Source organism: Paroedura picta, chromosome 11, assembly GCF_049243985.1.
Source record: "Paroedura picta isolate Pp20150507F chromosome 11, Ppicta_v3.0, whole genome shotgun sequence".
Lineage (NCBI taxonomy): Eukaryota > Metazoa > Chordata > Lepidosauria > Squamata > Gekkonidae > Paroedura > Paroedura picta.
Genome location: NC_135379.1, coordinates 19,441,171 through 19,504,527, shown reverse-complemented (window position 1 = coordinate 19,504,527; position 63,357 = coordinate 19,441,171). Strand labels below are relative to the sequence as shown.

Sequence of the window (63,357 nt, the reverse complement as noted above, 5' to 3'; positions counted from 1 at the left end):
GCAGTTCTTGGCTGCCGCTTTGGAAGACGCTTTGTCATGCTGGTTTGCATAGGGCGTGTGTGTCTGCTGGGCCAGTGGGCCCGGAGCGCTTTCCCTAGCCTGTTCCTTAAGTCCCAACTTCTTCGAAACAGTGTTGGAAGCATCAGCCCGAGAGATGCCTATGCTGAGGTGATCGGCCTGACGTTATAACACGAAGGCGACACTCGCCATCCGATGTGGAGTCACCACCTCCCCCATAAAGGTTAGCCTCGGCTGTGTCGGTCTTTCCTTCCACTGGGCATCTGGTCTTGTTTTAGGTAAGATGGAAGGTTTTTGGTGCGCTTGACATGGTTCACCTCTGTTCTGTAGCCCGTATTTATTGATTTGTGGCAAGTGTGGCCTAGGGAGTCCCTCTGCCCCCCCCCCCAAAAAAAATTTAAGGGAACAAAACATGTCCCCATTTTCCCCTTTGCCCGAACAACAAAACAAACTGAGTAGAAAGTAAAGGGGGAAAAAAATCTCCCTTTTAGAAAGAGTAAAATGCTCCTCAACAAAGTTTTTTCCACTCTCAAAAAGTACAGTTTTCCCAAAGGAAAAATTGGTAAATTTTACAGATAACTGAGAAAAAATTCCTTTGAAATACTTTTTGAGAAAAACCATGTCTTAAAAAGCATTTTACTTTATATCGTGAAAAAGTCTGATTTTCTCAATAGTTGAGGTTTCAGTGTTACAAAGTTTAATAGCTTACTGTCCTAATATGTTGGCAGTTCTCCTTATTGTGACTGTATGAGAGTTTATGTCCAAATAATAAAATTGCTTTTGCTTAACAGAGAAAATGTGTTTTGCTGCCTCATAGTTGGCAGAAATAAAGATAAATGTTCTATGGTAGCATAGAGTGCAGCAGATTACAACTTTCTCAAGTTTTGGACATAATTTCTTGCTGAAAATGACACATTTTAAAATACCATAAATGTGCAAAATAGTAATATCTTGTTGAGCAAGGTGTGAATGAGGCTATTAAATCAGCGATGCTTACGTTTGATAGGAAAATATTGCATTTCCCCTCTCAGTTTCTATGAGAGCCAGTATGGTGTAGTGGTTAGGAGTGCGGACTTCTAATCTGGCATGCCGGGTTCGATTCTGCGCTCCCCCACATGCAACCAGCTGGGTGACCTTGGGCTCGCCATGGCACTGATAAAACTGTTCTGACCGAGCAGTGATATCAGGGCTCTCTCAGCCTCACCCACCCCACAGGGTATCTGTTGTGGGGAGAGGAATGGGAAGGCGACTGTAAGCCGCTTTGAGCCTCCTTCGGGTAGGGAAAAGCGGCATATAAGAACCAACTCTTCTTCTTCTTCTATTTCTCCAAATCTACCTCCCCAGCAATAAACACCCCTCCCGCTTCAAAATTTCTGGAATTTTTACATTTCTAGCCTAGGAGCATTAAGTGTATGTTTGTTTTCTTCTAACTTTATGGTAAGGTAAAGGTAAAGGTAAAGGTATCCCCTGTGCAAACACTGAGTCATGTCTGACCCTTGGGGTGACGCCCTCTAGCGTTTTCATGGCAGACTCAATACGGGGTGGTTTGCCAGTGCCTTCCCCAGTCATTACCGTTTACCCCCCAGCAAGCTGGGTACTCATTTTACCAACCTCGGAAGGATGGAAGGCTGAGTCAACCTTGAGCCGGCTGCTGGGATTGAACTCCCAACCACTTGGGCAAAGCTTTCAGGCGGCTGCCTTACCACTCTGCGCCACAAGAGGCTCTTATGGTAAATGCAGTTATCTAGAAATGCAGTTATCTAGAAACAGTTTCAACTGTATTTCTTTTCTCGCACTGTACAAAGTAAGTACTGAGGAGACTGTATGTACTAAAAAAACCCCTTCCAATAGAAAAAAAATGGTATTACTGGAAAGCTAGTATGACCGTTTATGCACTGGAGATTTCATGCTGGGCTGCAGGCTGCAGTTTTAGTTGTGGCAAGTTGCCCCATCTCTCCCTGCACCCACCCGGGGAAGCATTTGGCCTGGTGCACCTCATCCACCCCCTATCTGTGCTCTTGATAGGGGGGTGGGGCAGTGAAGTTCCCAGTGCATAAACAGTCTATGTCAGGAAAGAAACTAGATATGATGTGATGGATTTTGTTTTATTTGTAGCCTACCATGGACAGATCTCTGGAGATACAGCACGTAAAGTTTCTAAATATCTCAGCTGATTTGAATGCTGTCTTACAAAAAAAATATTAGCATACTTCTATTTACATTTTGAAATGGTACAGAACTCAGTGTGCCTATTAAACAGTTATGAAAAATGAACACATTAACTGCTATAAGGAGGAGGATATTTTTGCGTTAGCTGTGTTGGTCAATCAAACAGCATGGTCTGACAGACAAATATTTTGTCTGTTCTACCTTACAAGGTATCGCATGAAATCGATAAGCACATCCTTTCATACTTGTTTTATTTCCTCAGTCCAGCTGTTTGATTTACATCCTGCTTCTAAACATGTCACTTGTAAGTATATGGCATTTACTTCAAATATACCTATTTGTATAAAAGTATTCAGGACACAATGTTTTGTAATCATAATGAGTCTTGTCTAGTCAACTCACCCACAGCTGATCTCTAACCACAACCAGATACTGAGCAAGCAATAAAGAATCCAATTAAAAAAAACTTTTGTATTGTTTTAAGTCTCCAACAGGAGGGAGAACTGTGTTTAAAAGTTCATGTTTATGTATAAACTCACCATCACATTTTCATTTCTGTGTAATCTATGTAAACTATAATATTCTCTTTGAGTTTTTTCTGCAAGTGAAAATGATAGAGTAGAACCAAATTTATGCGGCATTTATGAGTCCGAGAGAGCTGTAAGAAAACTCAAATGTACTGAATAAAGCAAACAGTAAAGGACAAAAGTGAAAATGCAAGTTCATAAACAAAATTATATAAACAAAGGCCAAAAATTGATTTTAATTTTTAATTGATGTCAGTAAAAGGACTATGGAAAAATATAGGACAGCCCTGTTGAGACAAGAGTAATTGAGAAAATATACAAAGACAGACACAACAGGCAAATATTGCACATAAATTCATGAAAACGTTTGTCAGGGCATTGCCCTAAAGACATTCATACACAATGCATAACAGATAAAAAAATAATTGTTTTGGTGTAGAATTCATTAAAAAAAATTCCCTTATGTAAGTTGGAAGTTATATTGTATACCAGTACAGATTTACAGAATGACAGCCTTCTCTAAAACTTCTGCTGACATTCAGCAAAATCTTATGTTTTTGTAAACTTGCACTGGTATATCAGTTCAATTCAAGACTTAATTGCATTGACACTGAAGAGGAAGTTGTACAAAACTATTTGAAAACTCAGCCATGGGCTTCCTGGATACATCTAGACATTCTCTGCTCTCATAGACACTATTTCCCATCTATAAAATAAAAAAGATTTAATCCAAATATGAAACCTACCTCAGTGCCATGAAGATAATAGTGACTCTGCAATCCCTTTGCAGTTGGAATCCGTAAATTCCATCAAAATTACTGGGTTTTGCTACCAACTCCTGTTGTCATGCCCCCACTACCACCTCCTGTCTCCCAGGAGTTGCCACAGCAACCAGGGCCTGCAGCTGAGCCAGCCCTGGCAGAAGAGGTGCCTCTGAATGTGCAGCAGGTGAAGGCAACACAAGTCAGCCAGGCTCTTCCCAAGAAGCATCTTTGGTGCATCCGCAGATGCATTCCAGCCCTGACAGCTCGCCTGAGTGACACAGGCAAAGCAGAAGGGTGGTGTTTGCTGAACGCTGAATGAGCCAGAGACTGCAGGCACACTGTCAAAGTAGATGGGGCCCAGCTGGGATAGCTCCTGGGGAGGATGAGTAAGTCCTCCCCCAGGTGCAGCCAATTAGCTGAGCTGCTTTTAGGAGACACAGCAACAGCTCTTCAGCGTGGGTGCAATCTCTGCAGAAACCCTCCTGTCCAGCTTGGATTCCTTGGTCTGTGAACTTTTGACTCCCATCGGCTTCCCTGACTCCTGGCAAACAGCTTCTGACTATGCACCTGGTAATTGGACTGGCTTTGTTGTATATATGCTTCTCTGGACTCTGACCATGGCTTTCCCTCAACTACTCTTTGCCTCGCCCTTCACTCTGCTTGCTTTGATTCCTAATGACTTGGACTGGACTTTGACTTTGCTCTGGTGTGGACTCCGGCTAGGCTCTGCAGCCCAGGCACCTCCTGCCCCTGGGTGTGGCCAGCTAGGGTAGCATAGGTAAAAGGTAAAGGTATCCCCTGTGCAAGCACCGAGTCATGTCTGACCCTTGGGGTGACGCCCTCTAGCGTTTTCATGGCAGACTCAATACGGGGTGGTTTGCCAGTGCCTTCCCCAGTCATGACCGTTTACCCCCCAGCAAGCTGGGTACTCATTTTACCGACCTCGGAAGGATGGAAGGCTGAGTCAACCTTGAGCCGGCTGCTGGGATTGAACTCCTAGCCTTATGGGCAAAGCTTTCAGACGGCTGCCTTACCACTCTGCGCCACAAGAGGCTCTTAGGGTAGCATACCTGTGTTTATTTACCTAAGTGTGATATGACATTATGCCTGCTTAGAAATCAGAACAATTTTAAATATTACTTGATTCCTCTACTAAAAGAATTGTATGATAAGGGTGTGGGAAAGCATATAGATTATCCAAATACACACACACCTACTTTACAGCATTTCAAGCATCAGGAAGATGCAGCTTGTTAGCTACTGAAGCTTCTTACCAACATTTGCCAGTAAAAGACGTTACAGAAGACCTAGAAGAATTACACCAACGTTATCTAACCTTTACATAGTGACCATTTGCTTTAAATTATACATTTTGGTAGATTGGTGCCTGGTAAATTTCACAACAAAGGAAAGGAAGAATACCATTGCCTGATGGAAACCTGGATCAAAACAATTTTTCCATTTTTGAAAAATGTTGGAAGGGTCCCCCTCTGACCTCCCCCTCAAACAATCCCCCCCTATTCTGAGGTTCATAAGACCTTCATGGGCATAAGCCAGGTGAGACAGGCGTAGTAAGTAGGGAAGTTGGGTAAGACTGAATGGAAAAGCTGATTAGATCTACACTACTATTTCCATTAATCGGGCACAGTAAACTCTCACAGTATTGGTAATTCTATATAGTTGCCAATATTCTATAAATACCAGATGTCTAGTTTGAGCATAACACATTTGTACGGAAAATGAAAAATTATTTTGTACCAATTTCTTGAGCCACATTGTTACAACCAAGCAAACAATAAACTTACAATACATTTCTGCAGAATCTCAAAACAATTTACCTGTGCTCAAGTCCAGTACTGTTTAGCTGAACTTAGTTACAATTTACAAACTGTGATAAAACTACAAACACAATTTGTCACACCGTGTATAGAAAAAGTGCCCAATAGAGTTAAAATGTAATTTAGTACAGAAACAATCTTTAAATAGCACATATGAAATATATTAAGCATTGTACAGCATTATGGTGCATTGTAACTAAGATTTTAATTTTCAGAAGCGATTGATCAAATAATTGAAATTGTATAAAAATATATAAAGCAGTGATTCATATTTAAGCTCTTAAATAATGTATATGGCTTTCATTTTCTTTCTAAAACATGTTACATTGGCACAGGCTCCACTGAAACAGCGTACATAGTATGTCCATTTAAGCGGCGCAATAAGAATCCATACCAACAAAATACAGATATTAGGTAAAAAGCATTATCCTATAAACCCTTCCATAAATAGTTTCATTGGAACAGTATGAGCTGATGAGCCAGCTGGGCTGGTAACATTCCAGGATCAGATTGCAAGAATAATACTGTTCTATAGTGACTACAAACGGCAGAATCTGACCCTCAATGTTAGTTCAGCTGAACTGCAACCCTATGCCAACTTTGTCAGACTTAAATATATCTCAAAAAGACCTGCACACATTCAAGGAGGCTTAAAATTGCACAATGAATAACCTAAATAACCCAAAGAATATATGCAGGTGAAATATTTCACTGATTTCCCACCCAAAAATATAGTTCTATTAATATAATAACTACTTTGTAGAACTATTTAAAATAAAATAATATCTCTACATTTTTATAAAAACGATTGGAAAAATAATTCAAGATAACATTTTTCCTTAAGACATTTTTGTGGTTCCGATATACTATAATGAGTCATTTGAAGAACTTTTACCTAAATGCTATGCACACTACCTCTGCTCCAGAGCTCTCTGTCCTTGCAGTAGCTTTTTTTCGTATGGAAGAAAAATAGGTTCACATACTTAAGCATGAGTATGCATACATGCACACACAAAGAAATTCATACACAGATTTCCTAGTGTGCATAAGGAGAGTTCCATCCCATTCAGTAGGAGGGCTCTGCTTTAGATAGACAAGCAGAACTATTGGATTATGGCAATATATCGTTAGATATACACATAAAACTCCCACTGATTTCAATAGAATTTGCTTCTCACATGTGGACAGGATTACAGTCTCACTGGTGTGACTAGAACTTCAGTACTAGCCAAAATGTTCAGCACATATTTATGCATGGTATCTAGTTTTCAGGTATGTTGGGGATTTGCTGGGGCTTAGCTACCTGTGCTAGAACAGGGGTAGGGAAGGCACTTTTGTGATTACACCCTAAATCAGGCTGATTTTGTAGGTGCGTTTAGGATGAAGACAATAATGGCTCAAAGCTTCCATTTATTTTATATATAATAAATAATTATCACAGCTCTCATAACTGCAGCTGATTAGACTTTTCAAATGCTAAGCAAGGGGCTCATTACTGAATACTACTTTATGCACAAAGGCAACTAAGATCTCTTTGCAAAGACACTCTTTACTACAACAGCTAAATGTAATTGTACATTGCACTTCGTAGCCTTACAAAATTTATTGAAGTAAGCACAGTTCAGATTGCATGTTTAATGCTGTCCAACCTCCCATCTTCCATAAAGAAAATGTCAAGAAAATGGGTTTTAGGGTTGCTTTCTTCTTGACATGCTTATCGCAGCCAGTGTTTTTGTATGATTATGAATATAGTGAAATAAAACAGAACTCTTTCCAAGTCGTTTTGTAGGAAATTTAAGCCCTGGGTGTGGCCAGAGGCTCTTGTCCCTTGCCTCCTAACCTATGGTTCAAAGCTTCTGGAACCATCACTAGCTTATGACATCCTTGTGGCTAATTACCTCCTTGAAGTTTGTGCTAGGGGTCTGCTAAGGTGCACATGCTTCTGTAAATTATACTTTTAGGTTTATTTTTGAATCCCCAATATAGAATAAAAACGTAATTATTAATAAATTTATTTTTATTTAAACAAGAATGTTTTTTCTAGCTCTACAAGAGGTAAGAGATTCACAAAAACCAACTATTCAGTATGCATTGTCTGTATAAGCACTAATCACAGGTGAAATAGTGCCTTTGATAATGAAAACTCCTTGTTGTGCACTGAATAATTACTTCCCTAACAGTACTAGTGTAACCCTTACATAGCCACAGCTGTTATTACCCCCCTGGTGTTTATAGCTGTTGAAAATGTCAGCATTAATTAATTTTGTTTATCTGACTCTAGCAGGGCTAAAGGGTACATCATAAAGACACTGAAGCTGTTTCACATTCCTCATATCAAAAAATTATTGTGAGATATATTTTTCATTATGCCCTTAACTTTATTTAACCACTCACTCTGACTTTAAATCGGAGTAGTACAAACAAATCTGTCTAGAAGAACCATCTAGAAAGAATACAGGAGTAGTGAAAATTCTCAGCAACATTTTCAATATTTAAGGACCTGGCACTAAATAATCAGAGTGATGTGATCATCAATTAATAATGAAGTGTTAGAAACAAAAATATTTGTTTCACATGAACACATCCGTCACAAAAGCTGGTTGAAAAAATGTTTGTCTCCTTTTGTTTTTACAACGTAAAGCACATACAAAAGATATTATTAAGCAATTTAGAAATTACAAGCAGCAAGTGTAACCCCAAAACATGTCATGCAAAACCCGATGATTTTCTTGTTTCACTAATCTATTAAAACCCAGTATTCATATGGCCTCAGTGTAAAGAGAAGTTCATGTAGCCAGGCACTAGACATGACCACTGGTCCCAAAAAATCCACTTGTTAGACTACACACATGTGCATTTTTGTCTGCATTAAGATGTAGATGGCAATGCACAGCAGTATTCTAGATTACATTTGTTTTCACCCCAGCTTGCTCATTCCCTGACTTGATGGCTTTTACTAACGCCCTTCCATACCGCCAAAGACTAACTTTCCAGTTTACAGAAAAGTTTGTGAATTCATGATCTAAACTTCTTTTAAAGGGACTATGTTGACAAGGGTAATGGTGCTACTGTGCAATCACATGACTGTAATCCTTTCTGGTGAGGGATATGGAACAGTTCCACTTCCATCATCCATAAACTGTCTTTTCTCCCATCCTCTTCTTATCCGTTTCAGTTTCCTGCTTATACACGGCAAAAGCAAAATTATCTTACCCAAAATTACTATGCACGGTAAGACCAGTGCAAGAACAAAGTTTGGTGGTGTGTAAAATCTGTAGTAGTCTTCTTCAAAGGCTCGTTTCCATCCATAAATCAACACGTGGAAAGTACTTATGAGCAGAGCGACGTATCCCAGTGTAGACTTTAGTGATGGGCAAGAATAAGGGAAATGAATAGAAATTAAAATTCCAAAAGCCTTATCAGAAAAAGTTAATAAAATGTTTTAAATATCTGGTTTAATAATTTTCTATTCTATTTTTGCTAGAACTTTTAAATATATCTGCCTGTAGTCTTTGTACCAAATGAAATAAAAGATGCAACTATAAAAAATTCACAAACAAAATGAGTTCAAGCCCAAGGCTACCCTGGAAACCACATTTCTGAACAAGGATCTTTTCCCAGCTGCCATGGGATGTAAATTAAAAGTTCAATTTTAGCATTATGAACATTGGTTGATAAAATGGGAGCACCTCCCTTGTTCTGTAGTTTTGGTTTTTTCCTGTAAGGGTCTATAAGAAATACTAAGATTGGTTCAGAATTCTCTGCAGATAGCAACTAGAGAAGACAGAGGGTCATGTGGAATGTTGCTATGACATTGAGGCATGGAATGTTTTGTTTGGCTGGCGGAAAATAGGGGCAATATTTACTCAATTCCAAACCACAAGGATACTGAGAAATATCTTTCATACAGTATCTCAGCTTTCAGGCACACTCGTGGATTTCTGATGCTCTGTCACCTCTATAGAGTTGCATGCATTTGTCATATCTGTGCAACTGTGGATGACATTCTGAACCTATATCAACCCTTTGGCACCTATACTGCAGAATATCTCTTTACAGATGTTTATACCTGTAACAAATTATAGCAAACAGATGAGATTTACAAAATTATGCATAGGATGAAGAAAATGGACAGGCCGAACCTTTTCTCACTGTCCCATAACTTGGGGTACCTGATGAAGTTAATGTACAATAATTCTGGATGGATAACAGGAAGTACTACTTCAGTGAGTAATTAACTTGTAGAATTCATTGCCAGTGGTTGTAGCATTGGCTATGAGCATATATGATTGTTAGAGGGGATTAGACAGATTAATGGAAGATAAGTTAATGAATAGCTGCTAGCCATAATGACAAAACAGAATCTCTGCATCCAAGGAAGTAACCTTCTGAATACCAAAGCTAGGAGAACCAAGATGGCACCAGCTCACAACTTGAAAGCTCACACCTTGAATAAAACTTTGTTGATCTTAAAGATGCCATTGGACTAAGCTTTTGTTTTGCTACTTGTAGTCAAAATGGCTACATTACTGAATTTTTTCAGTAAAGGATAGAGTTGCAGCCCAATCCTAAACATTGCAAAATGGAAAGAAGTATTCCAAGATCCCTTGACTGGGGCCATGGAAATATTTAGGACAATCTTGTAAAAGCAAAATGTGCCAGAGATCTGAACAATGCATTCCTGCAACTGTCAGAAAACTATGTGAAAATATTTTCATAGGAAGGAATCTATTCTATTTCGTACAAGATGATAATGGTTGTAGTGTTTCCAAGACTGCTTCTGACATGACTAATGTTCTTTACAGATAACAGTAGGATGAGATATGTGACAACTGTGGACATGTTTACTATACATATGTACACCAAGAACAGGAGATGGGTACCGATGCTGAAAACATTTCAGGCATATACAGACAGATGAAAGCCACCTTGTTTATGGTGTCATGGGATAGTGGATATGTCTTAAATAAATACATATTGGTAACATCACCCTGCTGAAAACCCCTTTTAAATACCCCCAAATACAAACCTGTATAAAACTGAATTCCCTCCAATTTAACGTCTGGTTTACTGAAGGAATAGAAGTTACAGCCAACAAAGAAAGCAGACCAAGGCTCATTATTCCAAAGGAGACATACATTTCAATGCGCCACACTTCTTCCTCATTCCATGAATTCTCAACATTTGCATGGACCTGATGGGAAAAAAGTTTCCTTAAATTCCAAGAATACGCACACTTAACACAAAAATAATATTTTGGCAGACTGGAAAAGAATGCCTGACAGAATCTCAAAAGTATGAGAGGCAGCCAAATGGGACTTCCAGCAACAGAGGAAGGTGTTTCTTTGGCACTCTGAATAACCTTTTTGTCTTAATTCACTGATGCAACAGAAGGAAAGAGTTAAAAATTTGTTTTCTGTAAATACTGTACATATCTGTCAGAATTGTTTCTACCTTCCTTTAAGCACTGAGTAATACAGCTCTATAAGTAATGCAACACAATTGTATTGTAAGTATTAAATAAAAATATTTTAAATAATTATAATTCCTTAAGAATTTAATGAGTAAATCTCATCACAGGCTCTGTGTTCCATTCCCTATCTTCAGGCATAAACCAATAGCCACACAATCTGTTGTACTGTGATGTCTCATCTTTGAAGAAGAAGAGTTGGCTTTTATATACCACTTTGCTCTACCAGAAGGAGTCTCAAACAGCTTACAATTGTGTTCCTTTTCCTCTCCCCACAACAGACACCCCCTGAGGTAGGGGAGGCTGAGAGAGCCCTGATATTACTGCTCGGCCAGAACAGCTTTATCAGTGCCATGGAAAGCCCAAGGTCACCCAGCTGGCCACATGTGGGAGAGCAGGGAATCAAACCTGGTTCTCCAGATTAGAAGCTACCACTCTTAACCACTACACCAAGCTGGCTTTGGAATGTCCTCTTCCCCCTGATCCTTTTGCCCCATACCCAAACCTTTCAGGACAAGGCTCAGCCTCCTGTGGACTAAGATTTTATCAGCGTCTTACAGTTTTCTTTTAAATTTATGTAGCTTTAATACTTTAAAAATATATCATTTGATTTCTATATCACCACCCTTGGACTTGCCATCTTGGGGCAGTGTACAACAGATTCCAACAATGGTTACAGGATAAAACAGTAAAAATCAGTAAAGAAATACCAATAGTCAGCCTTGATAATTATTACATTCTTTTCTATTGATGTTACAAGATAAGGAGGTGGTGGAGGTGAAACAGCCTGATCAGCTGTTTTCATGGACTTTTTGCTGGCTTCAACCATAAGCTTGGCAGAAGAACTCTACCTTGTAGGCCCTGCGGAATTTAGTAAACTCCATCAGATCCTTGATTTCTCCAGGGACCTTATTCCACCAGGTGGGAGCCAGGGCCTTTTTGGCTTTTGAGGTCAAGCATACTTCTTTGGGGCCAGGGTTGGCACTGGCTGACTGAAGGGCTTTCTGGGGAATATATCCAGAGGTGGTCCCTCAGATATGTTAGTACCAAAACTTTGAACCAGATCTGGAATCCACTGATGGACTGGTCTTATGTATATTTTTACGCTGTGCCAAGCTATTTTTGGTAATTTTGTTTCCATTTGGGAAGCTGCCAGTTTTCATACAGAATGCGTGGGACAGTGATAGAATACATACACTGTTTTCAGGACACTGATACAGTTGAGTAAAACAGCATCAAAAAAGTTATTTTCCTTACCTGCTGATATGCCATATTGAGGAAGAGGTAGCGTTCTGACCTCCGCATGGGCAAACAAAGGCTGTAAGCCACATGCACTGTTGCAAAGAAAAAACTAAGCAGTCCAAGCTGCTTTCTGCACTGCAGCCAGCTATCTAACCAGGGTGGAAATCTTTTGTATTTGGTGCCATAATAAAGCTGATAAGCAGCTGCTAGGAGCCCTGATAAATATACAAGAGATAGTAAAGTAATAGCAACAACTGGCAATGTCTTATTCACAATCTCAATAGGAATCTTGTAGAAATCACTCTGCTGGCTCCTCACATATGGATGTATGACATCTCTAATGAACGAATAGATGAAGAAGAAAGTAGCCAGACTAATGGCCACGACTACTGGTCCTTTCCACAGCGTGAAGAGGCGCAGGGGTAAATTTTCAATCTCCTTTGCTGACGACAGAGCACCCGAATCAAAGGGAATAAAGTTGAGCTGACGAGCAAGTTCAATAACTTGATGACGAGCCTGAACACTGTTACTACATATGTAGACCTAGAAAATCAAGTTCATTATATTCAGCAATCTAAAGAACATAGGATAAAATCAACAATTTCATTGATTGAGTGGTCAGCATTATTAGTACATGGGTCAAAAGAACCTATAGGCGAAGGGTCTATTTCAAAATTTGCATTTATCATTGTTACAAATAGTCGAAAATAAAAGATCTTATTTTTGACCTTGCAAGTCTCTAGTGATATAACTAAAAACATAAAGCTGCTATAATCATATTGTACTATAATACCTAAAATACCATGCTGGGCAATGCAGAAGAGCCCCAACCAATCTGCCCTCCTTGCCTCTAAATATAGGGGAGATCTTCTCATGCGAGTTTGTAGTCAGTACTGCAACTTGTAGAATTACTTTTGGCAGCCTTGTGAGATGCATTTTTCAACGCCAGCTCAGGAGGGCTGGAGGTTGCTTATCACAGTAACACAGGCATTGATGTATGTTCTTGGTGCTAGACCAACAGAAAGGACTGTATTCTTTTGTCAGTGCTGGGAACGCCACCTGCTGCTTATACCATGAAAACTGATCCACAGAATTTAATTACTGAAGAGTGTAGCTATCACAGGTCAATTAAGGATGCTGGGATCAGCGAGACTTACATAACAGAATTGCTATTTGTTTAAATGCCCACATACGTAACATACCTGTCTGCTGGCATCTTTTGGTCCTAACTGCAGTGCCCAGGCTGAAATAACATTGAATCCTTTGACAACAATGGAATCTGGGAAAAGGGACTGCAGGTATTCAGCGTTGGATTCAGGATACTGGTTGACTCTCATATTGTTGCTAACATCTACAAGGATTTTACCAACCAGCAGATGTTTGAGGTCCCACAAAGAGCTGTAGTGTTCTCTGTGTATGGCGACAAAGATTAAGCTTGCTTTTGCTACAGCATCTTCATGATGAGTGACATCAACAACATGCGGGAAGAACTCGGCTGCAAACTTGGGGTTTCTGCTTCCTACAGCCACATGGTATCCACATCTGATAAGTCTGATTGTCAGGGATTTAGCAAAGTCCCCAGTTCCAATTACGCCAACTGTAATCTTACTGTTGTCCTTAATACCATTTACCCCATTTGGCAAGAAAGTTTCATTTAAGTTTTTAGGACTTCCCAACATAGTAATGGATTCCATCTCTCAACAGACTGAGACGGCAGGATATTATCTAAAAAAAAGAAGAGACAGAAAACACAAAGTGTTCATAATTAACCATTAACACATTCTGAATTTATAGGCATGTATACACCTACACACTTCTCCACAAAACAGGCACTTCTGTTGCTATTTGTGAACATGAAATATTTTACATGAAACATGAACATGAAACATGAAATATTTTAAAATAATTACATATTTACATGGAGAAACACTATTGGATGGCAAAAAAAATCAGAAATAAACAACGGAGAGAAAAAAATCCAAGTAAAAAATACTCTAAGTCAAAGTGAACAATGGTAACGTAAGAAATTCTTGATCATGTACACAAAGCTGTGCTCTGTCCGCATACATCTTCCAAGCTCTCATGCACCATTATAAAGCTTGAAAATTAGAGAAGAATTTGCCAAATTCTCTATGCTTGTATCAACCGAAATGGGAAGTCAAAGCAGCAACTAGGTATGGTATCTCCCAATGCAATAATGCTGTTTGCTCGTTCTTCTGATCTCTTCCTCTGTGTTTTCAGAGACTTCTGCATACTTTAAGATGTAGGGGAGCAAAATGGCTGCAGTGCCACACAAGGAAGCAGCAGTTCCTGGCTTCCTTCTTTACAGCTGATAGAAGAACCAGACATAGGATCCAGGAATCCCTCATGTCACTTGTACTTCCCAATGCTCAGCTTTCTACTTCCAAAAACTCCTGGCTACTCATAAGCAGTAAGATACTTCTTTTGACACAGAGTGACACATAATTTAAGTAATCTTGAATATTCCCACTGGTTACACCAGCCAGCAATAACATATTTAAAAAGCACACCAAGTTGCAGTGCCTCCTTGAACTTTGCCTTACACATTTAGTCAGCTGGATGGAACGGAGTCTCTAAATCATCTACAGATTAAGAAATTTGCAGCCCAGTTCTACTCATGTTTAGGAAGTAAACTCTACAGACTCGATGGAAAGATAAGAAAGCAGAGATGGTCATGAGAAAGGGGTGAGAAGGAGGATAGAAAAAAGAACAATCAATGAGCAGAGCAAAATGAAGTGTTTAAAAAATCTGTCTGCATTCCTGTATTTGTTACTCAGTACAATGATGAAGTTTATATAATGGTTGTTTACCTTCTCATATTAATGGCCCTGGAACATTTAGTAATGTAGTATTTTCGCCTATGAAGTCTTAACAGACTCTTAGTCTTAACGGCTCTTCCGAAGCCGTTCAACTCAATTGAGGCCTATTAGGTTCAGTGGGACTTACTAACAAATACCAGGGCAAGGTGCTACATACCTCAGGCTGTGGCTTAGTGATACAGCACCTGCTTCTTATGCAGAATGGGCCAGATTCAACCCTTGGAATCCCCCCCCCCCAAAATGGCCAGGTGCAGCTTGAGAGCCAATGGTAGTTGCAGAAGACAACACTGAACTTTGGTCGGCCAGTGGTTTGATGCCATATAAGGCCGCTTCACCTGTACTCATGTTTTCACAAGGCAATTTGCAGACTGCCCCTTTTTGTGACCCCTCCTGTTTCATGGCTACCCTGAGAGTAGGCAACTACTTTCTGTTTCAGAAGAAGCTAATGCATTAGGGCATGTATCATTACACATGGCTGTATCTGCACCTGTGTGGTCATTCTTATTTTGAAAGGATAATGCACAGGGTAGTCGCAGATTATCGTACTACTCTGGATCAGATTATTTTATGAGAATTTAATCATCGTTATCAGTTGAAACAATATGGCTGAGGCAAATTCAACAGCTGTCATTATGCAACCATCATTTCCAGCAGCAAAAAAACAAACACGTCTATCCAAAAGAGACCTGCACATGGAAACAGCCAAAAGGACCAGCAAGCACTACTGCTAGGCACTAGGCATTGAAGCTTGTCTACAACAAGTAATCATTTATTTCTCCCGGTGCCTTCACAGAAGCCCAGAAGAGAGACCCTCTCAAATGGGGGTGAGGAGAGGAGCCCCTCTTCTAGCAGTACTTACGGAGCCACCTACTCAGGGCTAGAGAAGAAGAGATCTTGCCAACCTCCAGCTCTACTTTCTGTGCTGCTTGTCGTTGACTGGAGACCAGAGATGCCCCGGCATCTTCCAAGCGCGCTCGTTTAGTTAAGCATGACCTCTGCCGGCCCAAATCCGGACATTCACCGGCAATCCATCCGTCGACCCCTGCGGCTTAAGAGCTGGACTCTGAGGCTCAAGCGTGTCCCCAGCGCGCCCTGAAAAGCAAACCGAAACCCGGTGAGCGCGTCTGACCCCGAGCGACTCGGCTCCTTTGCACCGCGCCAACCCAGACCGCGGCTTTGCCCTTGAACGGCCTGGCAGGCGAAGCAGGCCGGGCAGCGGCGAGGCTGCAGCCCCGGGGCTCCCTCTGCAAGGCGGACGCCGCGCAGCCTGCTCTCCAGGGACCGCATCTGCCGCCGGAGGAAGCCGCCCCGGGCCAAACGCAAAGGCGTGCTCGGGCGCTCCGTCTCCCTTTCGCACGGGGGCGCCGCGGACAAACAAGCGCAGCGGGGCCGGACGCGGCTCCTTCCCCCCTCCGCCCGGCCGGCGTCGTAAGCACGCCTCCGCTCGGGCTCACCTCTGCCCCGCCGGCCGCTCTCCTCTCCGCCTTCCCGCGCTCCAGCCTGCAGCAATAAGGGAGGAAAGGAGGCGCTTCCCCGTCGGTCCTCCCCCGCCGCACTCCGCGCCGGCCTTCCGGGAGCGAGCGCGGCGGCGGCGGCTGTCAGAAGCGCACGGAGAGCGCAGGCCGCCCGGGCAGCGTCTCTTGAGGCAAGGAAGGCGGGGGAAGTGGCGGCTTGTGCCGCGGCTGAGTGACGGAGGCGGCCACTTGCACGCCGCCCGCCCCCGTCGTCCCGGGTGGGTTGGTAGATGGCCCTGACCAGGCGGTGGGTCTGGCTTCCTGGGTCAGTCATTTCTCGCTTGCTTTTGGGCCTGGTGGGTCCCCCCCTCCCGGTGCCTCACGAACCGCATTCACTCTCCCGCACGGCAGGTCAGCGCAAGCGGAGTACAACCAGGCGGCGGGATTGAGCCCTCCAGCCAGCCAAACACCACATTGGAGGGAGTGGGGAGTGCAACTAATGTAACGCGAGCCTGGCTGTGGAGGGCGTTTCAGAAGTTTCCCCCAGGGGCTTCAGCATCCAATGGGGCCTGGTTGAAGGCTGTCGGTAGAGATGTTGGGAGCATCCCCTGGGTTAGTTCACCATCCTGCTTTCCAGCTGTTGCTGGCTCCAGTGCTTACTGTGTCCCCTCCCCGTGCCCCACTGGTTATTTTCACGCAAGGGTAACTGAGCTCCAGAGGCATAACGTGAGCAAATTATCTTCCTCAAGGGAGCTATTAAGGCCTGGTTGAACAACACTGAGGAGTGACATTATATTTGTATTATATTTTATAAGGGGGGGGGGGGAGGCAGGATACACAGGTTTTAAATACAGAAAGGTGAGCACTTAAACAAAATTGGTACCATATGAAAGAAAGGCGCAGAGTTTTATCTTCAAATCTTGATTGTGTGCATTTTACATTTGAATGAAATGGCCATGGCTGATCAGTAAACTGAGTACTGAATACAGAAAGTTCTCCTTCCACTAGGATTGGAGATATTTTTAGAACACCCTCTAGTTATGTGCAAAATGTTGCTCAGCTAAGAACATTTGATAAAATGTATACCCTGCTTTTCTACCCTCTTCATGATCATTAAGGTACCTAACAAATTAAAATTATACATAACAAAATCACTTCTCCAAAACCATTAAAACAAAAAACACATTTTAAAACAGTTAAAGCCACAGCTAAAATACATGCACAAAATAGTTTAAACATTGGGTAGGTAGGAAGGATCACTCGAGGAACACCAAAAGAAACACCCCCCCCAATTCATGTTAGGTTCTTTTTAAAATCAACAGCACACTTATTTATTTATTATATTTATATACTGCCCTCCTTGGAGTCTCAGGGTGGTTTACATAAAACGTATATACAATCCATAACATATAAGTAATTGTAACAATAAGACTAATAACTAGAAATTGTAACAGGGCAAACAATGAAATAGTGTACAGTGTAAACAGGTCCAGAGCGCACTGATCGAGTTCTGGGAGGGAGGGTGCAGGGGCCTTTCAGACCTTGTTGGTTATGCCTGGTCTCAACCAAATGCCTGGTGGAAGAGCTCTTTTTTGCAGGCCCTGCGGAACTGTTTTAGATCCATTTTAGCTTATTTACTAATTGTATGATTGCTTGCTGCCCACTCATGTATATAATTTAAATGTGTAATCTAATCTAAATTAGGCTATAAATTGGGGGAGAAATGTGGAAAAAATGCATTAATTGCTGTTCCTTTCCAGTGAATGTATCTGATGAAACCTCACAAAGCTTTGCTGGAACCACCAGTATGTGCTTATCTGTATGTATAATCTTTCATAAGGAAGGAATCTTATGAAGGAGTAACTATGATTCAGGCAGTCCAAGAACAATAGATCATGAGAACTTGTCATGTTTCCAAATGGTTCCCAAATTCTGTCAGGCATTCTCTGTTACAGTCATTGCAGCATACAAATTTCTCCATGTAAAAGCTCACTTTTGGGATAATTAGCTCATCTTGTTCTATTGACTGTGCTCAAGCTTGCCCGTGAAGGTAATATTTTTAAAGAAAATAATTGCCTCCTTTCTCTTAGAACTCAAGGTTGCTTAGAATATGCTGAAGCAAAAAACCATAGAAGAGAAAGCAACCAATGCACACATTAGTCAGAAGAGTCAAAACGGAACTGCCAAAAAATATAACCCAAGCCCTACTTAGAGACTTACGAAGGGGAAAAAAAACTTTTGCAAAGGAACTGACCTTTCACAGCTATTCTAAAACTAAACATAAATTGAGTTTTCTTTGCTTACTCAAGTGGTCTGTACCTAAACGCTGGATTAACAATTGGAAATACCTGGGCTCATATAGTATTGAGCAAATTAATCCATGGGCAAGGATACAGTGAGGCCCTACCTGATTAAAGCAACTATTACACAGATGTACATCAAGAACTGGCAATTTTGCCCAGATGCTTTGAATCCTTCCATGTTGTTTCATTTCCAACCTGTCAGCAATATGATAAGTTTTGGCATTACCTTTACAGGGTCATTTATTAACAAGAGTGGGTTTTGTTACCTTTCATCTTCTGCCTCTTTATCTCTCACAGACACTTGAACTAGTAACCTTTATGTATTCTCCCACCCCCCATTTTTCTATATTGTTATCTGGTTTGACTGTAATTCTTATTCAAATTTAACAACCCTACTGCTAAAGACTGCAATCACTGATCAGAAACCATATCATTCTAGTCTAGTCAATCTTAACAGAAAATTCTAAAATAACCAGTTTCAAGTACTATTTAAGAACAGAATGCCCCTGTGACTTTAGATGCATTTACAGTGTTATTTTCCACTCAAAGTTCTCAAATAGTACTTGAGCTTTGCATGGAAACTAGTTCCTCCTTCATAATCCAGAACTGTCCTGAACTCTTAATCATTTCTCAGTGAAATGATCTCTACATTGTCTAATCTGTTCTTTCCTGGTACAGCTAAGCACTAACTCCCTCTGTTTTACCCAACAATAGGTCAGCCTCGGCTTAATTATGGATATCACAATGCCTGGTTGAGTCACAAATATGTTAGAAACTACAGCTAAGACTGGCTTTGATTGCTGTGCTTGCTATAAAGCAACCTGTCTTTTTTTTTTGTGGGGAAGTAGGTAGAATTCTGCAAGGACAAAACCAAAACAACATGCATGGTATATTACCCTACAGAGAGAACTACAAAGGGCTGCCTAATAGCAAGTCAGAGGTGTTCACAGGTTCCCTTGCAGTTCTGTATTGATGGCTGTTGTGTAGTTTCTGCATGAAAGCTTGTCCATGATACTTTATGAACTACTTTCACATATGTACAGACTGTGCTAGTTTCAGGTCAAATAATTATATCATAGTTCTAGGTTTTGATGCTGGCCAATGACTGTAAATAAACAAATGAATGAATGTCATGGGTATGATGAGTCATTTAGGCAAACAGTTGCTTGTCTTGACTAAAAAGATCATGGAAGGTGCTGTTGCAGACCAGACTAGGCTAGGCCTGATCCCTCAGTTAAGCATGCCAAGCAGGGAGTCCAGTGACCCAATCAGGTAGACAGTTATTTTGGAAGATGATTTCAGCAACTTAAAAATATGGGCAACAGAATTAATTTTCTTGGAGGATGCTCATAGCCTGTAACCTGCTTACTTTTGGTCAGCAGTTTTAATGGGTTCAAATAAATCATGTTCTTTGATCAAGTTGTTTGAGTCTTTGTTAAAAGTGTAAACGCCTAATGAAATGGAAACAAGGATTTTCTAGTAATTTAAAATTTCATAAGGATTTTTATTTGTGAACTATCTCCAAAACAAATGTTGACATGTATTTCTTGCCAAGAGATGAATGATTTGATCTATGACAGCTAGCTAGACACATGGGGCTTCCTAAGTGCATGAGTCTGAATCAGGCCTAAACATAGAAGTCAGCTATTCTGTCTATGCCATAAATATAGGTTTCCCCCAATACAAATCATTTTTCTGAGACAATACAATTAAAAAACATTCTGGAGCATAAGTTGGAAAAGGCAAAAAGTTTTATTTTAAATACAGTAAGTGTTAGCAAGTGCTTTCTACAAGTAGAAAACTGTATTTCAGTTCTTATTTACAGTAGTGAATGTATAACTACAATTCTTTATAAACATACTTCTATAAAGTATAAAACTGCATCAGTTTTAAAAAAGAAAACTGAAGACATCCCCCAAACCCAAATGTAAATTTAGTTACTCAGTCCCCTAGCCTCAAACTGAAAACTGCAATAAAAATCGCTGCTTGGAGCTTTTCTGAAATATCTGATATTTGTTGGAAGAACAGGAATATGTTGACAGAATTAATTAGGTCTCTCCTAACTTTCCTGTACAATGTCACAATATGAGGGTCACCTAATGAAGTTGATTGCAAGTAGGTTCAGGAATGACAAAGTATGCACAAAATGCACTAGTGCATCATTCTACCACCTAAAATTACTTTTTTGGGGGGGTGGTTCTCTTTCAGCAGCTGTTGGTCATGTAAGCTAAATGTTATCCCCATGTGCTGAGTCAGTATATTCTGAATACCAGTTGCTTGAGCCAAACAGTATCACTTGTGTTTTTCTTCTCCGTGCCTTAGAGAGATCTGGCAGATTACTATTGAAAACAATTGGATTTCATGGACCCCATCTGATCCAGCAAGGCACTTAGTTTCTATATAAGAAGACGTCTGTTTACTGCAAAAAGACTTCTGTGCTATTGGAACATCCTCACATGTGGCTCAGATCAGAATAGAGATTTCTTGCATGCACAGGATTCCCGCTGAATTCAGAGAGAGATGATCCTGGTGTATACAAAGTTGGCACATACTGGTATGCTTTTACCATTAAAATGAATGGCCAAACTGATCCAGGAAGACCAACTTTCAAATTAAGACTTAAGTCATGGTAGGGATACCTGTTAACCTGTATTGCATATTTTGAGATCTTATAAGGCTGTTGGAGTAATAATATGCTTATTATCACAGTTTGCTTGGAGGTTTTAGGACTAATATATCAAAACAGTTGGAATTTTGATGAGAAATTCACACATGAGATACAGAGGAGATTTAACAAGCCATGTCTGCTCCACTCCAAATACGTGCTCAAGTCAACTATTAATCTGAGTGAATGTCTTAAAACATTTGTTCCAAAATTAGGAGCAAAAAGACACTGACTTTTCACTTAAGCAACATGATGTTAAGCATACAGTCATGGTCATAAACTCCTAATGGAATAAAATTGTTGTAATTTATGTATAGGATGACAGCCCGGGGTATGGCCTTTACTTACTAAGGGACTGAAAAAATTGGCCGCAAAATGCAAACAGAATTCATCTATAACTTGAAAGTCATCAGTTCCTTGCTTGACATGGCATTGGCATCCCAGCCAGCTCTGATCTTCTGTAGCCTCTTCCTGAGGCATGGAAAAAGGAGGATGCTTTTGCAAGCCAAAGCCACAATGGGAAGAAGAACGGCTATCATAAAAGAAGGAGGAGTATACCATAAAAACTGGCCCACGTCGATCCACTTATTCCATGCAAATACTAGTGCATGAATGGTGCATAGCAAGAGAGCTAAGTACCCCATCTTGCTCTAGAAAGAAAATAAATTACAAGTTAGATTGTTCAGATACATTGCCATATATATTGCTGATACCAGCCTGACTTCTCCTTCCCCCAAAACAAGCCTGGCTTGCTTTGGTGCCTTTAGCAGAAGCTTGTTGAAGCTTTTTATAGAAAGTGAAGCTTTTCATAGGATACAGAGACATACATGCTAATAATGGCTATTCAAATCAAGAGTTCAAAAGCCTACCTAAGCTGCAATAAACATCAAAGGTTTAATCAAAATCCTCTTGAAGAATGTTGTGTGTTGACGTATATACAATCCAATGCCAAAATACAGTCAACTCTATATTAATAATATCAGGATCTGCAACTCTGAACTTCAGAGGCAAGGAGGAAACTCCATACAGCAGAACTGAAGTCTGGTGCAGTACTTTTCTACCTTCCGAGCAGTGCTTCAAGGTATGTGGGTGTGCTACAACAAAGCAGCTAGGATTCTTGAGCTGGACTTATGAGCCCATTTGCTTGCAGAGAAAACTCCACCAATCAAGTGGAATGTTCCTGTATAAGTAAGCGCCTGGCATGAACAACCATTCTCGGTTTGGGGAAGAGAGAAGAATCTGATTTATCCCAGTAAGGAATTTGTGATTGTCCAGCCTCCCAGAGATTTTCTAGAATGCTCAACACTTAAGTTCTTTTCAACCTAGTCTGTCTTTAGCTTCTAACTGCAAGCAAAAGTATGTGCTCTTTCTTTAGGCTACAGTCCCTTCTGTATGAGTGATACAATGTCATTTACGTTTACCTGAATATAATGAAACTCTCTCCACGTCAGTGACTGACTGACCGAGGGGATCGATGTTACTGCCAATATAGCCAGGAGAGCAAGTCCCAGAATTCCCAGAGACACATAAATCTCCATTCTCCAAACATCATGCTCAATCCAAGCATTTTCCTTTTCTTGCTTTACCTGCAGAGAACATAATACAGTTAAAGAGACAGAATTATGCTTGAATGACCTGGTTGTATTTAATATTTAAGTCTGGTTCATAACAGCTGAACTCTCCCCCCACCGCCATTTAAACCCTCATAGGAACCAGTAGAAATCAGAGCTATTTATCATATGATTTAACGCTATCACAGGAAGAATAGTAGATTGTGTATGTGTACAAGTCAATTCACACTGATGCTTCCCCACATGAAACTGTATGCAGGACAGATCACGTTGTGCGGGAGACCATGCAATTCTTCTATAATATTTTCACAACTGCAAGGACCAAAAAAACAGTCTCCTGTTCTTCCACCTGATTTGAGTGTCACGATTGTATTCCAGGAAAATTTGGCCCCTAAGGAGGCTTATTCTAATTCCTTTTTAACTAGATTTCCCAGCAGGACTGCCTTTATTTGCCAACAAGCAAAATTCCAACCAATGCAACTTTTGACATGTTGCAATAACAAGTAATGTACCAATCAGTACTATATGGAATTGATCAGCAGGCATTTTTCACAACTTTTGTCATCCTGCCAGGGCAATTCAATCTTCTTAAAAAAATAAACAAAACCCTGTTGGCCTGTACACAGGGAACAAGCTATCATGATTTCAGCAGTTACAGAGGCAGCCAGGTGCAAAGGTGGACAAAGATGAGGGTTTTAAGTAGGCATAGCTTTTCTTTAAAAAGGTAGGTATTTGGATCTCATATAGACGATATCCACAGACAGAAGGTGGGTAATTTTAATCAGTCCCATTCCCACCACTGCAGACCTCAGGCTACTGCTTCATGTTGTCTCTGATGGATTCAAGAAAGTTATGCTCCACTGACAGATTTCCATTAGCTCTTATTTTTGGCAAGATCTGAGTTATATTTTATACTGTGATATGTTTAGTTGTCAATGTATATCTATTGATAAATGTCAATGTTGTTTTCTTTAAACATAAAACTACATGTAAGCTAGTGACAATCACCAGTTTCTCCCCCCAAAGCTAATTCTACAACACTTACAGGGGAAAAAAAGGTTTTGTTTTTTGTTTTTTCCAAACCTACAAATTCTACAAGTGTCATTCTGAAAAGAGGTTGAACATTGGAAGTCTCAAAACTGCTTTTGAGAGTTGTAGGTTGTATTTCTTTTGGGGATACAACATGGGTGTGAACTGCAGAAGATTCATTGTTCCCCTCCTTCTCTCCCTCTTCTTCAAAAGCCAGGTTGGTGATGGGTTTCTGAAGTTTAGTTTATGCATACCCAACTGCTGGGGCATAGTCGCAGTGAAACTGATTGATGGGGCCAGAGTAGCACTTTGTAAGTCTACCTTCACTGGAGGAAATAATTCATAAGCAGGCATTGCCATAGCTACTGGGCTTGTTTAGAAAATCCAGTTGGCCAAATGTCAATTGGAACAAAAACAACCACCTGAGCCATTCCTCATTCTGAGCTGTCATTTTTGTATAACAGTGACATTGCTATTGTTTTAGAGATACGTTTTATTTAGCCTCTCCAGGTTGTTTATAGTTTTGTTAGCTTCTACCATGTCCCTCAGGTAATCTTCCTCTCTTCCCAAATAAACACTAACAACCTGATGATGATCCCCAGTCCCAGAGAGATGCACCTGATCTTGACCAGACCCAGAGCCTTTTTGGCCCTGGCTCCCCTCTGGTGAAAGGAGCTGCTGGCAGAGACATGGGCCCTTATGGAACTCCCAAAGTTCTGAAGGGCCTGTAAAATGGCATTTTTCTGCCAGGAATTTGGTTGAGACCTGGGCCACACTTCAGACCACCTGCCTGCCCCAGAAATGGGGCAGATTGTTGGCCCCCATCTTGAGCCAGGCCACACATTAGTAATTTGTTTGCTTGGCTTGTTAAAATATGTTTAGGGATGAAGTGATTACAGTAGGAATTATGGAAACTGTTTTTAGTATGTATCTCTTATTTTATATACATATGTATTCAATCTGTTTTATAGACTGATGTAAGCCTCCCTGAGACCTCTTTGGAGAGGGGGGGCCTAAAAATCTCATGTCAATAAATGATATTAGTCAGCTGCTTTTTCCAGGGTTAGATGGTCCAGCTCCCAGTCTCATGACCATTTTAGTTATACTTTTAAAAAGTACCTCCACAAATTTACAATATTTTTCCAACAGCTACCCTGGTACAATATTAGAGTGTCAGGTAGGAAATAAGGAGACCTGCTCAACCATGAAGCTCAGTGGGGAAATTATCCTCGTCTTAGGTTAGCCTCTCACAAAGCGGAGAATATAAACTGGAGATGAGGGCAGGATGCTGTTTCCGTTGGCTGCAGAGGAGAGGACACGCAGTAATGGGTTTAAACTACAACGATATAGGCTAGATATCAGGAAAAAAATGTTCACAGTCAGAGTAGTACAGCAGTGGAATAGGCTGCCTAAGGAGGTGGTGAACTCCCCCTCACTGGCAGTCTTCAAGCAAAGGTTGGATACACACTTTTCTTGGATGCTTTAGGATGCTTAGGGCTGATCCTGCGTAGAGCAGGGGGTTGGACTAGATGGCCTGTATGGCCCCTTCCAACTCTATGATTCTATGATAACAGGGAGTCATGTATATCAGTGCAAGCTTCTCGAAGAGACAAAAATATGACAGAAACAAAGGTGAGTAGAACCAGTTACAACAATCTGCAGATAGATGCACCATCAGTTTCATAACAGTACGAATCTATAGAGTGTTTGGTTGTACCTGTTGATATGCCCAGTTCAAAAGCTTGTATCGGTAAGATCTCCTCAATGGATAACACAAGCTGTAGCATGCATGCATTGAAGCAAAAAAGAAGGCAAGTAGACCAAACTGTTTTCTTGATAACATCCACCTATCCAGCCACTGTGGAAAGCGTCTGTATTTGGTTCCATAATGGAGCTGAAAACCCGCAGCCAGTATTCCGGGCAAATAAACTAAAGCCAAAAGGGTGATTGAAACAACTGGTAAGACTTTGTTTATAACCAGGATTGGAATTTTATAAAAGACATATTCTTGAGCCGTTACAAGAGGATGGATGACATCCCTTAGAAAAGTGTAGATAAAGGTCAACGAAGATAACATCAGAGCTGTCTTCACTGGAAAATGCCATTCAGGGAAAAGGTCATGTTTGCAGTACTCATTGGGAGGAGAGTCAAACTCATCTATATAGATCCTCTGATGTAAATGAGGGAAAGCAGTTGCTTCAAGTGTTCCAGTAACTTGTAAATCCATAATCTGGAAAGGAGAAGACAGAATACATAAACTTGAGAAGGATTTAAGTATACTTGTCAGTACTGGTAAATCCTGCCATTGTTGCCTTTGTAGACCCATGGGACACATTCTATTTCAAACCATTCTAGATATTATATAAGGTTTCAAGCTTAAGAAAGTTGGTCTCATACCTTGTGGATGAACCGAAGAAGCTTAAGGTTCAATTTCAGATTCTCTATTGAATCATGATTTTCGACTTGGACTTCTATTTCATGAAGGCGCTGTCTCTAAAGATTTATTCACCATGGTTTTGATGAAGAAATATGCAACTTTTAAAAAGAGAGGGAACATGATTCTATTCAAATAGCATATGATAATTGGGAATGGAATCTTCAGACCTTCCAACACAATGCTTTGCTTACCAAGATTCAAACAATAGCATCTGATAAAGGAAGTGAGCTCTGTCTCACAAAAGTTTATGGCAGGATAAATTCTGCGAGTCTCTGAAGTGTCACTGAATACTTTTTACCAAGACAGAATCATTCCAGTTTTATCACCTTCACAATTAGTAGTCCGGGGGTAGATATAGCAACAAATAAAGAAGTACCACAAGGGAGGGCAGACTTTGTTTTTCAGAGCGACCTAATATTTTCAAGAGCCTTCAAGAGCCTGACAGTTGCAAAATGGCTGCTGTGTAGGTGCAGCCAGACACAAAATGGCAGCTTGTACAAAAGTTACAGTGTTTCAGAGCAAATCTACAGTGCTTGGATGGGGAAACCTTTCCCATTATGATTTTTCAAAGCAAGCCATCACTCCCAATAGTAACTTGTCTTTGCAAGGGGTAACTTGTCTTTGCAAGGGGAAAAATGTTCATGTTTTCCATAGAATAAGCAAATAGCAGCTTTGATGCACAGTGAAAGAGTTAACAGCACATTCCGTTCCCTCCCAGAGCAGTGTATATATGTGCATGCAAGCATTAAGACTGGTTGAACTCTTGGCATAATCTTCACTCACTTTTCCCATGAGCTAAGCATTCATGCAAAACAATGCTATCATTACTAGTACTTATTAAATTAGTGCATTTCTGAAATCTCAAAGCACTTCTGATATATTCTCAGTAACCTTTACCACAGTCTTATGAGAAAGGCCAGCTTTATTAGTTTGGTAGACAAAACAATGCTATCATTACTAATACTTATTAAAATAGTGCATTTCTGACATCTCAAAGCACTTCTATTCTTAGTAACTACAACAGTCCATTGAGAAAGGCCAGCTTTATTACTGCCATGGTATACATGAGAACAAAAGGAAAACAGAAATATAAATTAGCCAATATAACAGACTGAGTTTATGACTAAACTGAGGATTTAACTAAGAATTTGTGGCTCATGTTCTTGACCATTTTACTATACCAGATGAGCATTTCAAGGGAACATTTGTACAGAATTCCTATGAGTCAACAAAAATCATCAGCATAGGGTGACTGCATACTGAAATTCCTTAATCATGTAACCCACAATTTCTGGTGTCAAATTTAATCAAAGGCATGGCAATCCTATATTAACAAGAACCTCCACCCATGCAGAATAGGTCTCAAGTAGGCCAAATATGGCAAACAGAACTCCCTTGGGACTATTTCAAGTCAGGGAAAAATGTTTGTGGGAGGTTCAAATTTCTTTCTCCACATGATGCAGATTGAGCCCCTACACATCTGGGAACTGAATTCCCAGCAGGAAAACTTGCCACCAACGTCTGACTGAAAGTCCTTAGGGCTGAGATGAGAGAAGACACATGGAAAATGTAACTCTGAGGGAAAGAACTACTGAAAGAATTCCATTTCCACAATTCCAAGTTCTTCATCCTTAATTTGATGGAGACTCTGTTTTTTATGCTCAAATGTTCACTTAGCATTTAACTTAGCCCTACTTTGGGGGTGCTCAGAGCTTCTTCAATTATCCCTGCCTTGCTGGCTCTTATATATAAAAAAGCTCTTTCCCTCCTAAAGAGGTAAATCCTGCCACTGTGCTATTCTTCTTGGTCCTGTCATCTCTGGTCTCCAGTGAGTCTGGACTTCCTTCCATTTGTACTCTAACTCCCAGGACAGCCCCCTCCCTTGCCTCTAGACAGGCTTGCTTCCTGTGCCTTGGACAAGTGATCTACCTCAATAAGAAGGATCTCTGGCAGTGGGAGAAAGAAGATAAGGAAGAGCCCCAAGCGTAAGGGGGGCCTCTCTGCACTTGACTATCCCATGCCAGGAAAAATGTGAAAAGGTGGTCTTTAAATGCATTTGCTCAGCCACCAAAATGCCTAAAGCCAGTCTAGCATATGTACATTTTTAAAATAACTCTTACCAAATTGTTGCAGTCCTCCCGACCAACTTCAGGCTTCATCTTCTCATCTTCACCCCCATTCATGCTGTTAGCCAACTCCATTCTCTACTTCAAAGTGACTCTACAAGAAAATTTCAGATGACTCTTTAGTCCTTTGTACCAGAGTATACATAGGGATGCCAACTTCCAGGGGGCACCTGGAGATCTTCCACTATTATTTATTTATTTGATTTATTTTCTGCCACTTCTGAAGCCGGCTTGTAGCGGGTTACAAAGTCTCATAAAACCCCATTAACCCCCCCCCATTAAACGACATAAAAATCCCAAACATGGTGGAAAACTCCCTCCCATCTCCCACTATCCGGAGGGGTGAGGAAGGAGGTCAGAAGTCAATGTACTGCTTATACCCAGGGATGATACAATAGATCTTCAAATGACCAAGATCAGTTTCCCTGAAGAAAACTGATGCTCTGGATGGACTTTACGGCATTATAGCCTCCCTAAATCACAGCCTCCCCATGCTCTACCCCTAAAATGTCCAGATATTTTCCAACCCAGAGCTGGTAACCTTAGATAAACATGATTAATGCCTTAGAAATACGTATATATGGACATATGTGTTTGGTTTGGTACTGAATTTTATTAAAAGAAAACTCATTCAGAGAGGAGCAAGCTATAACCCCTAGATGTCCTTGCTGAATTTAAAAACCGTGATAGTTGTAATATTCTGAATTGAACACTTGCCTTCCACTAGATTCTTTCTAGGCTTTCATTCTCGAATATCCTTTTAAAAAATCAAATTGAATTCAGAAATTTACACTTTAAAAATACTATCCCAGTTTTTAAAATTAGGTTTCTGTGATTCGGCATCGGTGTAGCCCTGCCTGGTCCTAAACTGTGATTCCAAAACATATATGCTTTATAAATATCTACTTTTAAAAATCTGCACAGATTTAATATCCTGCACGCCTCATTTGTGATAGGGCTCAACAGAGGAGTTTGCACTGGTAAGTTTACTTTATTCTATACAGAGCACAGTGAGAAAGTAGTAACAAAGGAAAAGAAAATAGTGTTCTATTATTCTGCAAATGAAAGTAATGCACTTTATTAAGGTAATGGAGGGAAGGAGATGAAATACAATGTTGACTGAAGGAACAGTTAAAAGGTTTTAATCCATCCTATTAATATGATGATATGCAGATTACAACATATTGCATATGAATATTGTAGAACCCAAGAGACATGGTGCAATAACTAACCAACCACTGTTATTATTTACTGTATGTTTTAACGAAGACTGTTTCATGTATCGTTGATTAGTTTTAATGTAAACCGCCCTGAGCCTTCGGGGAGGGCGGTATATAAATCTAAATCTAAATAAATAAAATAAATAAATAAATACATAACTTCAGTGCTGAAGCAAGCATTAACGGAAGACTTAAGGCCAGATGCTTTGTTAAAACATGGTCTTGACTCACTCCAGACAGATGTGGAAATTCAAAAAGCACATGGTTATTATAAATATGCTAAAAGGGCTCCCTGGCGGTTTTTTTTTTTTTTTTTTTAAATCAACAGCAATTAAGCTGTAGTTTTCTGGCCACTCTACTTGAAAATGCAGATCCCAGCAAATGTTTACAGGGCAGCTAAAAATAAATTCCCAGGCTTCAATGGAAGCAGTTGCTTCACCTAGTCTCAGGGGTGTTGATGCCAAAAGTGAGCAAGGATGCCAAAAGTGAGCATATTAAAGCAGGCCGTTCAGACTCCTCAATATTTATTTTGGCATCTGCAGTGTAAGACAAGCCACATGGTACTGCCTAGAGGCTTACAAACATTTCCAAATGACAGAGATGGAAAGATATACCAGGGAATGCACAGGAAAAGAGTCAAGCAACTAACATAACGGCAAGAAAGATAAGACAAGGAGAACTTTTATTAGACACTAGGATTACTCATCGAATTAACATTTCTAAAGCTGCTGTCTCACAAGCTCTAAAGTAAGCACATATACATGCTCCTCAGCTCAGTGAGACTTATTTTATAGTAAACATGCCTGGCAGTCCAGTCCAGTTCATATCTACCAAAGGATTTGAGAACATGTGGATGATATAGGGAAATTCACCTTTTGTTTTTTTTAGTTTTGTAAACAAAAAACTGGGGTTGGCAAGTTCTCTCCCCCAACCCCCAAACAAGGCCTTTTAATGATTGAATAAAAGTAGAATGTTAAATTATGGTTTGAAAAAATTAGCTCAAGCCATATAACTATTGACATCTCTCTTAAATGATTCAATCAAATCAACATTTCTTGTAGACCCTGCCTGCAATAGAATGAGCCAAAGTATACCTCTGGATTGTAACTATATGCAAACTAATGGATATAAATACAACTGAACACCATGGGGCTTATTTCTCAATAAACGTCCCTAATTTAAACTTTATTTATAGTACATCTTTAGCAAGGGTAGAAACAATTGTTGGCTTTTGGTTCAAGGTAATACTATATCTAAGACAAATTTACTCTGCTGTGGGAGTGCCTGTGTAGTTCAGGCATGTTTTCAAAAGTTTACCACTGGAACTCCTGAAATTCTATCTATCATAAATTACTTGAATTTGTCCCCTCCACCTCAAAGTCAGCACATCTCTGTTATCATTTGCCCGCACTTCAGAAATTTCCTTTCTGGAACTCTAGTGTGTTTGTGTATATGGTACCGTTAAGCTGCAGCCAACTTATGGCAACCCCATAGGGCACTCAAGGCAAGTGGTGTTCCAAGGTGATTTGCCATTACGTTCCTCTCCATAGCGATCCTGTAATTCCTTGTCTTACTTCTGTGTTAATCATGAAGGGGCTGAAGGTTTGTGACTAATTGTCACCTGCTCAAAATATGCATGCTCATTTTTTCCTTTTGACATTTTTGTGATAAAGTCACAAATATTCCAGAGGTCATGTCCTCAGCGGTTTGGTGAAAGTCAATGAAATTAAGGGGTTTCCAATTTCCATGTAAATTATTCATAGACAGACAGGTCACAAGCACATTTGCGTTGGATAAAGGCTATAGACACATGGAGATTTTCACCAACATGGAATGCAGGAAGCCCCTGAGAAGTAATGGGAGCTTCTACATGACTGCTAAGCTCCACATGCCTTTTTGTTAGTCTTAAGCACTCCTCTCCTCCAGCTGAGCATTGCAGTGAAGCTCAACTGGGAAGTGGAAGGAGGTTGCTGGGGCTCAGCCCCCCCCCCCCGGTGTACTTTGCATAGATGCTATAAAGAAAGGGGAAGGGTGAAGATGGTGGAAGAAGTGAGTGGTACAAACTGTGTGCATGCCATTCCAATCTAAAGTGACTTGCTGCTGCTGCTGCCACCATGGTGGTGGTGCATTTTTGCAGTTCCCACTTATCAACATGCTCTGACTTAGCCCAGGCAAACCCGATCTCATCAGATCTCAGAAGCCCTGGGTAGTGTTTGGATGGGAGGCCCCCAAGGAAAGCCAGGGTTGCTAGGCCGAGGCAGGCAATGGCAAACCTCCTCTGTGTATCACTTGCCGTGAAAACCCTGTGACTTTGCCATAAGTTGGCTGTGACTTGAGGGCATTTTTAACCACCATGTATAAGCAGCCAAAGTAAGCCTTTCCAATGGAATGCCAATTTGCTCAAGAAAATTGGCATCTGTTTGCTCTAGGCATGAAGGGGCAGGTTAAAATGCAGTAGCAGAGCCACGTATCTGGGGAGATAAAACCTGATGAAAATATTGAGGGGGGGGGTGGTTAGGGTGCTTTTTTTTTTTTTTTTTTTTTTGCTGCATCATTTTTAGGAATTACTTTGGTTCCTTTTGTGTTGTGAAATCCCATTGCAGGGCAATGGTGCAAAAAACCCAAGCTTCTAAAGCTAAAGTTAAATTTGGCACACAGCGTTTGAAAGGGTTTATTTTGCCTTCCCGCTCCTGTTTTGTTTTCAGGCCTCTCAGAAGTGTTTCTTGTCTATTAAAAAAAGTGTAGAAAAATCAAGGTTTTGTTAGTTCTTTTTGGCACACAGGGCTGATGCCGCTCAGTACTTTTCCTTTTCAGAAACCAAAGAAAACGAAAACAAGCTTTGGTTGAAAAGAAGAGCCTGAGAGCGGCATCCCACACAGAGCTACAACCTTGCAAATTCACTAATTCTCTCAAGACACCAAGCGAAGGCGACCACCATTATTTCTGTGCCATGGGATTGATACTACCTCACAGTTTATGCCTGCTTATAATATATAGCTCCAGCAGCTACTTTTCTCCTGTTTTTTTTTCTTTCAAAGTTCTGGTCCTCTGCAGCCACAAACACAGAAGAGGGGCTCATTGCTGCCCAATTGTTAAGAATTGATCATATGCCAAAACTAATACCATGGAAATACTAACATGCTCATCTGAAGCAACACAACAGGAGTAGCCATCTGGAAAAATCAGCCAAAAGCAAAGGAGTTTTCCTTGCTAGAAAACCAAGTTATAAGTTGTCAGAATGTCAAACTAGTCACCTCAATTGATCACAAGGGCCTAGACCTTAATTGATAACATAGATGTATTTTATGAGCATAAGTGAAACAGAATTTAAGTCAGTATATCTACAGAATATCCAGTGCTTTAACTGAGAATGGAGTACAGACTACTGCATTGCTAAAACAGCTGGACACACTAAGAATTGTAGCACATTATGTGATTTTTTGAACTTGGCCTTCCCATATAATAAACTTGTACTGTGGTTGCCAACAACTCACTTCTTAAAACTGGAGCTGATTAGTGAGGGTATTCTGCTAATAAGAAAAAGGCAGTTTGAAAAATCTGCCCAGCAACCCCTGATGAAACCAGACTGCCTTTTTTCCTATTGGTGAAGGCAAAAGATGACGAGGAAGCTGCTCTCCTCCAAGTGAGCAGCCCAACACAAGTTGCAGCCTTTGGGGAGGTGGAGCATGCCTGTGTGCTCCCTCCTTGCCCCTCTTGACAGCCGACCTCTGCCAGCAGACATGAGCAGGACAGGTACAGCTCCTGATCTTTCCTTCCATCCCTCCCTGCAGTGCGAGGGCTGCAGCTTGCCCCTCTACTCTTCCCCTGTCCCTGCGGTCCAGTATTCACGCTGCAGGCCTGGTAGCATGGGATGTACAGTGGAAATCCCCCAGAGCTTGGTAGTGAAGGCAAGGAAGGTGTGGAACTGCACAGGCACAGGGAGATGGAGCTTTCAGGGGGGCCAGAACACGTCTATCTGCTGCCTCCCTGCCACCATTGTCAGCCTCCAGCAGTGGATCTAAACAGGGCAGGTGCAGCCTCTCCGTCCTTCCTTTCCTCTGTCCTTTCAGCACGATGCCACTCTTAACAACTACATCACACTGACTCTTTTTAAAACTCTACCCTAATTTGGGCAAACTAACCCGCCCTCCTCACACAGTGGCCAATGATGAGCCTGGAGGGGGTGGGAAGGGGAGAGGCTCCAGCCATTTAAACCCTTGCCTCCAGCCATTTAAACCCTGGCCTCACTTCTGGGGGTTTGTGGCAGAGAGGCATGGCCAGCTGCCATCACTCCCTGGTACCACCATGGCCCAAAGGCTGATCTCTTGTATACAGTATAGGGATCCGAAGCAGGGCTATAGTCGGCTTGTTGAGAATCAGCATACAGACCGGGGGTGGGGGTGGGGGTGGGGGTGGGGGTGGGGGTGGGGGGGAGGAGGAGAGTGACTCTGCAGCAGCAGCAATCTCTGTCCTGACATAGGCAACTTTTCTGGACGGCCTGCAGGGGCCCTATGCAGACCCACCCCTGCACAAAAGCGAGCTGTGGGAAAGCGGGGTTCCCTGTCGCGCGCAAAACGCCCCCAACTGAGCCTGAAGGACCTGCACGTGCTCCGAAGCGAACGCGCCCACGTGAGCGCTGGCGCCCCGCCCCCTCGCCGCCGGATTCCAGACGGAACACGCCTCTCTCGTGGAAGCCGTCGCAGGAGGCGCCGGTGCCGGGACCCCCGCTGAGCCTTCGTACAACCGCGAGGCGCCATCGAGTGCAAGTCCGAGCAGGATGGGCGCAAATCCTGCGGCGGCAGCTCCCGGGATCCCCTGCCAAGCTTAACCAAACAAGGCGGTCTTGCCGGTAAAGCTCCCGGACAAAACCCCCCTCTGTTGCAACGCGTGGACATTTCGTGCCCCGTGACGTAGGCAGCAACGTCACGGGCTCCTGCTCGCCTGTTCCCAGCGGTGCACTAAAGAAACCTTGTTTGCAGAAGGGGGTGTGCGCGCCAGGGCTGCGGGAGAGGAGAGGGAAAGGCCGGCCGGCGTTGAAGCTGGCCCGAGCCCTGGAGAGACGGGGCTCAGCCCCTCCCTGAACGCCCCTCTTCGGGGCGGCCAAGCCGGAGACCGGCCGGCGACCCGCGGCCAGAGAGTCAGGCTCCCTACTTACAACTCCGCCTGCCTCTTCGCGAGCAGCTCCGCTCCGCCGGCCGGCGTCTCCCTGGAGCGCCTGCAGGTTTGGCCGCTCGGCATGCAAACGGCCGCTCCGCCCCCCGCCGCCCCGCCTGCAGCATCCCTTAGCCAGTCTGCGCCTCGCCGGCTCCTCCTTCGCTCTGGCGCGGGGAGCTCGGTTGAGCTGTGCCGGGAGAGGACGCAGCCGAGCACGCTCCTGTCTCTCGAGCACACTTTCCCTCTTTGTCCCACGCTTTCTTCCAGGCGCTCACGGCAGCCCATGTGTGTGTTTTTTTGCCTCCTTTTTATCCTCACAACAACCTTGAGAGGTAGGAGTGGCTGAAGGTGCCTGGCCCAAGGAGTGACCTGCCAATTCCCGAGATTATACAAGAGAACTGGTCCCAGATCGCCCCAGTCCTAGTCTAATATTTCAACCACTACACATGCTGTCTTCAAACAAGTCTTTAGGAATATCTGAGAGTTTTCACAGATGCTAAATAATGCACTTTCCATCCTCTTTCACTGCACTTTGCAGCTGAATTTTACTGTGTGAAATGGCAAAATTCACTTGCAGACAGCTGCTAATGTGAATTTGAAATGCATTATCCAGCATGTGTGAAAGCACCCTTTAGTTTCACAACTACTTGGTGCCTGGCCAGAATTATGAACAATTACAGAGACTACAACCCGGTGCATACAAATCTCAGAGGAAGTACTACTAGAACTTAATAGTGAGTAAGCACTATGTATACTTGTGAGTAAGCATGTGCCTCTCCATATGCACAAAGGTCTATGAAAAAATAAAACATCGACTTGTAGCACATCTAAAGACAGCATATTTACTGTGGTACAAGAGAACCAGAGCCTGCTTGGCCATGTGTATGAATTGACACACACAAACACACAAAGGTAGAAAACACTGACCAGCCGCATAAGGTTTTGTGAACTCCAGCCCGCTTCCAGGAGATACAAGGAGTGAATCCTCAATCCTTGGGCATGCCCACATCCATGGGGAAGGGGAAGAATTACGGAGTTAAAAGCTGATGAAAAGTAAAAGCCATGTGTGACATCTCTGTGCCAAGCTCAAAAGTATAAGTTAAGAACAATAAGTTTTGGCAACAGCTGTAACTAGTGGGTAATACAGCCTCCTCAGCAGTGCAAGCTTAGGTAGAGTTATCCCAATTTGAAGCCCGTCATAATCTTTAGGTTTGGGCTGAGGTTACTGGATAGGACTGAAGTCCTAGTTATGTTAAGGTAGTTGAACACTTGCAACGGGTGCGGAATTAGTCATGTCTACTTGAGATCTGTTGATAATCTCTGATGCAGCAGTTCCATACTGCAGACTCTCTTAGAAGTGGCTTTGCTGAGGAATGGTGATGTTTAGCTTTGTGGTGAAAACCTTGTGGTAGATTAGAATGTTTTTCTTTGGGTTTCTGAGTGTTGCAGTTTTTGATGCCAAATTTGGGTCCATTTTTCATTTTTGTACAGCAGAGCAGAAGGTTGAGTTTTCTCCGTGCATAGCTGTTGGGAGCAGTGACTGATTTTATCTTGTACCTTTTTGAGTTCTGCAAAATGATGTCACAGAAGGTGCCTCTTGCATTTTGTGGCCTTTAACCTCATTGCTCACAATTCGTCCCCCTCCCCAATCTGCTGATTTAGGATTTGCTTTGTATACCTGGTACAGCTATCTCACAAAAGCATATATGCAGTATAATTAAGGCTACCTACTTAAGTGGAAAAATATCCTGTCCCTTCAACAGAGGTTTAATTAGTAGTGATGGACCTTGTTGATTCTCCATCCCACCTCAATTACTTAGCTCTCACCTCCATTAGTCCGAAACCCGAAAGGTACCTTTTATGCTGGACAGACCCATTCCTTCTACTATGGAAGCCTTCCCATTGGTGAATTTTGCGTGGTGTGGTTGTGTAGGTACATCATAGGTACTTTGAAGGTTATTCCTCCACATATGGGCCATTTTTTTTTAGTACAGGTTAACAGCTTTCCTTACTGTTTGCTATCCCTTCTGCTGTTAAAGACAAGCGAGGAGGCTTGCCATCTAAACAAGAATTACACATCCAGTCATTTCAATAGGCTAGCCCAATCTCAGAAGCTAAGCAGGGTCAGCCCTGGTTACAATGTGGAGGGGAGACCGCCAGGGAAGTCCAGGGTTGCTGCACAAAGCCGGACAATGGCATTTGCTGCAGATCAAAGTGCTATTAAGGGGACAGCTCAACCCACCAGTTTAAAATCTGGCAACCCTACAAGGAAGCTCCACTGGGAAGAAATAGTGGCAGTCCTCCTGTTCTCTCTATGGCTTGTGGCCCTTGCTCCAATGAAGTTTTGTCTCTCCCTCCCCCCAACTTTCCCAGTCGTTCCTCAAAAACCCATTCAAAAAAATCTGCCTATGTATTTGTACTGGAAGGAATTCCCCCCCCCCCCCCCCCGCTTTTCCAGAAACGGAGAATTAACAGCCTTTCCAACCTGCCTGTCTGTAACTGATTAATCAAAACACTTACCAAAACAGATATTGTCACAGTCCTATATTCAGCCTGCAGCTGTAAAAATATACGCCCCAGAGATTCCCACAGCATCTCTGATTAACCCTGCCAGTCATAAGGTTGCTTTCTGACAACGCCCCCTGCCTTCCAATTACTCAATGCTGGGAAGGCCTTAGTCAACCGAGAGACGTGGGAGATGGTGAATAATATCCATCAGTGCTGCAATTTTAAATAAACCCCCAAGTTTGAAATGAATGGTGTGGGCTGCTGAACAAGGTGCCCCCTACCCATCCAGTGTTTTCTGTATGTGTGTGTGTGTGGGGGGGGATTGCATATTTCCTTCAGGGCAAAGAATATCCAAAGACACAAGAACCAGCAAAGCCTCCCAAAGCATATAAAATCAATAACCTCCCCCCACCCCCCAAAAAAACAATGCAGAACCAGGGAATCCCAGCAGAAGTATGGGACAATGTGACAAGCCTAACATAACATAACATGACAAGCCCAACCTTTGCTTCTTCAAGCAAAGGTTGGATACACACTTTTCTTGGATGCTTTAGGATGCTTAGGGCTGATCCTGCGTTGAGCAGGGGGTTCGACTAGATGGCCTGTGTGGCCCCTTCCAACTCTATGATTCTATGATTCTATAAATGCACAACCCAAGAATCCAAGCTAGTGTCAAACCAGAGAATCCACCTAGCCAATTGTAATAGGAGTGCTGATATAAAGTCAACAATTGTAAAACCAGGGAACCCAACCCAGTGTTCAACTTGAGAATCCATGACAATATGAAAACAGAAGCCACCCAAAACCACAAACTAGCTGGCACAAAGGGCACAATGTTGCAAGATTCATAAAACTCATTTCAAAGCACAGATTCTCCTAGTCAATCTGACAAGCCAAAACCAAGCCCTGCCTAGAAAGAAGACACTGCAAAATTCAAAGAGAAAAAAAGTCCTTGTATTTAGGCCCCTGGTGCCAAAAGCTGATGTGATCACAGGAAGCTGTGTTGTACTAGTCCTCTGCAAAACAATATCATGGAAATTAACGAGTAGGTACAAGGGTGTTGGCCCCACATACCCATCCATGGATACCATCTTGGTGGCTCAAGAACATGGGCTCTGCTTTTTCAAATATTCCTGATCACGGGGATGGAGCCTACATGCACACATTTCTGTGTATTTGGACCCCATGTCATGAGCTGTTGCTTCTAGTTAGTTAGGGCGCTTGTGCCTGCTATCTATCTAATGTGATATATCAAGGACAGCAGTGTCTAGTCCAGCCTTTCTGAAATTTTTTACCATTGAGAAACTCGCGAAACATTCTTTAGGCTTCAAGGAACCATAGAAGTAGTGCAATCGTGCAGAATATGGTTGGGAAGCACAGCTCTCTATGCACCCAGTTGTGGCTCCTCCCCTTTCCACCCCGTCCAGGCCCATCATTGGCCATTTTGGGAGGGATAGGCAGGTCAATATGACCATATATGGTCATATCATTCAATAAATAATAGAGCCAGCAGTGCGGACTTCTGATCTGGTGAGCTGGATTTGATTCCGCATTCCCCCACATGCAACCAGCTGGGTGACCTTGGGCTCGTCACAGCACTGATAAAGCTGTTCTGACTGAGCAGTGATAACAGGGCTCTCTCAGGCTCACCCACCTCACACGGTATCTGTTGTGGGGAGAGGAAAGAGAAGACGATTGTAAGCTGCTTTGAGCCTCCTTCGGGTAGAGAAAAGTGGCATATAAGAACCAACTCTTCTTCTTCTTCTAAATGTTTAAGACATATTTAAAAAATATATTTAAAAATATTAACTCCCACTGTTTTGGGAAAGCCTTTCAGGGCCATCAGGAAACCTTGGCTGAGAAAGCCTGTTCTAGACTGACTTGCAGTGGAGCCTTAAAAGGTCAGGCACAGGTTTTTCATTTCACCTGCTGCTGGATTCTTTTAACTGAAAAATGCCAGGGATGGAACCTGGGACTTTCTGCATGCAAAGCAGATGCTCTGCCAATGACCCACAGCGCCATTCTCTCTGCCCCTTTGATTTGGCTTCAGTTTGTGGCATCAAGACCTCATCTAGTTTCCTTTCCATAGGCTGAAACTGGAGGAGGTTAATATGGCCATCAGGTACCAACAGACCATGAGAAAAGACCTGGAAGATAAGCAGCATAATTTCCTGCCTGCTTCCATCTCATCCTACATAGTAGATTGGAAGGTGTGGTTACCGTGCACCTTCTCTAATCCTTGGTGGAGATCTTGGCTCTTTTATAATTAAATTGCAAGACAAACTAAAAATAACATAAATCAGAAACGATCATTATGGCTGGCTGTCTCAACTATTTATTTCCAGGTCACTTGACTTCAGGGAACTTCTATTATGTCTTTCACTGGACTCTGTAATGCTTACAGTGATGCGTTTATTATGGATGACTGGCAATAGTATTATCACTTGCACACAGTATCTGACATTTTAATCACTTGTTGTTTGGCAAGGAAACAATTACAGCAACCCAAGCAGGCTAAATGCTAAAACTACCCAGTCACTTAATTTGCAAATATGTTCATCTCAAGCAGTAGGAAGATTGATGTATTATTCATTGTTTGGCAACACAATGTTCTGCACAAAATAATAATATTGTTTGTATCTCCTAGGAGTTTTTTAAACAAATGATTGTCCGGAATTACATGTTGCAAATTGATTATTTGCTATTCATTATTCCTCCTACTTGTAAAGTTTCAGCAGTGACACCATTTGATATCAATCAACCACATGAGAACAGCTAACAGGTATGTTAAAAGAGTTAAAAGATCCTACAGTACCTTGGTAAGTTCGAAAATGCCCCCATGTAGGGTGGGTTTACACAGATTTGCAGGATCTACGTCATTGAGAAGGTGATCCTTTTCCTTGTAATTTTGATCACACTTCTCTTTGCAAGAATGTGAACCCAGGTCATTATTCTCAGAAACAGAACAACACTAGAATATTCTCTAAGCCCCTGCAGGGCAGATGCTAAGTTTGCAGGGGCCCTGGGCAATAAAATATGTCAGGGCCCCCTTTCCCCTTTGATGTAGCCCCCTTTGCCTCTAGCCACATCTCTCCCCCTTGGCACTAACTTTTCTTCTACAACCACTCCCCTTCCCATTTCATCTTTCTCACTCTGATGAAGAGATCATACAAAGTTTGCTTTTTTAGTCATATTTATTGCAGTGTGTAAAATCAGAGAGAAGAAAATTATGCCTTCCATGATTTTACTTGGAGCACTATTCAATAAACTCGGCAAATTGGCATCATTGGTATAAAATCAATGCAGTTACTCGTGCAGCCTACCTTTTTGAGAACCGTGAAAAAATGCACAAAGAATCCTTAACACAGGAATGTTCCAATAACGGAGAGAAAAGATTCTCCAAAAGTGAAGGATTTAGCTCCTACGACACATCTGTCAAAAGACTGGCTTGCCTACTCATCTCTTGGCTTTTCAGACATGTTGGTTTAGGCTTCAGGCCTACAAAACCATCAATATTCCTCTCATTCTGCCCACAGTTTCAGAGAGTAAGATAAGGAGGAGACGGAAGTCTGACACAGCTGCTTAGATATTTAGCATTGCTTATTTTATTCTTTCCATTAAATGCTCTTTATATTGTATATCTCTATGTATTTTGTGGTGTTCTTGAGCTTGGGAGCTTTAATCTGAATCCAGTCCTTAGCTCTTTGTTGGCTTCAGGTACTAGAGCAATTATTCTGGCTAGAGAGGCAGGCAACGGCAAGCCCCATGAGGTCACCATAAGCTGATTGTGACTTGACAGCATTTCCTTGGCTAAAGGGTTACTTATAGGAATTGGTGGTAGCTAGTTGCCCTGGGGCATGAGGATTCACACATACCCTATCCAAGCCCAATCTATCACCTGTAAAGAATAACTCTTCAACAATACCAAACACATTCTCATAACATCCTGTAAACTTGTGGCTTGGACTCAGTTTCTGGCAATGGAGGAAGAAGTTTCTGTCAGTATACCAGGCTTTACCTACCTCCTGGGAGACAACTCCAGAAACAGCATGAGGGTAGAAATGGAGGTTGGCAGTAGGGGCACGTGGAGGGTGCGGATGGAATAAACAAAAATGGCCTCCTCTTTATTCTCAGAAATGCTCTGCTGCATCCAAGTTGGATTCTTCCTAAAAGTTTTCTTCCAAATATGAGAATCAGTTTTATTTATGCTACTCCAGTTTTCTTCCCCATGGCGATTAAAAGTGGCTTGCAATGTTTTCCTTATCTACTTTGGGTTACCTTGGTCAGGGCAGTCATAGGTACCCTAATTAAATAATCAGTTACGTGGTGTGAAGAGTAAGGTATCCATGTTCACTTCCAAATCAGTAACTAAAGGGAACGGGGAGGGGGGGGGGTGAGATAGTACATTATCTCCTGAAAGACAAAACTACTTACTCAAATGTTTACATGTTAGGCCAGCAGAGGGCCATGTTGGCTTAGCAACGGAGTCCTTTTCCTGCTGATTCCTAAAAGGAAAGAGCAGAAAAGCAGGCAATCTAGTCAGAGTATTTCTATTAGCTGGGTGGTCAGGGATGTACATGCCCTTGGCATGTGTCTGTGACCGGTGTTCCAGGCACAGCCTTCATCCACACGTAACAGCCCACTGTGAGCAAGTAGCCTTTCTCTCAGTAGTCTTTAATGCCTTGCCTAGGGAGCTGCCAGCTTAAATTTTCACATAGGTGGTGGCCAGAGCACCGACCCCCTTGCCAGTTGTAAGGACCACTGACTTGGGATGGAGACTGAGAACCCAACAAAAAAACTGCAGCTCAACAATCATTGGGAGAGTCAGTCTTACATGCCAGAAGTACAGCTAGGGTTGTCAACTCCAGGTTGGGAAATCCCTGGAGATTTGATAGTGGAGCATAGGGAGGCTGGAGTTTGGGGGATGTCAACAGGGGAATGGATCAGGCGAATGGATCTCCATCTCTTGGAAATCAGTTACAAACTCTCCAGGCCTCACCTTGATGTTGGCGAACCTAACTACAGTCAATGTCAACAACTATGTCTCATATTCTTATGCATGTATGTGTTCTGTGAGGTGGTACACAGAGCACACAATAGTACACAGAGTGGTACACAACTCTCTTGGTTGACGGTAATTGCAAATGTGTTCTTTATAAGCTGCAGACGACATACCACTGGATCACAGAGTATAAATGTTTCCCAAACTAGGTGCTTTTGGGCAGAAGGTGGCAGTCCAGAGTCATAGAAAAAACACAACCCTCCTGCTATAGTAAGAAAGGTTTTGAATCTATGTATTTGGGTATTATTTTCTGCTACTGGGCTCTCAATTCTACGTGTCCAGGCACAAATTCAAAAAAGGAGTAGAGCTATTCTCATGTCCTATACCGCCCATTAAAGCAAGTTATGCTAATCAATTTCTGATAGTGTGACCTTAAGAAGCTTACTAAAGGAGACCAGTAAAAAGAGTCTGTTTCGGACCAATTGGGTTTATTCTGAATTCATAGGGTTGCCAGCTAGCCAGGAAACCGTCGCAACCAAACAGCCTGCTCTGTTTCTGTCTTTTTCACAGAGATTTGATTTCCAGGTGAAGCTGTGAATGGCACAGAGCCAAACACCCTTCCCTGCTCGTTGCTGCAGATCCATTGTTAGAGAGAGAAGGGCTGGCGAAAAAGTTGGCAGCCTTCTTGGCATGTGTGTGTAAGAGATGGTTTATGTAATCATAATCAGCAAGGGGAAAGCATAGAAAAATCCATTTGAAAATACACAAATACAGAAAGTTGTCTGCAAACTGAAAACACTACAGCAAGGGGCCCAGGTCTTGAGTCTGTAAGGACAGGGAAGGGGCTCCTCCACTATCAGAAATTGATTAGCATAACTTGCTTTAATGGGCGGTATAGGTTGGTCACAAGCCTATGATGGAGGGTATTCACTGCAGGCACAAGAGTGCCGTATCTTCTGAGGCCACCGGCTCCAATGAGGTAGAAGAAAGCTGGGAAGAGATGCTTTGCCAGAGAAGCAGATGGATCCCTGGAAGCTGCCTGGTAGTTGCCCTGATATGAGGTTCACTATGCTATATCAATGACACCTTTGTGCCTGTGGTGCTTGCTCTATTGTGGAAAATGTGCTTTCCCCTTGTTTTAGCACAATAGTGTCGTCATTCACCACCTTTTCTCACTACGGCTGCTGGCTATTTTGCAGGAGCTGCTCTGGAATCCTTAGCACATTTTCAGGTATGCTGCTGAGATGATATGACACATCTCCTCCTCCTAATTCCTATGTTTCTTTGTTTGTTGCAGGAGTGGAAGGATGGGCTAATTTAGTCACAAACCATAAGCATTGTGCTGGATCAGGGCTTGCTAAAATGGGATGCCCTCATCCACTGGGAGGAGAAGACATGAAGCCAAGAGCTGCCTCCAGAGGGATATTTTTAATTGATTTTTTTACTTATACCTTGCTTTCCTTCCTTCCTACTGGGGACCCAAGGTGACTTGCATCATTCTCCTCCGTTTTATCCTCACAAGAACCATGCGTGGCAGGCATGGCTGGGCCAAGGTCACCCAGTGAGTTTCCTTGGCACAACTGGGGAACTGGGATCTGGGTTTCCGTCTTCACCACTGCACTACACTGGCTCTGTTGCTACACCTTTGCTTCCCAACTGGAGTGCATTTGGAGGGAGGGGGGCACATCCATGCAACATGGTCTTCTAAGTTCCTTTTTCATATTTTGCCCTGCTTCAACCCAATTTACTTTAGATCTTTTTGGAAAGGCTGCAGTCTGAGCACACTGTATTACATTGTGTAGAAGTTAGGAGTGGGGGCTGGCAGAAGACCTGGAGTGGAGTAAAGGTGTATCCCAGATGAGGTCAAAGCTATATATTTTCATCTGACCTTTGTCAGGCTAACCCGTTTTTAAAAATTCAGGCATAATAAAGTCCAGATGTATCAAATGCTAATAAGCTTCTGATAGCCTGTACTGTTTCTTCATGAATTTTTGTAATGAAAGTCATAGAATAGGGAATATTTCCTCAGCAAAAGTACAAATAAGGAGACGGTTTTAAAATAAAGGTGAGGGGAGCTTCTAGAAGGATATTATGTTCTTTTCCTTTCCGATGCCAGTGTTCTTCCTCAAGACAGTTGGCATTTTCACAGTGCTTTTGAATTCATCTTGAAACTCAATGGTTTGACAGAAAAGTTTCTGGAATCTGAACTATGTCAGAGGCTTCTGCCACCAGGAAACACTTCTGAGGAGTATCTCATGTTTGCTCAACATGACCTCTTGCGGAGACGGCTTCCATTATTCCCTAAGGAAAGATCATTCATCAGATACAACTATGTCTCTGGAGAAAACGGCTCTCATTATTCAACCTACATTTTGTGCTCAATATCACCTCAGTTTAACTCACTATATCCTATATCAATAAGACTGTGGTGGGTCCCCTTCTCAAGAAGCCTACCCTTCACTCAGGAGATCTCAGTAATTAATTGACCAGTCTCAAATGTTCCATTCTTGAACATGGTTTTGGAACGATTGGTGGCTGGATAAACTCCTGGGTAAAGCAAATTGTTTTGGATTCAGGCCTGGTTATGGGGCTGAAGCAGCCTTGGGTCACCCTGGTGATGAATTTGCATAGGATATGGTATTTTATGCAAGGCAGGCAATGAAATGTTTTGAGTTTGCCCTCATTGATGGACTGCAATTCTCATGAGCCCCTGCCAGCAAATGCTGGCAGGGGCTCATGGGAATTGTAGTCAATGAACATCTGGAGGACCACAGGTTGACTACCCCTGGTGTGCAGGTCAGCCTGGTCTGAGAAAGGAACAGCATTTTTTGGATCAGTTCCTGCTGTCTCTGGGAGCTATCCCAGGTCCTGTAGTACCTTATTCTAAGCTGCAATCAGAGACCTGCTGTCCATTACAACAGGGGTAGTCAACCGTGGTCCTCCAGATGTCCATGGACTACAATTCCCATGAGCTCCTGCCAGCATTTGCAGCATTTGCTCATGGGAATTGTAGTCCATGAACATCTAGAGGACCACAGATTGACAACCCTGCATTACAACATTCTGCCTCTGATTAGTCTTTGCTTCTGGTTGTCCTCTAAATCTTTGCCTTGCATCTCACAGGCTCGCCACTTTGGGTGTTCTTGTTTGGATCACATTACTTAAAAAGGCCTCTTATAATTTGGGGGAGAATTAGCCTCAGAGTAGACATTCAATTCAGCGTGAATAATGCCACATGAATTCTGGAGTCATGTATTTCAATAGATGGCAGTAAATTAACCGTTTATATTGTATTTGGGGATGTATCTAGAAATGCTGGAATCTGAACGCAGCATGTTGGTGATATCAGTGGAACATTGTTGTGAAAGAGAGGTAAATGCAAGGGACTAACTACCTTGCAGATATCCAGTGTGATACAGGGAGTGTGGACCAAGAAGGAGAAAAACAACCCATTGTCCAACAAATTATGACCAAATGTATGTACACCGGGTCCCATTCTGTTTCCATCCTCCATGGGGATGTATGTGCATAAGAATTACCGGTCACATATGACCCATAATAGGATTCTCCTCTTCTGGCTCTGCAAATCTTTTTCAGATGCTGCTTATTCAATATATCTACTCTGATAGAAAATATGTAGAGGCCTCTTTTCTGCTTGAAAAGCTGTCTCTTCCACTAAACAGTACGCTGGCTATAGGTGCGTTAAATGAATCTCTGCTGTCTACTTCTTGCTGTCATTCATGTACACTTGCGGTCTCCGATTGCTTTCTTTTCCCAGGAGCACAGCATTAATCATCTTGGCAGTTCCGGAATAATGTAGCTATAGTTAGCGACTCAAATTCTAGTTATGGATTGTTGTGCTTTACATAGAGGTTTCTCCACCCCCATGCACTAATGTGTTTAATGTAAAAGTTTCATAGAAGTACCGTCACTATACAGAATTTAAAAAGATGATTGCTCTACATATGTTATTACGTGCTCGGAAGAATCTATTAGGTTACCAGTGCTACAAGGTATATGGGGTAGGTAGAGATATGGTGGTGGGACAGAGATGAATCAGGTAAGGTAAAGTGGCTTGCAGTACAATCCTAAACAGAGTTACGTCTTTCTAAGTCCAATGAGGTTCGAATGGTGTAACTCTGCTTAGGGCTGCATTGTTAGACATTCACAATCTTTTCTTTCTTCTTGTTCCCTCCTTCCACTTCAAGTGTTTCTGTGGTCGGGCCACTATTTCTGATCTGAAAAATGCTGCTGGGTTAATACTGGGAGAATGAATTCTAGAACCTTGTATTTCAATAGATGGCAGTAAATTAATCATTTATATTGAATTTGGGGATGTATCCAGTTTTGCAGGTACTTCTGGAATCCACTTGAGATTCCAACCTGTGAAACTAGAATGGGGCTATTGAGACCTGGATGTAGGACATGGGTGGATTTATGTATTCCTAACTCTTCCCATTTAGGTTCTCAGCTCAACAGCAGCTGTGGTTAGTCAGTCCCAGAGGCGAGGCTGTTGTGGTCTTTTGTGTTTCCATTTGCATAACCAAATATTTTGTTTACAGGGTCCAGTTTTGGGGGAGTGTGTGTCTGGGCTTGGGCTGAAGAGACATAGGAGGGATTTTGTTGATGGCCTTCCTACCCTTCTGCCCAAGAGTATCCCCTTGAGCAGGCAAAATTGGTCTTACAGGATTGTGCATTATGCTGCTTTTAAACATCTTTGTTGGTACTGTTTCTGGTTTCAACAGTTCAGATCATGTGGCTGTTGCTTTAAATGATGGTAGATGACATTTAAAAAAAATTAAAATGATAATTTTACTGTATGCTGTACATGGCACTTGATATGTGTGTTGGGAAACTTGTTGTGGGTGGTACTCTTCAAGCATTCCTTTGTGCTACCGTCATTAGGACAGGGGCACTGTATTTGGTGGGGGATTTTCCCTCCAAAAATATATTTGTGACTGCTTGTGCCGACCCAACCCACCATGTCATCCATCCATCCATCCATCCATCCATCCATCCATCCATCCATCCATCCATCCATCCATCCATCCATCCATCCATCCATCCATCCATCCATCCATCCATCCACATGAGCTGACCACTTCAGGCATGGAATCACATTGACAACCATAAGGTATGAACCAAGCGATCATGGACACACCTGGCAGCTATTCCTGTAGTTGCAGCAGTTTGAATAAGTGGTTGCAGTAAGGTATACCCAACACTGGCTGGTTCATACATTATACCAGGCCTTTTCAATCTTTTGACCATGGAGGAGCCCCTGAAATATTTTTCAGGCTTTTAGAGGCCCCAGAACTGGAGGAAGTGGTGTCAGCTGGCCATGCCTCCCTACCACACCCTAGGAGGACTGAGGGGGTAGAGAAAGGAGGCAGTCTGAGGCAGGAGTAGATATTCAGGTTTCACCCCTCACCCCTTCCCAGGTGTGGTAACTATGCCAGAATGCCATTTTCAGGTCAATGGAAACAGCCGGTCTCCTGCTTTCACAGCAATGCTGAGAATATCTTGTGGAAGAGTCCATTAAGGCAGGGTATATAAGAAAGGCCAGAGAGGCCCTGGGGAGCTCTCATGAAGTCCTGGTTGAAAATCTCTGCATTATACTGTCCATGTCCATGTGACCCTGAGAACCACTGGAACAGGACATAGGTGGCAGCAATGGACTAGCCTGAGGTTAAGACGCTTGAGAACGTCCTCATGTCTCCTCTTTTTCTGATCCTTGAAGACGGACCTCCCCCGCACATATCTCCATCTTTAAGTAAGTGTGAAATAGCTTTAGAACTGAACATTGATTTCTCATCAATATAACTACTAATTGCATAAGAGGCTGCTTGACACATTGAAGAATTACTGGTACTCTCTGTTCTTGTTCACTGTCAAAACAACTGAATCCTTCAGATTCACCCCCCCCCCCGTGAACTAAATAAAATATGAACAGTTAAAAAAAAAACATCCACAAAACCCTGAAGCATTGTATGAGATTTTAGAATGAGAACAAAGTTCATGTAAAGGGAGTGTCTCAGTAGTACTTCAGTATCTAATGCACTTGTTCATTTTGGTCTTTATTGCAACCACCCACTGCTCAGAGTGGAAAAGTTTTTGATGAAAAGAAAGTTGAGGCCCACTTTAAATTCTCAGCATGCCCCTGTATGCGAAGGCAGGAGTGGACACACAAAAATGGGACAAAGCATGAAATGCTACTACAATATTAATGCTGCAGCAAGAGCTCTGAAGAACATTTTGGGAAAGGAAGAATCCAGCTAAGATAAGCTCCGCTGGAAAACACTCCCTCTTTTTAAAAAGCCTTCCAATGATTATAATCCACAATCCTAAATTGTTCTTTTAATGCTGCTCTTAATGCTGTTTCTTGAGTACCAAATTGTTTGCTGCTAATTTCATTCCTGCCCTCTGATCGTGTAAAAATGTCTCTGTAAACCAACATGAGCATACTGTGAATTTTAATGGCCTTGGTTTTGCTGTTATTAGACCCAGCTGCAGAGCAGGTGTGCTTTTGAGGCTGTGAAAAGGTGGCCTTTGGACAATAACTTTTAGTTATACGTTGGATGAGGAGGTTTTATACGGTTCAACAACCCGCCAAGACTTGGAGTTTAAGGTTTCTTGTTCTGCTTGTAGGACGGGTTGTAAAATATGACTGTGAAGACGTTTTCATCTGTTCTGGGCATGAATGAAAGGCAAAGCACAAAGAACACAAGGAACTGGGGGAAGGGTGTCCTCTGTCATATTCTTATCCCATCCTTTCTCATGGGGACAGAATCCATTCTCTCCCTTTCATCCTCACAACAATGCTGTGAAATACGTTAGGCTGGAAGACAGAAACCAGTCCTTAAAGACTGGATGGGGAATTGGTGCGATGTTTTTCCAGTCAAAATTCTTTGTTGTAGCTGTTATACAATCACCTTCCATTGGCCCCTGAGCCTCCCTCCCATGAAAGCCACTGCTGATGCGTCCAACCCACGGGGCCGTCAAAATGCCATAGTTGAATGGATGTTCTTGTCATGTTCTTCTGTTTCATTATATTGTTCTGTTGTTATGATTGTGCTATTACTGTTCAATCTACCATGTTATCTGTGTTGTTTCCCCCCTGTTTTACGTAAACTGCTCTGAGCCTCGCGAGGGCGGTATATAAATACATAAATAAAATACCTCACACGCTTAATTTATGGCATCATTTTAGGCAGTCAAATGAAGATTAGATTTAAAATCTGCTGTGGTGGTTAACATTCCCCCCCCCCTCTTTTTGCCATTCAGCTATCCAGGTCATGTGATGCAATTGAATCGGTTTGTGTACCGGCGGGGGGAGGGGGGGATATGAGCCACCCAGAGACCTACATTCACAGTTCTCAGTATGGGACACAAAAAGGTTCCAGCCCATCTGAACTGCTCTCCATTTGGACAACCCAGGCCCTCAGTTGGTTGAGCCAACCTTGCCGCCACCTTTTAAACATCAATACAGATCATTCTTTTGGATATTTTATTACAATTATTGGCTTTTAAAAAATTGGATGCAATGGCATACTAAAAATTAATTGTTGCTGACCTAAATCCATTGCCACCCCCATTCATAGGGACTAACAAAGAATGTGGAACTACAGAGACTAGAATTATTACTGCGCCACACATTGCCCTCTGGGGAAGAGAGTAAGTGTGGTGTAGTGGTTAAGAGCAGCAGCCTCTAATTTGGAGAGATGGTTCCCCACTCCAGCACATATAGCCAGCTGGCCTTGGCCCAGTTACAGTTCTCTCAGAGCTGTCTCAGCCCCACCTACCTCACAGGGTGTCTGTTGTTGGGAGAGGAAGGGTAGGGGATTATAAACTGCTTTGAGACTCCTTTGGATAGTGAAAAGCAGGGTATAAAAACCAATTCTTCTTCTTGCTACTTCTCTTTTCCTAAGCTAAGACCAGTGTTTTTGCTGAAACCCAAGAACAAAACATTGCCATTCTTTGGCTCATGTCTGTATAAATCCCATCATTGACCTGGAAGTCTCTGGTATTGAACTACTGCCCAAATCTACTGCTAACAGCACACTGGCATTTACAAGAAGGCCGTGACCCAACTGTGAAGCTTCATGAACTTTTAGAAGCCATTTCTTGTGAGGATAGCGAAAATGAATTTCTGCTCTGCTTGGGAAAATAGCCTCGGGATATCAGCTTAGAGATTCCAGAGTTTAAAATTCCTGGAGTGTTTCTTTGGTTTCTAAACTTCTATGGGGCCTCTTCACACAATCTCTCTTGAGGTGTATTTTTAAAAATATGTCAAGTATGATGGTATCATGATGGTATTCATGGGACTGTCTATGTGATGTCACATTGGTGGTATTCTGCAAAATACAGTAGCTGTGGAGCCAGAAGTAGCAGTCATTGTTACTTGTTGATTGTACACTCCATGGAAAACCTCAGTTTGCCCTCTGTGATGTGTGAAATGGCCCCAAAGGACCATTTATGGAGTATCAAGAGGCAAAACTGTGACCAATAGAAAATATAGTGTTAGTCAAAAAGTGACAAAGTCTGCTGAAAGGCAGAATCTGCACTAATCTCTACTTTAGGCAGGTACAGAAAACAACCTCATCTTGGGAAGGCCACTAACCTCAGTCCTTCCTGCATGTAGGGGAGCAGGGAATCAAACCCAGTTATCCAGTTTAGAAGCTGCCACTCTTAATCACTACGTCAAGCTAGTTCTCCTATACTACGCTGGCTGTTAAAATAGATTTGCCCCCCTAAGAGTTTCAGGGGAGACAGTGTGCCTCCTTAGGGCAGTTTCTTCAATCACAGGGTGATGTGTGTGTATGTGGGGAGAATTTAACCAGCTACATGTTGCTCCTTTCAGCAGCTTCAGTCCCCTCCCTAATGTGAACTTGGTCTTGTAGAACTCCTGTATAGCACTACTGTGCTTGCAAACTATTATGGGGGAGGGTGGGTCCATCCATTCAGGGTATGCAGGGCCAAAATAACACCCATCAGTGTCACACCATGAAGGAAAAGCTGAGTCCATGGGAGTAGGACAGCCATTCCTCCTGCCTAGGCCATCTGAGTACATTACTTTATTCTCATCTATAGACTATAGTCATTGATGCTACTGCTCTGAGTTGGGGGAAATGTTTAACTTGCTTTGTACTCGAATAAAGGTCTTTATAAAATAAAGCAAGCCAAGAAGCAGAGAGAATAGACTGTGAAGGGAAAGAGCAGGGTGCAGCTAGCAACACAGGTCATTAGTCAAAACAAGGTCTTCCGTCAGGAACATGATTTCCAATAGGAAAGGCAATAATGATTTCTACTGGGCAAATACTGATAGCCAAGCAGCCTACTCAGGGTTCTTTTGCCCAGTGCAACACTCCCAATTTGATCTCATTGGGAGGAAAGCCTTTTAAATATTTATTCACTGCAGTAAAGAAATAGACATAGAATTCCCAAATCTGCACACAGAACAATAAGATTACATAGTGTTAATTACCCTTTCCTTGGAGGCTGGGAAAGATGATGCCCCTTGCAGGATGAGCCAATAGACTGGGATCTCTACCTCCTCATTCCACCTCCTGGGAACACCCCACAGTCATTATGCCAGCCGTCCAGGAGCTGCTGACAGGGATCCAGGTCTTTGCCTGGTATCAATCCCAGCCCCAAAGGTTTACATATTGTAATGGCTTACTCATGCCTTCTGGCCTTGGCGCACAGGAGGAGACTGGCTTGACCCTGCTCAAACCACTCCCTCCTCCGATTCTTGGGGAAACTACATTCTGGAGAGGAACATACTGCTCTCTTGATAAGAACATTATCAAGTCAGAAACAGTCAAACCTATATGCAGAACTATAGTCAATTTCTAATAACTATATGACCTATCAGAAGGCTGCAATCATTTTCTTTACCACCAGGACATCTATATGATGAGTGGAAAAGGCACAGTGAAAGTGAGTGGATATAAAAGAAGGGCCATGACAGTGAGATCACACAGTGGGTTGCTTTGGCTAGTGGCAGAAATAGAAACAACCCAGGTGGCCATTTTGCTTTCCTTTGTGCTGCTCTCTAGGAAGAGCCAGTTTGTGAGAACAGGGCTTCTGCCTCACTGCACCTGCTGCCCCTTTCCACACTGGTGTTCCTTAACGGGTTTGATTCTGACAGCTCATGCAATGCAGCATGTACAACATGGTCTCTGATTGCAGCATGGGCCATAAATGCTGCATTTATTGCATTTAAAATCACTGTGTATCTAATTGTGTGCCATTTATGTGATTTGTGGTTCTGTAAATTGAGATGACAGGGAAAAAGAGCTGAAATGAACATCTTACATGTTCAGATTAATGCTGCTGGACCCAGTGGAGTCTATCAGGCATGTTCTCGGTAGCCCTGTAGGGCCAGCAGAGTGGGCTCCTCTCCTTTTTTGAAATCTCAGTGGACATTAATGATCATGCAGTCTTCAACAGCTGTGCACAGGAGACCTCATGTGTCACAGTAAAATCTTAATGTGAATCATTTCAGAAAATGATATAATATAGCACTAGTTTTGATTCTGTTTTCCTGAATACTCATAATCTCTAAAGAATCTCGAGTTGCCTCTAATGACAGCAGTGGGCTACCAAAGCCCCATGGCTGGGACACTGCTATGCAGAATTGCACCTTTCTCTATTCATGGGTAGAGAAGGGTATAACTTTACATTGGAATTGCACTGTCCATCAGGCCAAGTCCGGGACAGAGGGCAAGGCTAGATAGAGCAGGAAAGCTACGCAAACCTGGAATCTGGAGGAGGCCATCCCAGGCTGCAAGCCTGTTTCAGTGACATGAACTGTCTGTATCATTTTAAAAGTAAAAGATAATGTTTTCTTTCTGATCCCCAAATATTATTTTATGTGATGGGATTGGGCAAGTGAGAGGCCTGTGCAAGTGAGAGGCCTGTGTTATATGTTTGTACTGTCCCAAAGAAATGGTGTCTTGGTCGTGGCTGAAAGTACAGGGTTGCTAACTCTGGGTTGGGGAATACCTAGAGATTTTGGGGGTGGAGCTGCTAATGCTCATCCTCGGAATCCTCCGTCAGCAACCAGCGACTTAAAATAGATATCAGCAACCTGCCCAATATTTACTTTTCCCAGAATGTTTTTAAAAATAATTGAGACTAGGGAATCTGTGATTTTGCTATAAATCATAGGAGGAGTGACCCACTCTTGCTCTCATACTGGACCCATTTTCATGATCAGCCCATCTACCATTAAGATATCCACTATGCAGTCCAATACAGAGTCACTCCAACCTAAGCTTCTTGTTTTCCATGGGCTTAGACTGGAGTAAATCTTCATGGGGTGGCACTGTCACTTATTAAGGAGGAGTGACACTTGGTTCCATGATGATACAAGCACAGCTCCAGTCAATGCCACCCATTGTTAACCAAATTACTTACATATAGGGCCAGGTCCTAGAGGTCATTATATTAAAACCAAGTTGCCCATATTTTCTCTCTCTTATAGCACTTGGTTTAGAAGGAAGGCAAATATTACACTGCTCCCCAGAATCAGAAAACTTATTTGTACATTCTTTTTGGGAAGGGAGGGATCTCAGAAGGGTAAAATGCCACAAAGCCAACCCTCCAAAATAGCCCTTTTCTTCAGAGGAACATATCTCTATGGTCTGGAGGTCAGCTGCAAAAGTAGGAGATTTCCAGGCTCATCCTGGAGCCTAGCAATACTACCTATTTTTTAAAATTATTATTATTATGTTTATTTCCCACCCTATCACAAGTGACTCAGGGTGGATTCCTTAAATGAAAACACAATACAATCACATCGAAGGGAGATGTAATAATAATAAATATATAAATATAAACTAGGATGTACTTGTCACTGATTGAATTGCCTGCAGATTGTGGCAGGTATTCAGTCATGAGGTTTCTCCAGATGGAACAGTGTATATTAGGGGGAGGTAATTTCCACTGATGACCAATCCCAACATTGCTCCCTATATGGCCCCTCAGAGTCTAGGGATCCCCAGGAACAAAACTGGGGAGGTGGCTTCAGTGGGCTGCTGCAGGTGGGAAAGTTGGAAAGTCCTGTGCTGCAAAGTCCATGTGTAACTGGACACATGTCACCGCTCTGTAACCAAACAAATTGTTCTAAAAGCCCTTTGGGGACTTGTTGGGGACTTGTTAGCTAGGATACAACTTTGTACAAATTTAAATTCCAAAAAAGCTTCCATTTTGGTTGTGCATCTTGCAAGCTGATCCTGTAAGTTCTGTAAGAAAATAAATAAGACAGGCTTTTTTGTGGGCTTAACTTTTAGGTAATAATATCAAGCATCAACTTTGGAAATTCAGTACTTTGACGTCATTAAAAGAAACACGCATACAAAGACATTGAGGAATGTTGAAAAGCATTCAGATCGAAAGAATATAAAAGTGGATTTCTGCCAGCTTAAGCTTTAAACTGATTCCAGCTCCAAGTACACACAGGCAAGACTTGTGGGACAAAGAAAGACAAAGACAAAGAAAACAGGTGGATAAGCCACATCTCTGACTAGATCCCAAGAAAGCAGCCCTTTGGTAGCCTGGAACCAAGCTAGGCCAAGCCAGTGACTACACATTTTGTCCTGTTGACTTGTGTTCATAGAAGAACCACCATCTGGATAAAAGGAATTCCATTTTGAAGAACTAGTTAAATTTAGTTAAATTTTTATTCAGGTTTTTCTTTGCTTTAGCATCCAAGTGCTGTCTGTTAACCAGTCTTTGATAGGGTCCGAAATAAAAAAACCCTCCTTCCTGACTCGCCATATGCATCCCTTATGTACTTCTTCAATGGGTCACTCCACATGGCAAGCCTAGGTCCATCTGTAGCCCCTGCCTTCAGAGCCCTCAGGTAGCCTTTGCATTTGATATTGCATGAAGAACTCTGAGAATTTAGTTGTGCAGAGTGAATAAAAGAGTCTTTTTCCCCCTCAGCAGGACAAGTGGTTGTTAGACAGTATCAGGCTGCGATCAGCGGAGGCTTGTAACATTTCTGAACTTAGAATGAATGAGCTTAACTCAATGGTCAATATATGGACGATATCTCTAGCAAGTAATCTAATGAAAGTGTTTTTATGGTGTTCTATGGCTTGGTTCCAACTTTAAGTCTCATTTTTGGAGTTAAGAAGAAGAAAAAGAACAACCCTAAACTTCAGACAATTTATTACATCCGTGGGAGACAACTTTGAGGTTTGGGATGGAGTTTGGACACAGAATGAGTATAAAGATAGAAAGACTTGAGTAACTCATGTCCCTTAGTTTTCTGTTCGACTAGGGATTTGTTAAACACACACACAAAACTGAATGAGAAAATGTAATTGGTGGATGGTTAGAAACTAGACTTCTATATGCCCACCAGGGTCTATGAAACATATACTTTAGACGTCTATTCCAGCAATTATTTCTCTATAGATAGTGTGCCAAGGACTTAAAGGTCAGACTTGAACAGAAGAATGTACAAATACGGTTTCTGAATGAAAATGTATCTCGTATGAGAGCAAGAGTGGGGCGCCGGTGATAGAAGGAACTCCTAAGATTTACAGCAAAACCACAAATTCCCTAGTCTCATAGATTTTTTAAAAAAACATTCTGGGAAAAGTAAATATTTGGCAGGTTGCTGATATGTATTTTAAGTGATTTGGTTAACAATGGGTGGCATTGACTGGAGCTGTGCTTGTATAATCATGGAACCAACAGTGACTCCTCCTTAATAAGTGACAGTGCCATCCCATGAAGATTTACTCCAGTCTAAGCCCATGGGAAACAAGAAGCTTAGGTTGGAGTGACTCTGTATTGGATTGCATAGTGCAGGGGTAGTCAACCTGTGGTCCTCCAGATGTTCATGGACTACAATTCCCATGAGTCCCTGCCAGCATTTGCTGGCAGGGGCTCATGGGAATTGTAGTCCATGAACATCTGGAGGACCACAGATTGACAACCCCTAGCATAGTGGATGTTTTAATGAGAGATGGGCTGGTCATGAAAATGTGTCTAGCATGAGAGCACTGCTCCTAAGATTTACATCAAAACCGCAGATTCCCTAGTCTCACAGGGTTTAAAAAAAAATGTCTGGGAAAAGTCAATATTTGGCCGGTTGCTGATGGAGGATTCTGAGGATGAGCATTAGCAGCTAAATACATAGTCACAAGGATGCAGCAAGTGGGGAACATACCACTTAACGGCCAGGGGAGTGTAAGTGAAGCAGGCACCCCACTGAGAGTGGAAGGGAGAAGCTGAGAAGTATGTGATTGCAGAGAACATGCCCGTAGCCAGCCACCCCTAGGGACTGGAGCCCTTATCAGTGTCGGAGTATGGAGAACATTTCATGAACAGTAAGGTGATTTAAGGGGAGGGAGCAGAGAAACATAATGAGAAAGTGGGGAGTGCATACTTTTGCATTTCAAAACATGCACAGGCGGATAAACGGAAATGACTGCAGAGAAGCCCCCCTCCCAAACACAATGATGGCAGTGAAGCTCTAGTCAAAGAAAAGTACCCCTAAAGCAAGGCAGCACAAAGACAATTTGCCACATCCACTTTGCCAGAAATAAAGAAGAAGGCTACACTTATTAATATTCTTAACCAGGAAAAGGAAAGTTAAGGATAATGAAATATTCAAGGAAAAAATGGCCAATAAAATATGAAATTACGAAAAAGTATGCTCATTAAAGCAGCTGAGCAGTGTAAAAGAAAAGCAAAGTCTTGGGAATTATAAAGTTCTGTACGATAATCAAACTTCATAAATACTGAAAATAAAAAATTAAGGGTTGGCTACAGGAAACCTTGTAGTGAGTGAGACCATTAGGCTCTCCAAGTCAGAGCTGTCTACACTGTGCAGCAACAACTCTCTGAGTCTCTGGTTGAGGTCTTCTACCACACCACTTCATTGGAGATGGCAGGAATGGAAACTCTCTTGCTTAGCTTTGGCCCTCTTCGCAGAAGTAATTGTTGTTGAAGTCATTGTTTGTTGAGTTCTTTGGGACCTACTCTTGAGCAACTATGCATATCTTTGTAGCTTTGCTGCTACACATCTTGTTTCAAAGTACGGAGGTGAGAAATAAGATCACTGGTGGGGGAAAGATCCAAACTTACTGCATTTTTGCTATTAATAAGAGCATAGTTGTATGATAAGAAAAGTACAATAGATATGCCAGGGCTCTCTTCTGGACTTCATTTTCAAGTGACGATAAAATGGTGTTCTATGGGGCAGAGAGTCTGGAAAGGAGAAAAAATAGTAGGAACTGAAGAGGAAGAGAATGAAGAAAAGAAGGAAGAGAGGAGAAACAGGCAATAGGGAACTCTGATGTGCTAAAGAGCAGTCATAATTAGTATAAACAAGTTGAACTAGGAATAGGCAAAAGTTCCCAGTTTCATGGTATCTAAATCTCCACATAGTTCCATCTGTGGATACTTAAATCCAGAGATGGGGATAATTCACAGACTCGACATATCTTCCTCCAGTATTGGAAAGGAAAAAAAAAACACCACCCTAAAATCTTCCTGTAACTTTGAGAAACAAATGTGACCACAACAATATTGGCAGCCTTCAAGCTGTTGGTGTCTGTCAGCAAAAGGCAGAGAAGGCACTTTTCTGGGCAGTTTTGACTTCTGAGGAAACAGTCATTGGGGACAGGCCTGACAGCTATCACCCAGAAACGAACTACCATGCAACTTCAATGATTCATCCAGGATTGGCTTCCTGATCCTGTTCAACAGCAGCCATACCATGGAAAGCAGTGTGATGCAGTGGTTAGAGTTTCAGACTAGGATCTATGGGGACTCAGATACAGACCCCTAGTCTGCCATGAAAAATCACTGGGTGCCTTGGGCCAGTTGCATACCCTCAGCCTAACTTACATCTTAGGGTTGTTGTGAATATAAAATGGGAGAGAAGAGAAAGATGTAAGGTGCTTTGGGTTTCCATTGTGGAGAAAGGCAGGATGTAAATAAGTAAACAGTAAACACAGCTGAAGATGCGACAGGGGGGTAGATAAATGAAAGTTTCATTGGTGAGTGGAAAGGAGAGAAGGAAGCAAGGAAAGGGGAGAGGGTATTTCTTCCATATGGGGAATGTATCTTGTGAAAATGCTTTACCAGTTATAAACCTAGTGAAATGTATATAGATTGTTAAAATCCACAAGTACTATCAAGATATAAATTAGTATCCCCCCCCCTGTTAAATTCAGCATTTTGAATCCCTGTATATATGTAACCACAAAATGAAGAATCAACATTTTTAAAGAACATCTAAAGGCATTTGCACCGAATTCATAAATGCCACCATTAACAATAGCTTCCTGCTCTTCCAAGAGATCACATAGAAGGCATTCGCTATTAAAAGCAAGTTTAATGTAAATGCATTTTAGTAAAATGTTATTTCATTAAAAAAGCACAACAATATTTGAAGGGTGATGAGGCTGCAGTGGCAGAAAGTAAAGTGCATCTGTGGCAGAGATAATTGAATGTTGGTATGGGAGAACATACTTAGCATTTATAGAAATGTTACATATAAATGGGAGAAATGATCATTAAGTGTTTAAAGAGGTATCAGTGCATAAGAATAAGTCACTTCTATGCATAATTATTAGAAGTTTTTTTGGCTATATGATGAAAGGAAAAAAATATACTAGTGTTGGCCTTGAACATGAGGAAAATGGCATAACCATTTTACATTACTGCTGAAAAGCACAGGCTGGGAATGGTACCTGGACAGAGGCATTCAGATTCTAATTCCTGGTTGGCTCTGAGCCACTGATCCCGGGCTACTAAATGGCTTGCATTCAGCAATGCATTTCCAGTTTCACCCAAAATGCAACTTCCTCAGTTCCTCCTCCCTACTGCTGGGCTGCCAAACTCTAGATAGGGAAAACGAGAAAAAAACAGCCAATTGGCCGGCCTTAATTATCCTTATTTTTCTTTTGTTATTCTTTTAAATGTTCCCACCTTGAGACTTCCTCATAGGGGAGTGTTCATTCTTCCAAATAATATAAAGTATGAACAAAACAATAGCCACCAAAACGGGTACCGGATAAACGATATAAACGATTCCCCGTTTTCAATTTCTTTCTTCTAATGCCTTTAATTCTTTTAGCTGTTTCATATACAATGTCCTGACCGGCTCAAACTTTCTAGGAGGTTTTCTAACAGCTCACAGGCTTCAAAAACTTCAGATGAGGCCTGGAAATCTCCCCATCTTTAGAAAACAACTAAAGATTTCCCATCTTTAGAAAACAACTTCTCCTGGAGAAGAGGACTGTTTTGGAAGGTGCATCATACCCTTCCGGGGCCCCTTTCTTCCCCATCTGGTTGGCAACTCTTAGTAGGGTGATCACACATGACATGCTCTCCCATAGTATTTGGGGCAGCACTGCCAAAAGTCATGACTGAAAAGGACGATATTCATGCTAAGTAAAGGCGCACTAGGAGCCTCTTGTGGCACAGAGTGGTAAGGCAGCAGATATGCAGTCTGAAAGCTCTGCCCATGAGGCTGGGAGTTCAATCCCAGCAATCGGCTCAAGGTTGACTCAGCCTTCCATCCTTCTGAGGTCGGTAAAATGAGTACCCAGCTTGCTGGGGGGTAAACGGTAATGACTGGGGAAGGCACTGGCAAACCACCCGGTATTGAGTCTGCCATGAAAACGCTAGAGGGTGTCACCCCAAGGGTCAGACATGACCCAGTGCTTGCACAGGGGATACCTTTACCTTTACCTTTTTAAAGGTGCACTGGATTCGATGGCCTCACTACCGGGTGATAGAATTTGCAATATAATTTTTATATCTGTGGGGTTACGAGGAATGCCTCTGGGGGCCAATCAAGGATGTCCTTCTAACAAGGAAAATAGCAAGATGTTACATGGGCACCAATATGAACAGAGTATTAAACCCCAAAAGGTAGAATATTATATTAAAATGTATTTCAGTGCATGAAAATGCTGGAATTAGGAGACTCCTGAAGGCCCAAACATCCAAAGGGCAGAGACTTTGCTTCTTTTCAGACAGGTATCAAACATTCAAGGGTATGTGTGGGATATCATAAGACTATGGCCTTAATCTTGCTCTCAGTGTTGCACCAAGTTACTATTCAGCTGTACTATTCGCTGGACTCCAATCTGGAGAACTGGGTTTGATCCCCCACTCCTCTTCCACATGCAGTCAGCTGGGGGGGGGGGCTGTTGTGTCTATAGCCCCGCTGAGGACCAAGCTTGAGGTCCAAGGCAGGATCCCAGCCAGCACGAAAGTGACCAAAGTGTGGCTAGATCCCATCTGCCAAATCCAGTCAATTTAAAGCAAATCTGACCAATAGTGGACACTGGTTGGAAGATCTATTTGAGTGGTTTGTGTATATCTGTTGGGCAGTTTGTGGGGTTATTTGGTTCAGTTCTCAGTTCTGCTCGTACTATGTTGGGGTCTTAATAAAGAGCTCAAATAACTTCCACTGTCCGTGCCCACCTCTGAACCCATGGATTTAAACACTGGCGATGAAGGTAGGATTGCGATGCTAGGGACCCTGGGCCAGTCACAGTTCTTTCACAGTTCTCTCAGCCCCACCTACCTCCCATGGTGACTGATGTGCAGAGTGGAAGGGAATGCAATTGTAAATTGCTTTGAAACTCCTTAGGGTAGAGAGAAGCAGGGGATTAAAAAAAACATTTCTTCTTCTACTACTTGTTTTGTTTTCTCTCTAGTAACGGCTTTTAATCATTTATTATCCATTTGATGAAGTTAATGAAGAGCAGGACAAAAATAACACTTTTTTCCTCTCCCCCCTTTTTCCCCTTTGTGGGCCTGTAATGCTGTTTACTGTCTGCCACAATGATAGTTCAATTTTCAGAGATGTTCACTGCCTTCTGCCGCTGATTAAATTCTTGTTTAGCTTCACTGCCAAGTCTGTTGGATTAAATTAACAAGCTCTGTTTGCTTTAGTGGGAATGACCTGTAGCGACCTTCAGCTTGTACAAAATAATAATCTTTGCAGTGATTTATTGATTCTGCGCTCTTTATCTTCTCTTAAAGAAATGTGTAATAGGAATGTTTGCCTTTCGTCGGCTTGAATTTACAGGCGTGCATAGCTTTATTGCAATACCCAAGAGACTGTGGTCCTCTGTGTGTAATAGCTTTGCTCACTTTACTGTTACGGAAATTTGCGTTTCTGCAGAAGGTTCACCCTGCCTTGAGTACACTAAAAATATAACATTACATGATTCTATAATCTATTAAACATTTCATAAGTAAATAATATCAAAACATATTTCTAGAACTTAAAAAAAAAGTTTTTATTAGATTTAGGGCTGCCGACTCCCCGGTGCTTGCTGGAGATCTTTTGTTATTACAACTGATCTTCAGGTGACAGAGATCCATTCCCCTGGAGCTGCTTTGTAAGCAAAACTCAAAGTAGAAGGCAACAATAACTAGACAAGAAGATAGTGTAATGGAGTCTAATTAGGGTTGCCAGCACCGGATTGGGAAATACCCAGAGATTTGGGGGGTGGAGCCTGAGGAGGGAGGGGTTGTGGAGAGTCTTCAATGGGATATAATGTCATGTTCATGGACTACAATTCCCATGAGCCCCTGCCAGCAAATTGACTACCCCTGCTCTAACAGGTGAAGACCAGGGTCTGGATAGTCACCGTCAACCACTGGTTGGAAATTCACCTACAGCTGACAGGCCTAATAATGCTTCTTCTCTCAGTTGCTCCACAGCCTGCCTGAAATGTGGAAATAATTGAAAAAACTACTTAAAATAGGTCTAGATTCTGAGCATCTGCTGCAATCAGGAGAGCAAAGATTTTGATTCTGCAATGTCTCACTGGCACTGAATTACAGAAGAGATAGTTCTCCTTCCATTCCCGTACAAGGCTTTGAAATCATAGGTAGGAATCGCTCTGCTCCATATTTACCCACCATTACCTTCTCCAAATTTTGATGGGCCTTTTATAGAGCCTGTTTTGATGCTTTTCCATCAGCCTTACTCACCGGAAAATTCCAGCACTGGGCAAGAGAGGTGCATTTATTCCCTGTAGTGCTAGTGAAATTGAGACAGTTTCTCAACATTTTACTTTACTGTGAATTCTATGGAGATATCAGGAATATTTTAATTTTGCCCCTGTTGAGTTTGCATTTTTGACATTTCAGTTATTCTAATTGCCCTCACAACTTATTAGTAATTGAAGATAACCTTTCCAGCATCTCATAGTCAGTGGCAAAGTTGTGTTACATTGCTGGCAGAATATGGATTTCTCTGATGTCGGGTGGAACTGTTTGTTAATGTGTTTTTTTCCCTATTTTATCAGTATTTTTTACTGGTCAATTGACTGAAAAAAGTATGATGATGATGATGACATGCACCAATAAAGGAAGAGGTGGGATGTTTTTTAAATTCCACTTTTCACTACCTGAAGGAGCCCCAGAATCTTTTCCTTCCTCTCTCCACAACAAACACCCTGTGAGGTAGGTGAGACGGCGACCCTGTGGTGGGGTTGTGAGGTAGGTGAAGCTGAGAGAGCCTTAACAGAACTGCTCTGTGAGAATATCCCAAGAGAACTGTGACTGGCCCAAGGTCACCCAGCTGGCTGCATGTGGAGGAGTGAAGAGCAGGGAATCAAACCCAGTTCTCTAGATTAGAGTCAGCACTTGGGCTCCCTGTTGACCCTGATGTTGAAACCAGCCCCATATATGACACACTTGCCAGTCTTTATACCTACACCTGTCCTTCATAAAAGTCACCAGCCTTATCTTAACACAACTGCAGTTAGAGCATTTATGGCATTCTCAGGAAGTGACATTTTCCAGTTTATTACAGATGCTCTTCTCTGTTTTTAAAGAGAAACTTCAAAAATGAGGGGGAAGGAGAAATTCTCATAATACCCTCGAAGTGAAGCAGACGGGCAGTTGTGGCCTTAAGATGACCAATTGATTTGGCAGTGACACTTACGAAGGATGGAATTCACTTCTCAGAAAGAACGAAGATTACTTGGACATCAGTGTTTTTAGATTATCACCGTCTG

At 42.2% G+C, this 63,357-nt stretch overlaps 2 protein-coding genes across 7 annotated transcripts; both read right to left on the bottom strand.

Annotated features, from left to right (window-relative positions):
- Positions 1-2,943: 2,943 nt before the first annotated feature.
- Positions 2,944-16,784, bottom strand: STEAP2 (STEAP2 metalloreductase). 4 transcript variants are annotated; one of them, XM_077302788.1, is made up of 6 exons: positions 16,323-16,784; positions 15,728-15,960; positions 13,231-13,753; positions 12,044-12,571; positions 10,346-10,510; positions 2,944-8,677 (listed from the first exon to the last, which is right to left on the bottom strand). In XM_077302788.1, exons 3-6 carry the CDS (start codon positions 13,720-13,722, stop codon positions 8,393-8,395), a joined length of 1,470 nt encoding a protein of 489 aa, XP_077158903.1. In that variant the 5' UTR covers positions 13,723-13,753; positions 15,728-15,960; positions 16,323-16,784; the 3' UTR covers positions 2,944-8,392. The 4 variants fall into 4 exon arrangements, with proteins under 4 accessions (XP_077158903.1, XP_077158900.1, XP_077158904.1 ...); XM_077302785.1 differs by having other exon boundaries at positions 15,740-15,960; XM_077302789.1 differs by having other exon boundaries at positions 15,771-15,960.
- A 3,574-nt stretch (positions 16,785-20,358) lies between these two features.
- On the bottom strand, positions 20,359-34,976 carry STEAP1 (STEAP family member 1). 3 transcript variants are annotated; one of them, XM_077303616.1, is made up of 5 exons: positions 34,829-34,976; positions 28,448-28,547; positions 25,608-26,120; positions 22,712-22,876; positions 20,359-21,940 (listed from the first exon to the last, which is right to left on the bottom strand). In XM_077303616.1, the coding sequence occupies exons 2-5, from the start codon at positions 28,526-28,528 to the stop codon at positions 21,683-21,685; spliced, it is 1,017 nt and encodes a 338-aa protein (XP_077159731.1). In that variant the 5' UTR covers positions 28,529-28,547; positions 34,829-34,976; the 3' UTR covers positions 20,359-21,682. The 3 variants fall into 3 exon arrangements, with proteins under 3 accessions (XP_077159731.1, XP_077159732.1, XP_077159733.1); XM_077303617.1 differs by lacking the exon at positions 34,829-34,976 and adding an exon at positions 34,273-34,537; XM_077303618.1 differs by lacking the exon at positions 34,829-34,976 and adding an exon at positions 26,288-26,425.
- Between the last annotated feature and the right edge of the window lie 28,381 nt (positions 34,977-63,357).

Excerpts from the sequence above, each read along its gene's own strand:
- STEAP2 (XM_077302788.1), bottom strand. The coding sequence starts at position 13,722 with ATGGAATCCATTACTATGTTGGGAAGTCCTAAAAACTTAAATGAAACT. Across the intron at positions 12,572-13,230 it reads CAAAAGATGCCAGCAGACAG|GTCTACATATGTAGTAACAG; the intron begins GTATGTTACGTA and ends TTGATTTTCTAG. Across the intron at positions 8,678-10,345 it reads GGGAATTCAGTTTTATACAG|TCTACACTGGGATACGTCGC; the intron begins GTTTGTATTTGG and ends CCATCACTAAAG.
- STEAP1 (XM_077303616.1), bottom strand. The coding sequence starts at position 28,528 with ATGGAGTTGGCTAACAGCATGAATGGGGGTGAAGATGAGAAGATGAAG. Across the intron at positions 26,121-28,447 it reads GGGAGGACTGCAACAATTTG|ATTATGGATTTACAAGTTAC; the intron begins GTAAGAGTTATT and ends TCTCCTTTCCAG. Across the intron at positions 21,941-22,711 it reads GAGAGTTTCATTATATTCAG|AGCAAGATGGGGTACTTAGC; the intron begins GTAAACGTAAAT and ends TTTTCTTTCTAG.